This window comes from Nicotiana tabacum, chromosome 18 (assembly GCF_000715075.1).
Source record: "Nicotiana tabacum cultivar K326 chromosome 18, ASM71507v2, whole genome shotgun sequence".
NCBI lineage: Eukaryota > Viridiplantae > Streptophyta > Magnoliopsida > Solanales > Solanaceae > Nicotiana > Nicotiana tabacum.
This window is the reverse complement of record NC_134097.1, coordinates 137,516,504-137,588,592: the sequence shown is the minus strand read 5'-3', so window position 1 is coordinate 137,588,592 and position 72,089 is coordinate 137,516,504. Positions and strand designations below refer to the sequence as shown.

The window sequence follows — 72,089 nt, the reverse complement described above, 5'->3', positions numbered from 1 at the left end:
CTGACCTGACCAGTATCAGCCAAACGACCTTTGTATACTTTTCCAAAGCCTCCTTCACCCAAGAAGTAGGCTGCTTTGAAATTTTCTGTTGCAGCTACCAGCTCATCAAATTTAAACGCCCGCGCCTTATTCACTCCATTAATTTTAATTCCATCATTTTCCCCTTCTCCGGAAATGCTGCTACAATCTCCATCTGTCCTAGTTGTAGATTGGGGTGCATCTTTAGCCTCTTCCTTCCTCACAACTTTATGTTCATTTGCCTTTACTATATCTAAGCCACAAAAAAACACAAATAGGCACCAAAAACCATGAGCCCCATTTGAAGTAGAAAACGACATGAACAAGCACATGTATAAGTAAAAGCCAAAATATACATGATTCATAACCTACATGATTCTCACAAAATAGTATACACATGATACCTCCAATGATTAAATAATCTAAAAGGAAAGAAGAGTTTTAAGCACAAAAGACAAAATTAATAAAGAGATATTTAAATTATATTATATATTATACTTTTGTGCCTTGAGCCAAGGGCCTATCGGAAACATCTCTCTACCTTCCACCTTCCAGGTAGCAATAAGGTACGAGTAAGTTTTGCGTACACGCTAAACTCCCGATCCCACTTGTGGGACTTGTGGGACTTGTGGGATTATACTGGGTTTTTTGTTGTTGTTATATTATAACTCTGTGGTACCTCAAAAATCAGCAGCATCAAAACCATCCAAAAAAATATAAATAAATTAACAAGTAGGAAAAAAGAAAAAAGTCAAAAGGTCCAAAAGCTGAGGTCTACAATTGCTGGTACACTAGAGACTTCCTAGAAAAACACCCTGATTCAGAAAAAATTAGACTGTCAAATAAAAACAGCACCGACACATGACCCATCAACAATTCAACTTTTTTTCCTAGAAAATCAAGAAAAAATCAATAATTTCAACATATCCTTTAACATGCATAGCAAGAAATAGAGATCAAGAAAATAAAAATCAAATCTTTAGATACATGCAATGATAAAAAAAACAATCTTTATGCCAAAAAAATTCAATCTTTGATCAGTTTTCAATAACCCACATTGAATTTTCCAAAGAACGCAAATCAAAAGACAATTATTGTTACTAATCAAGAAAATGATTAAATCAAAACTTAGGTAATAAAGCAGAAAACCTGTACTGGGCTGTGATTGATCATCCTTTTTGTATTGATTATTGGCTGGTGGAATTCTCTTTCTTTCTCTTTTCTTGATTGATGATGATGAATCACCAGAACAAGGGAAACAGCCCATGGCCTTCCACTTTCCAAAAATACCCAACAAACTATAAACACTGCCCCTATATATAGAATCTCTCTATAAATATATACCCCTCTCTCTCTCTATGTGTGTGTGTATAGTGAGAATTTTCTATATGTATGTAAGCTATTTTCTCTCTTCTTCAGAGCCCCAAAAACAAAAGAGTTACAAAAACTTTAGGCAGAGTTTTGGCTTTTTGGTGAGAGAGAAAAAGAAAGAAAGAGAAATAGAGAGAAGGAGCTATATACTTACTTTAATGTATGTTTTTCTCTTTTTTTTTTCTTCTTAAAGTATGTTTTTTAAGAGGGTTTATGGTGCTAATCAAGTGCAAAATTTACTAATTGGGTCAAGCCAATCAACAGCTTCCACCTGTCATACTAGGGACCTTTTGGTCAGTTCGTATTTTTGTGTCCCATTGTATTCTTGTGTTTTCCCTTTCTTTTACGCTTTTTTCTTCGTTTGCTCTTTCTTTTACTTGAAGTAACATTAACTCAAATAATCCAAATTTATATTTGATAAATTACAAAAAAGAAAATAAAAGATAATTGGCTCGTGAATAAAGCTATGCATAATAAATTAATAATTATTTTACTATTTGATGCATTTATTTATTTATTTTGCAAAAGTTTGGTCATTACATTAAAAATGTAATATATAATGAATAATATAAACGTTTTAATTTTAACCTTTTTTTGTGACATCACTAGTTTGCATATCTCTAGACTATTTTATCGGGTATATGTTGTCTCCCACGAACATAGGTATTGAATAGGCTTACGCGTATTGAAATAAATCGCTAGATGTATTTGTCCCATCTATGATTTCAATCCTGGTCTTCGAGACTTTTACCTGTTTCATTAATTGTCAAGTCACACTTTTGATTGCAATTTAATTTTATTTATAAATTAAATAAAGTAAAAAATAATACAAAGAAAACTTAAGGTTCTTTTGATCTTTTAGGTATTTTATCATCGTAAAGCTAATTTTGTTATAAGTTATATCATGTTGGATCCGATTGTGATAATATTAAAATTACAGTATAAACCGTCATTATAAGAAGGGCTCCATTATCATATTTGAACTACTTAAAAGTAGAGTAGTGATTCTAATCATCCTACCAATTCACCTGATAACATCCCATTATAACAAATTTGGAAAACATAGTTTGAAACAAGTAATTGAGGTTATCACCTAAAATAATGGCGGGATGGATTAGATGGCTTTATCCTTAACCAAAAGTATTACGTTTAAGTCTTAAAAATGAAAAAATCATGTTAGGAAATGTTCCTTTAATGAGTTTTAAACGATATGAATTCAAATTAGTTGGGGTCGCAAAGGGGATACAGGTTATTGGGTTGGCAACCCAACAAAATATGTTAGGGAATACTTCCTCTTTTAATGATTTTTAAAATACATGAATTTTAATTAGTCTATCGAAAACAATCTCCCTATCTCCTCAAGGTAAGGGCAAGATTTATGTACACACTATCATACTGAGACTCCACTATATAAGATTATATCTATGGATTCTAATTAGGCGGGGTCCCAAAGCGGATGCAGGTTATCGGGTTAGCAACCAAAAAAATTATGCTAGGGAATGCTTCCTCCTTTAATGAATAGGAATTTGAATTAGCTGGGGTTCCAAAGTAAATACAGGCCGGGTTGGCAACCAAAAGAAATTAATCCACGTGGCAAACACTCCATATCACGCTCGCATCAGATTATTGTCACCGAAGCTTCGTTAACGTTACCTGAAAGTCTTTTAAGTGAGAGACCGTGTATTACAGTTGTGTGTGTTTCACTTGCGGTGGGGCCCAAGAATGTGTGCTGTGACTCACAGTAAGTGAGAATTAGCCACCTACGCGGCTTCTGTTGAAGAGTTAATCGCGAGCCGGCGCCGATTTAGAACGTAGGTTTGACTTTTAAACTAAGCCAATAAGATATTGACAAATTTAAATGGAGATTTACTCTTGATTGTAGAGAATTATTGCTTTTTTTAATTAATTGTGTTTTAAGATTTGACCAAACAACTAATTTAAGAGTCAGAGAATTTTCTGAACTTTGGCTGAATATTCGGGAAAGGAATATGTAATTAAGAATTGATTTTCTCGAAAAGTAAAACAAAAGCAATTCAGTTTCTTGCTTTACAATAATTCAAATAAGTTAGAAGTATAATTCACAGTGTTTTTCCTTGCTTCAGCAAAGAAAAAGTATAATATGACCAACGTAGCTGCATTTGCAAATAATCTTTTAGTGCTTTATTTGCAAGTAGAGATTGTTACACAAGAAATAATTGAAATTTTATTGTAACTCCAACTATTTTTTTCCAACTTCCGTTTAAAAATTTTAAAGTGTCAATAGTAATAAGCAATGTGTTTAAAAATCTAATAAACATGATGATTAAGGTTTATTTTAGTGGTAGAGTACACCCAACTTAATCATCAATTGATAAAATTGGAGGTTCGACTTCTTAAATTACACAAAGAATAAGTGAATATTGTTGATCCTTCTAGGTGAGGTCGTGAAAAAAATTAAAATTAATGTTACAAATAACAAAATGTAGGTAATGTGGAGGAAAGATTACTATTTGTAGTTTCAAAGGAAGTCGAATATTTTTTTAAGAGGGATGCAACATATTTTACATTTCAATAATTTTAATTTTTAGATAGTTGTTTAACATAAAAAGAAGGAAATTTTACATATTACAGCAAATAATGCATCCTACTTATTATAAATCAAAACACTTTAAAAAAGCCACTTTTTATATTTAATAGCAAAATATAAATATATACAACTAATCCCTCAACTTTTCCATCAATCCTCTCTTTTCTCCCTCAATTCTCTCTCCCTTTTTCCTCTCTTCGGCAAGGCTGCCATCTTCTCCGGTAACTCACCACCATGGTCAGATTTGTTCAGACAGGGGTGACTCAACATTGTTGGTGGCCTAAAGCAAAACTTTGATGATAAGCCTTATTTTTTTTAAAAAAAAATTATATATTTTTATTTGAAATATATTTTTCTAACTTAATTAAATGAAAAATTATTAATAATTTTCTTTAATCGAGTTATTTAATAATTCTTTTTCAACTGATAATATTGCTAATCTGATTCAGTTAGTTTCTCGTGAGATATTGTTGATCATATACAAGATTTTATCAATTTTAATTTGGTAAAACTTCTTTCCCGGATGCAATTGTTATAGTATATTTTATTTTATAAGGAATATAAGCTTTAAAAAAATCAAGTCATGTTATCTTATTAAGTATATCGATTAGAGACTTCATAGTTTTATCTTATACTTATAATATTTTTTTTAATGCTATATAATTTAAAAAATAAGCCTAAACTATATGTCAGAGTGGCTATTGTGTTTTAATCAAGGTTAAGTCAATATTTTTATACGCCTCGGATTATTCAAACTCAAGGGTCAATATCAGTAACAAATTAAATTTTTTTTCCTTTTTGTAAGAAAAGTAAGATAATCAATTTTTTTATATATAAAATAATTCATAAAATTATTTCCAATAAAAAATAGGGCCCCTCAAATTTGGGGCCTAAAGCAAGTGCTTGGAGTGCTTTACCCTTCAGCCGACGTTGTGTTTAGATTTTCAGCAATTCTACTTCAGATTTCCTTCTTCTCCGGTGAATTTGCTTCAGAGTTTCAAAAACTCAATCCGTAGCCGTGACCAGATCTCCCAAAAGAATCAAAGGAGCAAAGTTGCTGCTTTATATCCAATTGATTGATATAATATTCATTCTCATTAAACTCTTTTCTTTGTTTACCCCGTCTTTAGCTGCTCTTCCGATCTCCCAAACCTATAGCAGGACATATTGGCTTTATATATTATTATTATTATTATTATTATTATTATTATTATTATTATTATTATTATTATTATTATTATTATTATTATTATTATCGATGCCATCGTATGAAATGCAGGAATGGTTTTTCCATACTCTTCTACTTCACTGGAATCATATTTCGATAAGATAGGATTCAACTGTTTTTCACTAATACCTTAGTCTTAAGTGTATTCGGAGTGTGATTTTTGTTGTTGTTTGAATATAATCGAATTGAACACGGTGAATTGAATACAATTAGCCCGTTTGAATTAGCTTATTTGAAGTAGCTGATAAATATTGGGTGCTGAAAAGTACTTTTAAGTGTTGAAACTGATTTAATAAATAAACAGTTATGTGTTTGGATTTAAAAGTGCTAAAATTGATAATAAGCTACTGCAGTATTTCAGAAAAAAGTGCCGATAAACTCTTTTTCTGTTAAAATGACTTAAAGAACCTTAGAACTGTTTACACTTATGTAACACCCCGTACATTCAGACTAGGTGTGGATATGTTAAATGGGTATTAATTTGATATTTTAGACATACGAAGTCCTATCGGGATGATTATGGGTGAAAATAGTTATTTCAAAATCAAGATAGAAAGTGAGGTGCATAAGATTTGACAAAATCGACTAAGTTTGCAGAAGGTTCGTATTCCAGCAGGTTTTAGTGAAAATGAGTAAGGAATTTGGGAAAACTCAAAGCATAAACGTTGTAGGCCTTTGAAATAGCTTTCCAACGATATATTATGGAGCCCGAACGGATCTCTGTGCAAAACGTTATGTGCGTTTTACAGAACAATATGCGATATGCGCGCCGGTAGCGCGCCCTTAGCGCGGTCGCGCTAATTTTGAGGCAGTGTTACTGCCGTTTAGCGCGGGCATGCCTCCAGATGCGCGGGCGCGCTAGTGGGGGGTCGTTTTAAAGCTATATTTCATCCCCCACAGCCCCAAAACATAAAAACTTGCTCTAGAAAGGAGAACTCTAAAAAACCTAACTCCCTAAGGGGATGATCCTGATAGCGTACCCGGGCGGGAGGAGATGCGCCTCAGGCCAGCGGCTGCATTGAGACACATCGGATGCGGTACACATTGACATGGTGTAAATAATATTTTTGTATACATTAACAATAATATTTAATCGAATATGCCCATTACTTTTTTTAGTTCTCCATTCGTTTGATAGTTTCATAAAATAAAATTTAGAACAACACAAACACTTAAACTTAACTTCCACTTGAATTAAAATAAAATTTAGTACAACACAAGCACTTAAACTTAACTTCCACTTCAATTAAAATAAAACTTAGTACAATTTCCAATGGTGATTCTAAGTTAATTATAATATCCCAACATCTTATTAACATGGGCAAGCCCTCCATATCATTAGATATTCATTTGGGGCATCATTGTTGAGAGAAGAAACCCTAGAACTCGAATTCAAGAAGATTGAACGTCAAAAAGGTAATGTCTTCACCCTCTAATTGATTATAGCATTGGATTAATGATTATTGACTCAAGTTCATGAGATATGAGTTGATGGGTTTGATAGAAAAACATGAACAATTATAGGTTTGGCTTGTTGATTGTTGATTATTGGTTAAGGGTGTTATTTACCTTATGGGTGATAAAGAATAATGTTGATTATAACTATTTGAGACTTTAAAATTTATCTAGGAGCAAGAGAATGGGTTATTGGGTGTAGAGACACCATTAATAAAGACTATGAAGCTTTATGCCACCAAGTGTTTGAGAAAATGCCTAAGTGACCAAAACATAAGTATTATTGCTAATACGGAATCCCTTTGACTTGTATTGATATAGATTGAAGTTGAAGGGGGTTGGCGAATGTTGTATTATGCTCAAGATCAGGAAGTTAAGGTATGTGAGGCTCTATGTTTGGGAATATTAATGATTCTCCCTACACTACGTTTCTTTTACGACGTATCAATTGCTTCAAAAATATAGTTAAGCCAAGTTCCTTGAATAGTTGTAGAGCTTCTATTCTCTAGCTTCATAACTCGTTCATGAATTTCATTCTGAACGTTGTGAGCTCAGTGCATATTCAATATAGACTTGGGCTTGATGCCCCCGAGTGTTAGTATAGATTACTCAGTATGCCATAAACAGTTGAAGTTTCAGTGTTCATAATCAGTTCAAGAATACATGTCTCAGTCTAATCCTATTCAGTATTCCAGTATTATGTAACTTAGTGTGATCCAGTATTCCAGTATTATGTAACCCAATGTGATTCAGTATTTTACTAATATATATTGCAGTATGATTCTCAGTTCCTGATTTTAAATACCTGAATGTTGAACACTTGTATTTGGGCCTGAGGCCGCAGTTTATGCTTTATGCATCTTTGGGTCTGAAGCCGCAGTTTATGCTTTATGCATTTTGGACCTGAGGTCGCAGTTATGTATATGTATACTTGGGCCCGAGGCCGCAGTTTGTGCACATATATATATTGGGCCTGAGGCCGCAGTTTAATATTCAGATAAACAGGTTGTTCATCATTTAGAAGAGGGAGTATTCATATCCTTACTTCCTTTCAGTTCAATTATTAGTTACCGTTCAGTTATCAGTTATCATATCAATTATCAGTTATCAGTTCAGTTATCAGTTATCAGTTCAGTTATCCTTTATTAATTATCATTTCATTTATTAGTTATCAGTTATCAATTATCATTTCAGTTTCAGTTTCAATAGTTATCATTTCAGTTATCAATTATCAATTCTCAGATATTAGCTTAGTTTCAGTTTCAGCATTTATAATTCTTTCTTTCAGTTGCCTTACATACCAGTACAATTCAAATGTACTGACGTCCCTTTTTGCCCAGGGCCTACATCTCACAATGCAGGTAATGATTTACAGGTCGACAACAAAGAGCGCTAGGATTCTCGTACCAGCTATTTGGTGATCCCCAGTTCTTTCGGGGCATTATCATTACTTTACAGCTTTTCAGTATTTACAGATAGTCTGTGTTTTAGTACTTCAATAGAGGCTTCATAGACTAGAGTAACATTTAGACAGAGTCTCAGACTTTTCATGTTAAGCCATGTTGGCTGCAAATATGTTTTAGAATTGTATTACTATTTCTGCACTTTGATTTATATCATCCAGACTTTCAGTATATCAGCATGTGTTAGTTTATCTTCCGCATTCAGTATGTTATGATACCACATGTTGATTCGGCTAGCCAGTTGGTTCGCTCGGTCACATGTAGTCAGGCACCGAGTGCCGTGTTACGTCCAGGCTTAGGTTCGGGGCGTGACAAAGCTTGGTATCCGAGCACTAGGTTCAAGAGTCCTAGGGAGTCTATGAAGCCGTGTCCAGTAGATTTTCTTTTATATGTGTGTGCCGGCCACTCATATAAACGGTTAACTACCAAGACATCTAGGATTGTCTCATCTCTTTCTACTCTAGATCGTGCCATGAAGCTTAGAGCAATAGTTAACCTTCTCTTCCTATCGAATTCCAAACGTATTGGATGCCCAAGCGACGCGCAGGAGAAACTTAAGGTCCTAAAGAGGATAATTGCCCATTGGGGTATAATTATGGAGTACAGGTTGGTAAATATGAGACTTGAGAGGATGTTAAAAGCGGGATGCAATGGAGAGTAGTGCAGATTAGAGCATAACCTTATTAGAAAGTACAAAAGCAGATATCATGTCTTATGGTTATCAGTTTACCTCAGTTTCCAGTTATACAGTCTTTTAGTTAGCAAGTTTATGGTTATTCAGTACGCCAGTATTCAGTTATATGTTTACCAAATATCCATTTTTAGTGTATCAAAATTTTTGGTGACTTGTGAGTATACAGTGATGCATATAGGTTCTCAAGGAAAATGTAAGTAACAATGATTATAGCGAAATCTTCACATGTTTTAGGGATTAAGACCCAAGACTCACCGGATGGTGCATGAAGTGATTTATCAGATGTGTGTGGTAGTGTATCTATATGTCAGACCCTACAATGTAGCAGGTTAAGAATTTGACCGCAAATGGCCTAGAAATGGTCATTATAGTTTTGGAAAAATAAAGGAGACTAAGGGGAAAATACCTAGGAGTCAGAAACGTTTGTTATTACCAAAGATGTGATTTCGTACAACTCATGCAAATGACAAGAAAATATGATGCATGAAATGAGAACCAAGAGCAGCCAATATTGAATTTCAGGGAATGATTTTAAGTTGTTTAGAATTATTCAAATCAGAACTAGAAGTACCACGCTAGTAAGCTACTATAAGAAGCAGATATTGACATAAGATAAAAGATATGGCAGTTCCCCCTTAGGTTATGTGACTAAGTGATTACCGCGGATGTTTATAGTATGATATGATATAATTTTATTTAAGACAGATGAATTTCCCTAAGTGTGATCCATGTACATAGTTCAAAAAAAATGATAGTGTGTGGCAAAAGAATATGGTCAGATGATGAGGAAAGTTTGGAGTAAGCTTATGCTTCATTTTAGTTATTCAAAGCATGAGAAGAAAATATGATGCTAGCAGGTGGTTAGTAAAAGGATATTAAGTAAGTTTTGAGTAGATACAGTGAATTAGCAATTTCAGCTGAGCTAGTAGTGGTGAGATTTGATCCACTTAGCCAGGTTACCTCTAGTGAGTGGATGACAGTTTGAAAATACCAAACGCATGTGTCAGAGCCCAAAAAGTTTAAGTTAAACCCGAAGTATAGTAGTAGTGGAAAAAAATAACTAGCAGTGAGAAAGCAAACTATAGAAGAATAGCCTTTAGGAATTATCGTAATGTTATTTCTCCAGGATTGACGATGTGGGCAGAGTTAAATCATTACGATTATGTAGGATAGTTATGAAGACATAAGCTTTCCGTTTATGTAAATAATTTATTTTTTCCTAGTAAGAAAGATTTCTTAGAGGTAAGTTGGGAGATGAGTCGTCATTAACATAAAGTGAAAATAGTTGCAGAAAATAAAGAAAGTTGTTAGAATCCCGAAAAAAGGAGAAGGATCCGCAAGTATAAGACCTTTGGTCTAAGGGGTGATGTGAAATTTTTTGTAAGTCCAGTTGGTGATTTGAAACCTAAATAGCCAGCATGGGATATGAAAAGGAAAATTAGTTCGGTAATGAGGGAAAATTATATAATTACCATAGGGATTATGTATAGCATGTGTAAGAAACACAAAGTGAGTAAAATGATCACCGAGCTTAGTTATTGATGATAAAGTGATCAAAGAAAAGCTATAAAATTATGCCTATTTATGTGTTATGAGGGTAGTGCCATTGCACGAGACTCTAATTGTGGAGTACAAGTCAAAGACTTAGATCGCAACAATGCTATAAGTGTTTTCAGGAAGTGCTTAGAATGATAATCAAGTATGGGAAGTGTAGCTCATGATTGAGACAGACAAGAGAACTATGGTGAAATAAGTTCACCGCTTAGCCAAGCAAAGAGTTTGGCTTTCGGATTCTGAAGATGGTGGAATTATCGTTTAGAATAGAATTTGTTCTTCCTTAGTAGCCGAAGTGAAGAAGAAACGGTTTGATGATCCCTACGTGTTGCTGTTGAAAGAGTAGATTCACAAGTATAAAACGATGGCTTTTGAATAAGGGGGAGATGATGGTACTTTGAGGTGCCAAGACAGATTGTGTGTTCCATACATAGATTGACTTAAAGAGGAAAAATCATGTTAGAAGCCCATAATCCCATGTATTCTTTCCATCTAGGTTACCCAAATATTCATCATTACCAAGGAGATTTATTGGTTGAACGACATGAAAAAGAACGTCACATACTTTGTGGCCAATTGTCCGAATTGCTAGCAAGTGAAAGTCGAGCAGTAGAAAGTCTAGTGTTTTCATCCCATGATACATATACTTTTTAGTGGAGATGGTAAATATGGAAATTTATAACAGGATTATCTTGCTCATTTTAAAAGCATGATTTGATTGGATAAGCGTAAATTGACTTACCAAGTTAGCACGCTTCTTGCCAGTAAAAACTACAGATTCAGTAGAAGATTATACTGAGTTGTACATTCAGGAAATCGTCTGATGTATGGGACTCCGTTGTCCGTCATTTCGGATTGTGGTGCTCAGTTTAAAATGAACTTTTAGAAGTCCTTTCAGAAAGGATTAGGCACAAGTTTTTCATCCTCAGAAAGATGGCCAGGCAAAGTGCATCATTCAAACAATTGAGGATATATCCTTGATGTTAAAGTAATTGGGATAATCACATACCTCTCATTGACCTTGCTAATAATAACACCTACCATTCTAGTATCAAGATAGCACTGTGAGAGACTCTGTATGGGCGAAGGTGTAGATCGCCAATTGGTTGGTTCAAAGTTGGTGAAGAGGAATTGTTGGGACCAAATTTAGTCTATCAGGCAATGTATAAAGTTAAGTTGATTCAAGAGCGTTTGAAGAAAACTCAGAGCCGCCAAAAGTCCTATTCGAGCGTGCGGCATAGAGACTTGGAGTTTCAAGTTGATGATTGGGTGTTTCTGAAAGTTTCATTTATGAAAGCGTTATGAGATTTGGGAAGAAGGGGAAACATAGTCTCTGCTATATTGGGCAATATAGATTCTTGCGAAGGATCGGTCAATTAGCTTATGAGTTGAAGTTGCCACCATAATTAGTGGTGGTACAACCAGTATTTCACGTGTCATGTTATAACATTCAAGTTTCCAGTACTCAGATACTCATGTCAGTTTAGTACTCTGATACTCATGTCAGTTCAATACTCAAATATTCATGTCAGTTCAGTACTCAGATACTCATGTCATCTCAATACTCAGCTACTCATGTTAGTCCAATACTTAGACATTCATGCCAGCTTAGTACTTAGATTATTCAAGTATTCGTGCCAGTTCAATATTCATATATCCATGTTAGTTCAGTATTCACGTATCCATGGCAGACCAATATTCAGTCAATGCAGTAGTCATTCAGTTCAGTATTGCAACAGTTCACTAATCAGGTATTCATTCAGTTTAGTATACAAGTGTTAATGAAAGTTCATGTTTCTACCAGACCCGTTTAAGGTCCGGAGGTAGCAGAAGTTACAGTTAAGACAATCATTCGAGGACGAATGATCCCAAGGGGGAGATAATGTAACACCCCATACATTCAGACTAGGTGTGGATATGTTAAATGAGTATTAATTTGATATTTCAGACACATGACGTCCTATATGGATGATTATGGATGAAAATAGTTATTTCAAAATCAAGATGGAAAGTGAGGTGCATAAGATTTGACAAAATCGACTAAGTTTGTAGAAGGTTCGTATTCTATTAGGTTTTAGTGAAAATTAGTAAGGCATTTTGAAAAACTCAAAGCATTAAAGTTATAGGCCTTTCAAATAGCTTTCCAACGATATATTATAGAGCCCAAACGGATCTCTGTGCAAAACATTGTGCGCGTTTTACAGAACAGTATGCGATATGCACGCCGGTAGCGCGCCCTTAGCGCGGCCGCACTAATTTTGAGGCAGTTTTACTGCCATTTAGCGCGGTCAGTAGCGCGGGCAGGCATCCAGATGCGCGGGCGCGCTAGTGGGGGTCATTTTAAAGCTATATTTCTTCCCACACAGCCCCAAAACATAAAAACTTGATGTAGAAAGGAGAACTCTCAAAAACCTAACTCCCTAAGGGTTCTTCCACCACCCAAGGTAAGTTCTAATGGTGATTCTAAGTTAATTTCAATATCCCAACATCTTATTAACATGGTAAACCCTCCATATCATTAGATATTCATTTGAGGCATCATTGTTGAGAGAAGAAACCCTAGAACTCGAATTCAAGAAGATAGAATGTCAAAAAGGTAATGTTTTCACCCTCTAATTGATTCTAGCATTGGATTAATGATTATTGACTCAAGTTCATGAGATATGAGTTAATGGGTTTGATAGAAAAACACGAACAATTATAGGTTTGGCTTGTTGATTGTTGATTATTGGTTAATGGTGTTGTTTATCTTAAGGGTGATAAAGAATGATGTTGATTATAACCATTTGAGACTTTAGAATTTATCTAGGAGCAAGAGAATGGGTTATTGGGTGTAGAGACACCATTAATAAGGACTATGAAGCTTTATGTCACCAAGTGTTTGAGAAAATGCTTAAGTGACCAAATTATGAGTATTATTGCTAATACGGAATCCCTTTGACTTGTATTGATATAGATTGAAGTTGAAGGGGTTGGCGAATGTTGTATTATGCTCAAGAGCAGGAAGTTAAGGTATGTGAGGCCAACTCTCTATGTTTGGTAATATTAATGATTCTCCCTACACTACGTTTCTTTTACGATGTATCAATTGCCTCAAAAATATAGTTAAGCCTAGTTCCTTGAATAGTTGTAGAGCTTCTATTCTCTAGCTTCATAACTCGTTCATGACTTTCATTCTGAACATTGTGAGCTCAATGTGTATTCAATATAGACTTGGGCTTGATGCCCCTGAGTCTTAGTATAGATTACTCAGTATGCCATAAACAGTTGAAGTTTCAGTGTTCATAATTAGTTCAAGAATACATGTCTCAGTCTAGTCCTATTCAGTATTCTAGTATTATGTAACTCAGGGTGATCCAGTATTCCAGTATTATGTAACTCAATGTGATTCAGTATTTCACTATCATATATTGCAGTATGATTCTTAGTTCCTGATTTTAAATCCCTGAATGTTGAACACTTGTATTTGGGCCTGAGGCCGCAGTTTATGCTTTATGCATTTTGGACCTGAGGTCGCAGTTATGTATACGATACTTGGGCCCGAGGCCGCAGTTTGTGCACATATATATATTGGGCCTGAGGCCGCAGTTTAATATTCAGATAAACAGGTTGTTTATCATTCAGAAGAGGGAGTATTCATATCCTTACTTCCTTTCAGTTCAATTATTAGTTACCGTTCAGTTATCAGTTATCATATCAGTTACCAGTTATCAGTTCAATTATCAGTTCAGTTACTAGTTATCAGTCCAGTTATCATTTATTAGTTATCATTTCATTTATTAGTTATCAGTTATCATTTCAATTGTAGTTTCAATAGTTATCATTTCAATTATCAATTATCAATTCTCAAATATCAGCTTAGTTACAGTTTCAGCATTTATAATTCTTTCTTTCAGTTGCCTTACATATCAGTACAATTCAAATGTACTGACGTCCCTTTTTGCCCAGGGCCTGCATCTCACAATGCAGGTAATGATTTACAGGTCGACGACGCAGAGCGCTAGGATTCTCTTACTAGCTATTTGGTGATACCCGGTTCTTTCAGGGCATTATCATTACTTTACAGCCTTTCAGTATTTACAGATAGTCTGTGTTTTCAGTACTTCAATAGAGACTTTATAGACTAGAGTAACAGTTAGACAGAGTCCCAGACTTTTCATGTTAAGCCATGTTGGCTGCAAATATGTTTTAGAATTTTATTACTATTTCCGCACTTTGATTTATATCATCCAGACTTTCAGTATATCAGCATGTGTTAGTTTATCTTCCGCATTCAGTATGTTATGATACCACATGTTGATTCAGCTAGCCAGTTGGTTCGCTCGATCACATGTAGTTAGGCACCGAGTGCCGTGTTACGTCCAGGCCCAGGTTCGGGGCGTGACAACTTATAAGGGAATAATTTCTTCAAAATTTTAGATTCCAGATCGATTCAAATATAAAATATTCTATTTGTCATTTTATTTTAAATACAACTGTGCTTAGATAAGAAAACTTTTATGATAAATAAAATTTATTTATGATAAGCATATAATCATAAGTTATAATAATTAATAAATTGACAAAAGTTTCTAAGTAAAAAATAAACCAAATTAAATATTTGAAGAGAAACAAATAATGTCTTCATCACCACAATATTTAGAAAAATTTAATATGTCCTCATCTATTACATACAGTTCAAAGATTAATACACAATCACATAGATACAAATATGCAAAAGAATAGAGAATTTGCTTATCTTAAATAGTCAATGAGAATTACAGACTTGAAGAGGCCCGGGGAAGGGGGGTTAGATTGAAAAGGGTTTAAACAATACTTGAGGCAGTGAGTATCGATGTAAGAGTTTTGTTCTAAAAAAGAATATGTAAGGATAAAATAGTAAAAATCTTGGTCAAACTTAAAGTGCTTATAAGCTAAAAATTCATAAGCTGGGGGTGACCAGCTTATGACTTTTAGCTTATTTTTTGCTTATAAGCACTTTTAACATTACCAAACGCGTAGATAAGCCAAAAAGTGCTTATAAGCTAGTTTGACCGTCTTATAAGCTTAGTCAAACACCCTCAATATAAAATAGTTAAGAATGTATATAGGCGAACTGAATATAATGTATACAACCGAATTGAATAGAACAATATACATCCTATTTCTTGATTTCTTGTTGTTTAAATACAACTGAATTCAATATAGTGAAATTGAATACAAGGTAAAATATATAAGAAAGAATACATCCAAATAAAATACTGTGTATACAATCGAATTGATATGCACTGATTTATTGCATTTTCCGTTATTAAATAGTTATAATCCTTACTTTTTAGGAGGATTACCTTACTGTATTTATAAATACAGTCGCACAAATACATGGAATACATCACAGTAGCAACAAAATTGTAACTGCGGCCAGTGAATATGAATATTGTAGCTATCGTACATTAACAACCACTTAACACATACAAGCTCAACACCGATAGTGTTGCAATGGAAAATCCTTGGAGGGGAGGACTGGGAGGAGTCTTCAGAAATGCAAGTGAAAATTGGGTCCTGGGCTACATGGGATCTATCCAGCACACCACTAACACTCAGGTTGAACTGTTAACACTTCTGAGAGGCCTGCAAATTGCAGAAGAAAGACAGCTAACACCACTGGAAATAAACATTGACTCTACTGAGGAAATCAGAATGCTAATCAATGAAAATCTTATCTTTGACTCAATTGTTTCTGAATGCAGATCAATCGTCCAAAGGTTAAGCGCCATGGTGGTGAAGCACGACTATAGGGAGACCAACAAAGTTGTTGATCTAATGGCAAAGGAGGGCACTAAGAATGACTTTTTTGACAGTATTTTTGTAACAAAAGTTTCTCCGGTATTTGCCACACATATTTTTTGGGCCGACATCGCAGGAACTACGTTCCCAAGACAAATTTTGAAATGTAATATTGACAATTATGGTCACACTGAGGGGGAATTAGCGTACCCACAAATAATGCTACTGTTTTACGCCCTAACGGATAGTTCTTTAATTTAATGCAATGCACCCGGTTAACCAAAAAAAATATTTCCATTTCTACAGTTCTCCAAATTTGTTCAAGAATAAGACGTGCACTTTACAACAAATATTAAAAATGTATGGTCTTCACCAACTTGGCAAAATAAGCAGTCCCTTCTCCACACGTGGAAAACATATATTGTCTTAAAGAAATAAAAACAAGATTAAAGTCCATGTTATCCTACGTATCCTTCTTCTTTTGTCGGTCCACCAAATCACTATTGTGGTACTCCATATGAAATCACATTCCACAATAAATATTCTTATGATACATACCTCCATCTTTGTGCACGAATTGATGACTAATATAGAAGATCTAGCCAGAGCCAGGTCCAAAAATTTAAGTTTATAGATTTTTAGCGTGATATCAAATTAATATACAATAATACCCGAATCAATGAATTGGTTCCAAGCTATACATTTTTATACATTTAAGGTCTGTTTAGTAAGTCATTCAGTAATTAAAATTGGTGTAATTACACAACCTAGTAATTATGGCAACATGTTTGTTTGTCATAACATAATTACAGTGTAATTACAAGCGTATTCTTTGCACTACAAAGAAAAACAGCGTTTAGCGACGGAATTTAGCGACAAGAGATATTCCGTAGCTACATAACGACGGATTAGCGACGAATTTTGTAGCTTGTCGCCAAATAAGCTACAAAAAGAATTGCATTAAAAATAGCGACGAAATAGCGACAAAAACCAATATTTGTCGCTAACATTGGCGCTAAATATTAGCGCCTTTATTTTACCTACAAAATTAGCGATGAAAGTGCGGCGACAAAAAGTATTAAAATCTAGCGACGGATTTGACGTCAAAAAATCCGTCACTGCATTCATTTTAGTTATCAAGATATTCCAAAGTTGACTGCGACAAAATTTTTCGTCGCTAGTTTCCTTAAAATAAAGCTTCATTAGATGATAGTAGCAACAGAAATTTGGTTCGTCGCTATTTCGTTGCTAATATCTAGTTCCATTAAAGTAAATTTTCATTAGTTATTATTAGCGACAGAATTTGACCCGTGGTTATTGCCGTCGCAAAAATTCCGTCTAAAAAATAAAAATAACTTGGTCAAAAGACAGACTATTCGAACAATTAGGGCAACGACCCACTTTCTCTCCTCTCTATCAGACTCCTTCACTCCTTCAACAATGTGAATTTTTTTTCTTCAAATACAAAAGTTGGGCGTGAATCTAGGGTTATTGTATGAAAATTAGAAGAAAACATTCGAAATTGCAAGCTTTGTGCTGCATAACTCTGAAATTCGAAGTTGTATGTTGCTGCTCCGCAAGATTCTCAGGCGAAAGGGTAAGCTTCTTTGTGATTTCTCTTCTTTCTCATTCTACAGATGACATACAAAAACTGTTGGGTTCTTCTTAAGCATCTAGGTCTGCATCCGCTTCCACCTTTTTATTTCTTCCTAATTTTAAAAAAATGGTAAGTTTATACACTTATTTTCCATTGATAGATATACTGTGAATAGGCATCATACTTGTTGAATTCGATATGAGTACATGCAGCGATGGAAGTAAATCCAATGTACTATTCTCATCATTATTCCACCGAATTTTAACAACTTTATTAGAAGAAAATGGTTCCAATAATTTTTCATTTTTCAGTTTGGCATTTAATAGTTGCTTTGAAATGTCCCTGGACTTCCCCGGCCCCTCTTAGAAATTTCCTTGTAAACTACTTGCACATGAACCAATTTTCCTACTCCACCTTTTTATTACACATTGGATTATCAAAAGTTGGATTCCTCGTGTTTGATATTTCAACTAAAGTAGATATGCATCTGAAAAAGACTTGAAGTTCGAGAGAAGGTTGTATAGTATTAAACCTGTGTCGACAGAGAAATTAGACTCTTAGATTCTACTTATTGTGTCAAAATATAGTCTTATACATCACTATCTGACCAGGAAACATGATTTTTAGTAGTGCTGATCTTCATTTGCATAAAGCGCTATGGATTTTACTTAGGCTAACAGTTATATTCTATTTTTATTTTTGATAACATGCTTTGTTTTCTTTCGTATGTTTTACTGGCTTCTACTTGTTTTGTCCCTTCAAATTTTCTGCCATCTAGTGCTGATAAGGTATCCTCTCATGCCTTTGATTTGCTTCCTTACTCCAATTGTCAAGCAATCCAATGTGTTGATGCATTGTTCCATAAATTCCTCTTCACTGCTCGGCCCACACAGACTGTAATAGTAGAGTTGCAAAATTAAAGGAAAAATCCATCTTGTAAAAAATGAAGAGTTTGAAAATTAGTGTTTTTCTGGTTGTAATTTTTCTTACTTGGAGAATATATATATTCAGTACCAGGTAAGTATAGAAGAGGGCTTTTTCTGACCCAAGACTAACACAGAAACCTCCAGCTTCTTCACTTGGCTCATTACAGTTGCCATCTTTGGTCCTTGTATTACTAGTGCTTCCACTTCAACCTTTTAATTTTTTTTTGAATATAGGGGCTGGAAGGCAGATCACTCTCACAAGAATATAGAAAGTCAACCCCCTTTATAGTAACTCTAGCATGAAGCCCACCTATAAGAAAATGAACTGAAAAGATTAGTTGAATCTGGAAATTTAAAGGGAATGAGCACCATTAAATGTAATAAAATCAGATTCATACAATAAAATTTTGGATTGTGGAAAAAAAATACTGTTCTTTTAGTTTTGAATTGTGAAGATTTTTGCCCTACTTTTGCATTTGCTATACACTAATTTATTTTTCCTTTGTTTGAAAATTTTCTTTGCAGGTCGACAAGAATTTTGTGGGTGCTGTTGGTAGCTCAAATGGTTATTATAGTATAAATCACCTAAAAAGACGGTATAAAGGATCTTTTGCATGTCTTTTGAACCAAAAAGATTTATAAATTTTTTAATGTAGTAGTTGCTTTTACCATTATAATTCATCTTTCCTCCTTTTGCCTATTCTCAATCAGTGTCATGAATCAGTGTCATGGAGGAGAGTATGGGGACAGTGTCATGAATCAGTGTAAGAGTGTAACTGTGAAAGTGCTGGCAAAACAAAAAAAATTCTCGACTATCAGCAGTTCATAATATACTAATAATGTGCTAGCATTATGTGAAGAAATACTAAAAGATGTCTACATTAACCTAAGCCTGCAGTTGGTTACAACAACAAGAACATACCCAGTAGTAGGAATATAATTTGGAATAGGATGTTTGGAAATGGAATACATTTGAGATGCAACACTCAAGAAAGTCAACTTTTAACATGCTAGGATGTTTATTTGTTTGGTTCTTTATTTTCGGTTTAAGTAAGGTCACTCTCTTTGTAATTTCTTCATTACTTGAGAGTGCCTTAGAAGCTCAGTGAGTATCCATTCTACTGATGTGGCTGAAGTGTCCATTGCTGCAATAAGCATGTCCTGTATATTGAAAAGGAAGCAGAATCAATATTAAAGATAGTTGTATTTTGAGCTTATATTGGTATATGAATAAGATACAAATACATATAAATCAGTGATGTAGGTAATATATTTCTACTGAATTTGTTTTCAGTTGCCATGTAGTTCCACATATAGTTTCATTGGTTACTTGTCCTACCTGGAATAATTTCATTGGTTACTTGTCCTCCATGTAGTTCCACATATAGTTGTAATCCCTGACTAGAATTTGGATTGTTCCTAGAGTATTATTGCTGCCATTAGTTCCTAATTGCCCAACTATACCCTTTTGTTTCTCTATCTTCTTAATTGAATAATTTTTGTATAGGCTATTAAAACGGGTCGAGATCCAATACCAAGTGAGTTGCATTTTCACGTCCATACTCATGGTAATGATGGAAAATCTTTTGTTGCTGAGAAATCCCGAACCGTACATGTAAGATAACTTTTTAGTTGACTTTACTTTCATATATTTTTTTCATTTTGTAAATTGAATGTTCTTATTAACTCTTCTACATGAAAAATATCAGAAGATATTACAACAACAAGCACAAACTCAATCTGATATTGATCAGTGTAAAGGATATTATCAAGCCGCGGGAGGAGAAAAGAAAAGAAAAGTATATGGTCTTGGATCGCAAGCAAAATGCTACTATGGGCCAAATCTTCATGGCTCTCTTGGATCTGATGCTACATCGTCAACAACACCTTCAAATTCTCAATCAACACCGACAGGGAATCTGGATGAGTTAGTGATGCGATTGATTCCTGCACTGACAGATCATATAGTTCCTATAATCGTTGAGCGGGTACGCGAATTAGTTTCCTTACCCTCACATCAGCCAAATACTGATATGGCACCTACAGTTCCAACATCTTCTACTGCTGCTAACATTGATGAGGTTCATGCATTGGGTTCTGATGATGACCGTAACTCTCCAGCCTAGCATAGTTAGCTTACTTTGTTTGGACATTATTGTTGGTCCTTGTGGATTTTTTGTACTTAATGATAATGTTATATGCATTATGCTATATATTTTGGACCTTGTTGAATTTATATTAATATCACTGACTTTTTATTAAGTGTATTTAATAGTTTATGTAATATGTTTGAACAGAGTACATTTAAAATAATAAATAATTTTTTTTATAAAACCAGCAATATAGTAAAAATAAATCAGCGACGGATACATTCCGTAGCTAAAATTATCGCGTAAAATTAAATCTTGCGATGAATTGGTGACAAAAGGTTTTTGTTGCAAAAAGAAGGGACAATAAGCTATAACACGGCAAGAGACGGAAAATTTCGTTGCTATAAGAACAAACGACGAATTTTATTATGTATTGCAGCGACGAAAGGCATCAAAATAGCGACAGAAACAAGCTATATAGCGACGGATATTTCCCTCACTAAACTTTGCTACAAAAATATGTCGTCGCTACTCCGTCGCTAATTCTGCGACGATTTGGTATTTTTCGTCGCTATAAGCCTAACAACGAGAACTTTATGGACCAATGTGACGACCCAAAGGGTCATCACCGGTTTCTAATTGAATTCTGTATCTTTGAAGACTTGAAAAACTCATTTAGGGTTGCCTCAATTTGCACGTGCAGTTCGGGCGCGTAGCCGGAAAGCTTAAATATGAAATTTTGTGAAAAATACTAAGTTTTGATATTAAAATGAAAAAGAAAAAAAATTGACTTCGGTCAACATTTTGGGTAAATGGATCCGGACCCGTAATTTGACGGTCTCGGATGGTCCGTAGGAAAATATGGGACTTGGGCGTATGCCCGGAATCGGATTCCGAGGTCCTAAGCCCGAGGAATGAATTTTTGAGTAAAATTATTTTCTTGAAGTAATTAAGGAAATTGGAAATAAAATTTGGTTAGAAGACTATGCTCTCGGGTCCGTATTTTGGTTCCGGCGCCCGGTACAGGTCTTATAGATGTTTGAAATCACTCTTGTAAAGTTTGGTTAAAAACAGACGTCGTTTGACGCGATCTGGACCCAAATTGGGGAATTGATGTTTAAAAGGGAAATCTAAGAAATTCCATTGATCTTGAGGCTTGATTCGATATTTATGATGTTATATTGATGATTTAACCACACGAATATGTTCGTAGAGTGTTTTTGAAGTAGTGTGCATACTTGGGTTAGAGCTTCGAGGGCTCAGGTGAGTTTCGAGTAGGTTCCGGGATGCCGTAGGCTTAAAAGATCAGATGTTGCAGGTTCGGGAAAATATGGTAGGCCTCTGAACCCTTTAGCGTGGCCTGCGAGGAATCGTGTACGGCCGCGGAGGGGCCAGCGCGACCGCGGTCATCTTTGCGCGGTCCGTGGTGGGTGCTGTGCGGCCGCAGTCAGCTTTGCACGGTCCGCGCGGGGCAAAGGTCTGCAGGTCTTCAGGAAGGGCCAGCGCGGCCGCGGTCAGCTTTGCGTGGTCTGTGGTGGGTGCTGTGCGGCCGCGGTCGGCTTAGCGCGGTCCGCACAGAGGACTTCAGAAGGGTATAAATACACGTGAATTTCAGTTATTTTTATACTTTTCAAAACCCCAAAACATAAGAGGCGATTTTCTAAATAACTTTTCTTCTCCAAAATGATTGGTAGGTGATTTCTAACTCATTTTCTTCACTCCTTTACATCTTTTAATATGATTTCAACTTAAAATCAAAGATTTCCTTGGGGGAAAATGGGTGTTTTGGGTAGAACTAGATTTTTCTAAAAATTGGGGATTTGGACCTCAATTTGGGGTCCGATTTCAAAACAAATTATACATTTGGATTCGTGGGGGAATGGGTAAACGGGTTTTGGTCCGAACCTCGGGTTACGACCACGTGGGCCTAGGGTGATTTTGACTTTTTGAGTAAAACTTTGGGAAAACTCATTTTCATGCATTGGTGTTGATTCATTTAGCACTTATTGATGTAATTAAGTAACTTGTGACTAGATTCGAGCGGATTGGTGGTGGAATCAAGGGGTAAAGCTATAATTGAGGCTTGAGTAGTGTTCAAAGCCTCAAGGTAAGTATTTGGTCTAACCTTAGCTTGAGGGATTAGGAGTTGAGTCTTATTTGCTATGTGCTAATTGTCGAGTACGACATATAAGCATGGTGACGAGTATCTATACGTTGGTGTCTAGTATGACCGTAAGTCCTTATATTGCGGATATTCTGATTTTGTTGTATCTTCCATGCCTTAACGATGATTTTCTATATATTGTAACAAGCATGTGAAAGAAATTTTGATCCCTGCACTTCGAGGAGTGTTTGCTCGAGTTATAATACGAATTGTTAAAGTATACGAGATGATTGAACCCCTATGGAGCGTTGGCTCAGGTGGTAAAGTGAGATGAGAAGTGAAAGTGAAAGAAAGAGAAAAAAATTATTAAATTGCTCCTTCGCCGGGATGTTTGTTGTTTTGTTGATTATCTCCCTTGTCGGGAAGCTGAGAATATTGATATTGTTCCCTTGCCAGGATTTAACTGCTTAATTGTGTTCCCTTGCTGGGATTTAACAACTTAATTGTATTCCCTTGCCGGGATTTCTACCATTATTTGTCTACTCCCTTGCCCCTTTGTTTGTGATTGTTATGTGGGTGAGAAAGAGTATAAAGCACGAAGGGTGATGCCGTGCATTGTTTGCTATTGTGAGGAAAGAGTGTAAATCACGAAGGGTGATGCCGTGCCGCACGATGTACCATTCCGTGCCGATTTTATTGATTATAAGGTGAGGAAATAGAGTAAAAGCACGAAGGGTGATGCCGTGCATTTGTTGATTCCTGATTCCTTGTTGATATCCGAGTTATGTTGTTTCTTTCATTACTTGTGGTTATTTGATTTACTTCGAGGTTATAGATTCCCTTACCCTATTTGCCTTGTGATTGTTGTTTGGGTGAGGAAGAGCGTAAAGCACGAAGGGTGATGCCGTGTATTGTTTTGGTAAGAATGAGTGTAAAAGCACGAAGGGTGATGCCGTGCAAATTGTTGACTTTTGATTCTTGTTGATATCCTGGCTTTGCCACTTCTTTATGTTATTGAGGATTTCTATTTGAAACTGTTACCTCCCCACAACATGTTTCCCCCTCCCACATTGACTGGTTATTTCTATATCTCTTTTCCGCTGTATATATATATATATGTATATGAACCGCCTAGGTCTATTTGGAGTCTGGTTCTAGCCTCGTCACTACTTCGCCGAGGTTAGGCTGGACACTTGCCAGCACATAGGGTCGGTTGTGCTGATACTACACTATGTGCTCTTTTGCACTGATCTAGGTCTTGGACAGCAGTAGTAGTGCGGGGGTCATCCTTCAGTCCAGTGAGACACCGAGGTAGCCTTGCAGGCGTCCGCAAGCCCGGCATCTCCTCTATCTTTTATTCCAGTCTGTTATCTCTTATATTTCGAGACAAAACAGCTTATATGTTCTTGGGTAAAGGCATATGTTGATTCTCGCATTATTTTTTTCGTATTCTTTAATTTAAGTCTTCCGCATAATTATTTAAATTCCGTTGCTTTCATGTTGTCACTGATAATTGTCAAAAGAAAAAATTGTTAATGAAGTAAGTAGTTAAGGATTGGCTTGCCTAACTCACATTAGTAGGCGCCATCACGACTCCCGAGGGTGGGAAATCCGGGTCGTGACAAGTTGGTATCAGAGCCCTAGGTTGCATAGGTCTCACAACTCATGAACAAGCTTAGTAGAGTCTGAGGGATCGGTACAGAAACGTCTGTATTTATCCCCCCAGAGTCTGAGGGATTGGTATCGTGCGGATTTGTTCCTCAAATGCTAATTGAACTTCTACTCTGTTCTTCGCAGATGGTGAGAACACACGCTTCCTCATCTACCGCTCAGCAGCCCGAGCCCCCTGTAACAGCTCCCACTAGGGGCAGAGGGCGAGGCCGAGGTAGTGCTGGAGGCCGAGGTAGGGGCAGAGCTCAGCCCTGAACAGCAGCACCAGTGGCAGAGCCTCAGGTTGATTTTGAGGAGGAGGTTCCGGCCCCAGCAGTTCCAGTGGGCCCAGCTCAGGTTCCACAGGGGTTCATTGCCACCCCAGCTCTTCAGGACGCTCTGGTCCGATTGGTGGGCCTCATGGAGAGTGTCACCCGAGCAGGTTTGCTTCCAGTAGCACCATCCACTTCTCAGGCTGGAGGAGGGGCTCAAACTCTTGCTACGCGCACTCCAGAGCAGGTAGTCCCTAGGTTCAGATTCTAGCGGTTCAACCAGCTGTGGCGGTCCAGCCGGGTGTAGTAGCTCAGACCGGCGATGGAGTGGCTATGTCCGCCGATGCTTTGTGGAGGTTGGATAGGTTCACCAAGCTCTTCACTTCTACATTCAGCGGTGCATCTACTGAGGATACCTAGGATTTTCTGGATAGTTGTCACGAGGTTCTTCGGAACATGGGGATCGTTGAGACCAATGGAGTTGATTTTGTTACCTTTCGTCTATCTGGATCCGCCAAGACTTGGTGGAGGGATTATTGCTTAGCTAGACTAACCGGTTCGCCATCTTTGACTTGGCAGCAGTTCACAGCGCTATTTTTAGAGAAGTTTCTCCCCGTGACTCAGAGAGAGGCCTTTCGGAGGCAGTTTGAGCGTCTCTAGCAGGGTTCCATGACGGTCACCCAGTATGAGACCAGGTTCATCGATCTAACTCGCCATGTTCTTGTCATACTTCCCACCGAGAGAGAGAGAGGGTGAGGAGGTTTATTGATGGTCTTATCAGCCGATTCGTCTTTAGATGGCCAAGGAGGCCGGGAGTGAGATCACATTTCAGGAGGCGGCCAATATGGCCCGCAGGGTTGAGATGGTTCTATCACAGGGAGGTGGTCATGGGTCGGATAAGAGGCCCCGTCATTCAGGCAGATTCAGTGGTACCTCGTCTGGAGGTAGAGATTTATATGGTAGAGGCCATCATCCTAGGCCCTTTCAGTCAGCTCTCCAGGTCTCTCATGGTACTTCAGGTGGTCGTGGTTCTCAGACGCATTATTCTGATCAGCAGCCTTACAGTGCACCACCAGCTCCCATCAGTGCACCACTGCTTTAGAGTTTCCGAGTTGGTCATTCAGGTTGATAGGGCCAACAGTTTCAGTAGCCGAGGGCTTGTTGCACTTGTGGTGATCTGGGTCACATTGCCAGATTTTGCCCTCGAGCACCGAGTAGCTCTCAGCATCAAGGTTCTCATGCGATGGTACAGGCACCAGGTGTTCCACAGCCCGCCCAGCCAGTTAGGGGTGGGGGTAGAGGTGCTAGAGGTGGAAGTAGAGGTCCTAGAGGTGGAGCTCAGCCGCCGGAGGTAGAGGCCAGCGAGCAGCAGGCTGTCCCAGAGAGGTAGTTCAGGGTGGTGGGGCCCAGCCCCGATGCTACGCCCTTCCAGCTAGGCTCGAGGCTGAGGCTTTAGATGAAGTTATTACAGGTACTATTCTGGTTTGTGATAGAGATGCTTTAGTGTTATTTGATCCAGGGTCTACGTATTCGTATGTATCCTCTTATTTTGCACCGTACCTGGTCATGCCTAGTGATTTATTGAGTGTCCCTATTTATGTATCTACACTGGTGGGTGATTCTACCGTGGTCGATTGAGTTTATTATGGTGATTGGGGGTCTTGAGACCCGTGTTGATTTATTGCTTTTAGACATGGTTGATTTTGACGTTATTTTGGGGATGGACTGGTTATCACCTTACCATGCCATTTTGGACTGTCATGCCAAGACTGTGACCTTAGATTTACCGGGTATGCCTCGTTTAGAGTAGAGAGGGACTCCTGGTCATTCTACCTAAAGTTTTATTTCGTATGTGAAGGCTCGGCATATGGTCGAGAAGGGGTGCTTGGCCTATTTGGCTTATGTTCGCGATTCTAGTGCGGAGGTCCCTTCTATTGATTCTGTGCCCATTGTTTGGGTTTTTCTTGAGGTTTTTCCTTCAGACCTGTCGGGTATGCCACCCGATAGGGATATCGACTTTTGCATTGATTTGGCTCTGGGCACCCAGCCCATTTCTATCCTACTATATCGTATGGCCCCACCTGAGTTGAAATAATTGAAGGAGCAGTTACAGGACTTGCTTGAGAAGGGTTTAATTAGACCCAGCGTTTCTCCTTGGGGTGCGCCGGTATTGTTTGTTAAGAAAATGATGGTTCGATGAGGATGCACATCGATTACCGGCAATTGACAAGGTCACGATCAAGAATAAGTATCCACTTCCGAGGATTGATAATTGTTTCTATCAGTATCTGGGTGCCAAGGTATTTTCAAAGATTGACTTCAGATCTGGCTACCATCACTTGAGGATTAGGGCATCCGATGTCCCTAAGACAACATTCCGCACTCGGTATGGGCATTATGAGTTCTTGGTCAAATGCCCCAGCAGCTTTTATGGATTTGATGAACCAAGTGTTCAGGCCTTATTTGGATTTGTTCGTGATCGTCTTCATTGATGATATTTTGATATATTCCTGCAGCCGGGAGGAGAACGAGTAGCAACTCAGAGTGGTTCTTCAGACTCTGAAGGATAGTCAATTATATGCTAAGTTTTCAAAGTGTGAGTTCTGGTTGAGTTTGGTCGCATTTCTAGGTCATATTGTATCCGCATAGGGTATTCAGGTTGATCTGAAGAAGATTGAGGCGGTCAAGAACTGGCCTAGACCAACATCAGCTACAGAGATTCGGAGTTTCTTGGGATTGGCAGGCTACTATCGTCGGTTTGTGGAGGGGTTTTCATCCATTGCAGCCCCGATGACCAGGTTGACTCAGAAGGGTGACCAGTTCAGATGGTCAGACGAGTGTGAGGCGAGCTTTCAGAGGCTTAAGACAGCTCTGACTATGGCACCAGTGTTAGTCCTGCCCACAGGTTCCGGGACTTACACCGTTTATTGTGATGCATCTCGTATTGGGCTTGGTGCAATTTTGATGCAGGAAGGTAAGGTCATTGCCTATGCTTCGAGGCAGTTGAAGATTCATGAGAAGAACTACCCAGTGCATGATTTAGAGTTGGCAGCCATTGTTCACGCATTGAAGATTTGGAGGCATTATCTGTATGGCGTGGCATGTGAGGTGTTCACCGATCACAAGAGTCTTCAATATTTGTTCAAACAAAAGGAATTGAATTTGAGGCAGAAGAGGTGGTTGGAGTTGTTGAAGGATTATGATATCACTATCTTATATCACCCGGGAAAGGCCAACGTGGTGGCCGATGCTTTGAGTAGAAAGTCAGCCAGTATGAGCAGTCTTGCTTATATTCCAGTCGATGAGAGGCCGCTTGCTTTGGATGTTCAGGCTTTGGCCAATCGATTTGTGAGGTTGGATATTTCTGAGCCTAGTCGAGTATTAGCTTGCACGGTCGCTTGCTCTTCGTTATTGGAGCGTATCCGTGATCGGTAGTTTGATGATCCCCATTTGTGTATCCTTAGAGACACGGTGCAACATGGAGGTGCCAAGAAGGTTACCTTAGGTGATGATGGAGTTCTGAGATTGCATGGTCGAGTTTGTATGCCTAATGTGGATGAGCTTCGAGATTTGATTTTAGAGGAGGCCCATAGTTTCCGGTACTCTATCCATCTGGGCGCCGCGAAGATGTATCAGGATTTGCGGCAACATTATTGATGGCGTAGAATGAAGAAAGATATTGTGGAATATGTGGCACGATATTTGAATTGTCAGCAGGTTAAGTACGAGCATCAGAGGCTTGGTGGTTTATTTCAGAGGATTGAGCTTCCCGAGTGGAAATGGGAGCGGATCACTATGGATTTTTTTGTTGGGCTTCCATTGACTCGGAGGAAGTTCGACATAGTTTGGGTCATTGTTGATAGGCTGACCAAGTCAGCGCATTTCATTCCTATGGCAGTCTCCTATTCGTTCGAGAGGTTAGCTTAGATCTATATCCGGAAGATTGTTCGCCTTCATGGTGTGCCGATATCTATCATTTCGGACCGAGGTACGTAGTTCACCTCGCGCTTCTGGAGAGCAGTTCAACCAGAGTTAGGCACCCAGGTTGAGTTGAGTACAACATTTCATCCTCAGACGGATGGACAGTCCGAGAGGAACATTCAGATATTGGAGGATATGCTCCGAGCTTGTGTTATTGACTTCGGAGGTTAGTGGGATCAGTTTTTGCCTCTAGCAGAGTTTACCTACAACAACAGCTACCAGTCGAGTATCCAGATGGCTCCTTACGAGGCTTTATATGGTAGGCAGTGTCGATCTCCGGTAGGATGGTTTGAGCCGGGAGAGGCTTGGTTGTTGGGTACAAATCTGGTTTAGGAGGCTTTGGACAAGGTCAGGATCATTCAGGATAGGCTTCGTACAACTCAGTACAGGCAAAAGAGCTATGCAGATCGCAAGATTCAAGACGTGGCTTTCATGGTTGGTGAGCGGGCATTGCTCCGAGTGTCGCCTATGAAAGGCGTGATGAGATTTGGGAAGAAGGGAAAGCTTAGCCCTAGGTTTATCGGTCCTTTTGAGATTCTTGACAGAGTGAGAGAGGTGGCTTATAGACTTGCATTGCCCCTAGCTTATCATTCGTGCATCCATATTTTCATTTATCTATGCTTTGGAAATATCACGGCGATCCATCCCACGTCTTAGATTTTAGTACTGTCCAGTTGGACAAGGACTTGTCCTATGAGCAGGAGCCGATATCTATTCTAGACCGGCAGATTCGTCAGTTGAGATCCAAGAATTTCCCTTCTGCTCGTGTTCAGTGGAAAGGTCAGCCCCCCTGAGGCTTCGACCTGGGAGTCCGAGTCCGATATGCGGAGCCTTTATCCTCATCTATTTTCCGACTCAGGTACTTCCTTCTTTTGTCTGTTCGAGGACGAATGGTTGTTTTAGAGGTAGAGAATGTGGCGACCCAAAGGGTCATCACTAGTTTCTAATTGAATTCTGTGTCTCTGAGGCCTTGAAAACCTCATTTAGGGTTGCCTCGATTTGCTTGCACCGTCCGGGCGCGTAGCCGGAAAGCTTAAATATGAAATTCTGTGAAAAATGCTAAGTTTTGATATTAAAATGAAAAAGAAAAAAAATTGACTTCGGTCAACATTTTGGGTAAACGGATCCGGACCCGTGATTTGACGGTCTCGAAGGTTCCGTAGGAAAATATGGGACTTGGGCGTATGCCCGGAATCAGATTCTGAGGTCCCAGCCCGAGGAATGAAATTTTGAGTGAAATTGTTTTCTTGAAGTAATTAAGGAAATTGGAAATGAAATTTGGTTAGAAGACTATGGTATCGGGACCGTATTTTAGTTCCGGTGCCCGGTACAGGTCTTATAGATGTTTGAAATCACTCCTGTAAAGTTTGGTTAAAAACGGACGTCGTTTGACGCGATCCGGACCCAAATTGGGGAATTGATGTTTAAAAGGGAAATCTGAGAAATTCCATTGATCTTGAGACTTGATTCGATGTTCATGATGTTATATTGATGATTTGACCACATGAATATGTTCGTAGAGTGTTTTTGAAATAGTGTGCATACTTGGGTTAGAGCTTCGAGGGCTCGGGTGAGTTTTGAGTAGGTTCCGGGATGCCGTAGGTTTAATAGATCAGATGTTGCAGGTTCAGGAAAATATGGCTGGCCTCTGAACCCTTTAGCGCAACTCGTGAGGAATTGCGTGTAGCCGCAGAGGGGCCAGCGCGGCCGCGGTCGCCTTTGCGCGGTCCGCGGTAGGTGCTATGCGGCCGCAGTCAGCTCTGCGCGGGGCAAAGGTCCGCAGGTCTTCAGGAAGGGCCAGCGCGGCCGCGGTCAGCTTTGCGCGGTCCGCGGTGGGTTCTGTGTGGCCGCGGTCGGCTTAGCGCGGTCCGTACAAGGGGCTTCAGAAGGGTATAAATACACGTGAATTTCAGTTATTTTTATACTTTTCAAAACCCCAAAACATAAGAGGCGATTTTGTAAATAACTTTTCTTCTCCAAAACGATTGGTAAGTGATTTCTAACTCATTTTCTTCACTCCTTAACATCTTTTAACATGATTTAAACTTAAAATCAAAGATTTTCATGTGGGAAAATGAGCGTTCTGGGTGGAACCTAGGTTTTTCTAAAAATTGGGGATTTGGACCTCAATTTGGGGTCCGATTTCAAAACAAATTATACATTTGAATTCGTGGGGGAATGGGTAAACAGGTTTTGATCCGAACCTTGGGTTTCGACCACGTGGGCCCGGGCTGATTTTGACTTTTTGAGTAAAACTTTGGGAAAACTTATTTTCATGCATTGGGGTTGATTCATTTAGCACTTATTGATGTAATTAAGTAACTTATGACTAAATTAGAGTGGATTGGTGGTGGAATCAAGGGGTAAAACTATAATTGAGGCTTGAGTGGTGTTCAAAGCCTCGAGGTAAGTGTTTGGTCTAACCTTAGCTTGAGGGATTAGGAGTTGAGTCTTATTTGCTACGTGCTAATGGTTGAGTACGACGTATAGGCATGGTGACGAGTATCTATACGTTGGTGTCTAGTATGACCGTGAGTCCTTATATTGCGGATATTCTGATTTTGTAGTATCTTCCATGCCTTAATGATGATTTTCTATATATTGTAACAAGCATGTGAAAGAAATTTTGATCCCTGTACTTCGAGGAGTGTTGGCTCGAGTTATAATACGAATTGTGAAAGTATACGAGATGATTGAACCCTTATGGAGCATTGGCTCAGGTGGTAAAGTGAGATGAGAAGTGAAAGTGAAAGAAAGAGAAAAAAATTATTAAATTGCTCCTTTGCCGGGATGTTTGTTGCTTTGTTGATTATCTCTTTTGCCGGGAAGCTGAGAATATTGATATTGTTCCCTTGCCGGGATTTAATTGCTTAATTGTGTTCCCTTGCCGGGATTTAACTGCTTAATTGTATTCCCTTACCGGGATTTCTACCATTATTTGTCTACTCCCTTGCCCCTTTGTTTGTGATTATTATTTGGGTGAGTAAGAGTATAAAGCATGCAGGGTGATGCCGTGCATTGTTTGCTATTGTGAGAAAAGAGTGTAAATCACGAAGGGTGATGCTGTGCCGCACGATGTACCATTCCGTGCCGATTTTATTGATTATATGGTGAGGAAAGATAGTAAAAGCACGAAGGGTGATGCCGTGCATATTTTTATTATATGATTGTTTTGGTGAGGACGAGAGTAAAAGCACGAAGCGTGATGCCATGCCTTTGTTGATTCCTGATTCCTTGTTGATATCCGAGTTATGTTGTTTCTTTCATTACTTGTTTTTATTTGATTACTTCGAGGTTATAGATTCCCTTACCCTATTTGCCTTGTGATTGTTGTTTGGGTGAGGAAGAGCGTAAAGCACGAAGGGTGATGTCGTGTATTGTTTTGGTGAGAATGAGAGTAAAAGCACGAAGGGTTATGCCGTGCAAATTGTTGACTTTTGATTCTTGTTGATATCTTGGCTTTGCTGCTTCTTTATGTTATTGAGGATTTCTATTTGAAATTGTTACCTCCCCACAACATGTTTCCCCCTCCCATATTGACTGGTTATTTCTGTATCTCTTTTCCGCTGTATATATATATATACGTATATTGTATATGATTTAACTGCACAGGTCTATTTGGTAATCTGGTCCTAGCCTCGTCACTACTTCGCCGAGGTTAGGCTGGACACTTTCCAGCACATGGGGTCGGTTGTGCTGATACTACACTCTGTGCTCTTTTGCATAGATCCAGGTCTTGGACAACAGCAGTAGCACAGGGGTCAGCCTTCAGTCTAGTGAGACACTGAGGTAGCCTTGCAGGCATCCGCAGGCCCGACGTCTCCTCCATCTTTTATTCCAGTCTGTTATCTCCTGTATTTTGAGACAAAACAGCTTATATTTTTTTCTTTCAAACGGTTGTATTTAGTACTCTTAGAAGTTCGTGAGTAATGTGACACTAGTTCTTGGGTAAAGGCATATGTTGATTCTCGCATTATTTTTTTCGTATTCTTTAATTTAAGTCTTCCGCATAATTATTTAAATTCCGTTGCTTTCATGTTGTCACTGATAATTGTCAAAAGAAGAAATTGTTAATGAAGTAAGCGGTTAAGGATTGGCTTGCCTAGCTCACATTAGTAGGCGCTATCACGACTCCCGAGGGTGGGAAATCCGGGTCGTGACAAGTTGGTATCAGAGCCCTAGGTTGCATAGGTCTCACAACTCACGAACAAGCTTAGTAGAGTCTGAGGGATCGGTACAGAGACGTTTGTATTTATCCCCCGGAGGCCACAGAGTTCGGAAAATCTCAATTTGTTCTTTCTTGTCATGCGGATTTGTTCCTCAAATGCTAATTGAACTGCTACTCTGTTCTTCGCAGATGGCGAGAACACGCGCTTCCTCATCTACCGCTTAGCATCCCGAGCCCCATGCAGCAGCTCCTATTAGGGGCATAGGGCGAGGTCGAGGCCGTGCTGGAGGCCGAGGTCGGGGTAGAGCTCAACCCCGAGCAGCAGCACTAGTGGCGGAGCCTCAGGTTGATTTTGAGGAGGAGGTTCTGGCCCCAGCAGTTCCAATGGGCCCAACTCAGGTTCCAGAGGGGTTCATTGCCACCCCATCTCTTCAGGACGCTCTGGTCCGATTGGTGGGCCTCATGGAGAGTGTCACCCAAATAGGTTTGCTTCCAGTAGCACCAGCCACTTCTCAGGCTGGAGGAGGGCTTAGACTCCTACTACGCGCACTCCATAGTAGGTAGCTCCCCAAGTTCAGATTCCAACGGTTCAACCAGCAGTGGCAGTCTAGCCGGGTTTAGTAGCTCAGACCGGCGATGGAGTGGCTATGTCCGCCGATGCTTTGTAGAGGCTGGATAGGTTCACCAAGCTCTTCACTTCTACATTCAGCGGTGCATCTATTGAGGATCCCCAGGATTTTCTGGATAGTTGTCACGAGGTTCTTCGGAACATGGGGATCGTTGAGACAAATGGAGTTGATTTTGCTACCTTTCGTCTGTCTGGATCCGCCAAGACTTGGTTGAGGGATTATTGCTTAGCTAGACCTGCCAGTTCGCCATCTTTGACATGGGAGCAATTTTCAGTGTTGTTTCTGGAGAAGTTTCTCCCCGTGACGCAGAGAGAATCTTATCGGATGCAGTTTGAGCGCCTTCAGCAGGGTTCCATGAAGGTCACTCAGTATGAGACCAGGTTTATCATCTAGCTCGCCATGCTCTTGTCATACTTCCCACCGAGAGAGAGAGGGTGAGGAGGTTTATTGATGGTCTTATTCAGCCGATTCGTCTTCAGATGGCCAAGGAGGCCGGGAGTGAGATCACATTTCAGGAGGCGGCCAATGTGGCCCGCCGAGTTAAGATGGTTCTATCACAGGGAGGTGGTCATGGGTCGGATAAGAGGCCCCATCATTTAGGCAAATTCAGTGGTACCTGGTCTGGAGGTAGAGATTCATATGGTAGAGGCCATCCTCCTAGGCCCTTTCAGTCAGCTCTCCTGGTCTCTCATGGTACTTCAGGTGGTCGTGGTTCTCAGACGCATTATTCTGATCAACAGCCTTATAGTGCACCACCAGCTCCCATTAGTGCACCACCGCTTTAGAGTTTCCGAGGTGGTCATTCAGGTCGACAGGGCCAACAGTTTCAGTAGCCGAAGGCTTGTTACACTTGTGGTGATCTGGGTCACATTGCTAGGTTTTGCCCTCGAGCACCGGGTAGCTCTCAGCATCAAGGTTCTCGTGCGATGGTACAAGCACTAGGTGTTCCACATCCTTCCTAGCGAGTTAGGGGTGGGGGTAGAGGTGCTAGAGGTGGATGTAGAGGTCCTAGAGGTAGAGCTCAGGCCGCCAGAGGTGGAGGCCAGCCAGCAGCAGGCCGTCCCAGGGAGGTAGTTCAGGGTGGTGGGGCCCAACCCCGATGCTATGCCCTTCCAGCTACGCCTGAGGCTGAGGCTTCAGATGCAATTATTACAGGTACTATTCTAGTTTGTGATAGAGATGCTTCAGCGTTATTTGATCCAGGGTCTACGTATTCGTATGTATCCTCTTATTTTGCACCGTACCTGGTCATGCCTAGCAATTAATTGAGTGTCCTTATTTATGTATCTACACCAATGGGTGATTCTATCGTGGTCGATCTAGTCCATCGCTCTTGTATTATGGGGATTCTGGGTCTTGAGACCCGTGTTGATTTATTGCTTTTCGACATGGTCGATTTCGACGTTATTTTGGGGATGGACTGGTTATTACCTTACCATGCCATTTTGGACTGTCATGCCAAGACTGTGACCTTAGCTTTACCAAGTATGCCTCGTTTAGAGTGGAGAGGGACTCTTGGTCATTCTACCTTAAGTGTTATTTCATATGTGAAGGCTCGGCATATGGTCGAGAAGGGGTGCTTGGCCTATTTGGCTTATGTTCGCGATTATAGTGCGGAGGTCCCTTCTATTGATTCTGTGCCCATTGTTCGGGAGTTTCCTGAGGTTTTTCCTTCAGACCTACCGGGTATGCCACCTCACAGGGATATCGACTTTTGCTTTTATTTGGCTCCGGGAACCTAGCCTATTTCTATCCCGCCATACCGTATGGCCCCGCCTGAGTTGAAAGAAATGAAGGAGTAGTTACAGGACTTGCTTGAGAAGGGTTTCATTAGACCCAGCATTTCGCCTTGGGGTGCGCCGGTGTTGTTTGTTAAGAAAAAGGATGGTTCGATGAGGATGTGCATTGATTACCGGCAGTTGAACAAGGTCACGATCAAGAATAAGTATCCACTTCCGAGGATTGATGATTTGTTCGATCAACTTCAGGGTGCCAAGGTATTTTCAAAGATTGACTTGAGATCTGGCTACCATTGGTTGAGGATTAGGGCATCTGAAGTCCCTAAGACAACATTCCGCACTCGGTACGGGCATTATGAGTTCTTGGTCATGTCATTCGGGTTGACAAATGCCCAAGCAACTTTTATGGATTTGATTAACCGAGTGTTCAGGCCTTATTTGGATTCGTTCGTGATCATCTTCATTGATGATATTTTGATATATTCCCGCAGCCGGGAGGAGTACAAGCAGCAGCTCAGAGTGTTTCTTCAAACTTTGAAGGATAGTCAATTATATGCTAAGTTTTCGAAGTGTGAGTTTTGGTTGAGTTCGATTGCATTTCTGGGTCATATTGTATCCGTAGAGGGTATTCAGGTTAATCCAAAGAAGATTGAGGCGGTCAAGAACTGGCCTAGACCAGCATCAACTACAGAGATTCGGAGTTTCTTGGGATTGGCAGGCTATTATCGTCGGTTAGTGGGGGGTTTTCATCTATTGCAGCCCCGATGACCAGGTTGACTCAGAAGGGTGCCTAGTTCAGATGGTCAGACGAGCGTGAGGCGAGCTTTCAGAGGCTTAAGACATCTCTGACTATGGCACCAGTGTTAGTCCTACCCACAGGTTCCGAGCCTTACAACATTTATTATGATTCATCTTGCATTGGGCTTGGTGCAGTATTGATGCAGGAAGGCAAGGTCATTGCCTCAACTTTGAGGCAGTTGAAGATTCATGAGAAGAACTACCCAATGCATGATTTAGAGTTGGCATCCATTGTTTACGCATTGAAGATTTGGAGGCATTATCTGTATGGCGTGGCATATGAGGTGTTCACCGATCACAAGAGTCTTCAGTATTTGTTCAAACAAAAGGAATTGAATTTGAGGCAGAGGAGGTGGTTGGAGTTGTTGAAGGATTATGATATCACTATCTTATATCACCCGGGAAAGACCAACATGGTGGTCGATGCTTTGAGTAAAAAGTCAACCAGTATGGGCAATCTTGCTTATATTCCAGTCGGTGAGAGGTCGCTTGCTTTGGATGTTCAGGCTTTGGCCAATCAATTTGTGAGGTTGGATATTTCTGAGCCTAGTCGAGTATTAGCTTGCACGGTCGCTCGTTCTTCATTATTGGAGCGTATCCGTGATCGACAGTTTGATGATCCCCATTTGTGTGTCCTTAGAGACACGGTGCAGCGTGGAGGTGCCAAGCAGGTTACCTTAGGTGATGATGGAGTTCTGAGATTGCATGGTCGAGTTTGTGTGCCTAATATGGATGAGCTTCGAGAGTTGATTTTAGAGGAGGCCCATAGTTCCCGGTAATCTATTCATCCGGGCGCCACGAAGATGTATCAGGATTTGCGGCAACATTATTGGTGGCGTAGAATGAAGAAAGATATTGTGGAATATGTGGCACGATATTTGAATAATCAGCAGGTTAAGTACGGGCATCAGAGGCCTGGTGGTTTATTTTAGAGGATTGAGCTTCCCGAGTGGAAATGGGAGCGGATCACTATGGATTTCGTTGTTGGGCTTCCGCTAACTCGGAGGAAGTTCGACGCAGTTTGGGTCATTGTTGATAGGCTGACCAAGTTAGTGCATTTCATTCCTGTGGCAGTCTCCTATTCGTCCGAATCTATATCCGGGAGATTGTTCGCCTTCATGGTATGCCGTTATCTATCATTTCGGACCGAGGTACGCAGTTCAGCGAGTGTTAGGCACTCAGGTTGAGTTGAGTACAACATTTCATCCTCAGATGGATGGACAGTCCGAGTGGACTATTCAGATATTGGAGGATATGCTCCGGGCTTGTGTTATTGACTTCGGAGGTTCGTGGGATCATTTTTTGCCTCTAGCAGAGTTTGCCTACAACAATAACTACCAGTCGAGTATCCAGATGGCTCCTTACGAGACTTTATATGGTAGGCTGTGTTGATCTCCGGTTGGATGGTTTAAGCCGGGAGAGGCTCGGTTGTTGGGTACAGATCTGGTTCGGGAGGCGTTGGACAAGGTCAGGATCATTCAGGATACGCTTCGTACAACTCAGTCCAGGCAAAAGAGCTATGCAGATCGCAAGGTTCGAGACGTGGCTTTCATGGTTGGTGAGCGGGTATTGCTCCGAGTGTCGCCTATGAAAGGCTTGATGAGATTTGGGAAGAAGGGCAAGCTTAGCCCTAGGTTTATCGGTCCATTTGAGATTTTTGACAGAGTGGGAGAGGTGGCTTATAGACTTGCATTGCCGCCTAGCTTATCATCCGTGCATCCAATTTTCATTTGTCTATGCTGCGGAAATATCACGGCGATCCATCCCACGTCTTAGATTTCAGTACTGTCCAGTTGGACAAGGACTTGTCCTATGAGGAGGAGCCGATATCTATTCTAGACCGGTAGATTCGTCAGTTAAGATCCAAGAATTTCCCTTCTGTTCGTGTTCAGTGGAAAGGTCATCCCCCTAAGGCTTCGACCTGGGAGTCCGAGTCCAACATGTGGAGCCGTTATCCTCATCTATTTTCCGACTCAGGTACTTCCTTCTTTTGTCCGTTCGAAGACGAACGGTTATTTTAGAGGTGGAGAATGTGACGACCCAAAGGGTCATCACCGGGTTCTAATTGAATTCTGTGTCTCCGAGGCCTTGAAAACCTCATTTAGGGTTGCCTCGATTTGCATGCACAGTCCGGGCGCGTAGCCAGAAAGCTTAAATATGAAATTCTGTGAAAATGCTAATTTTTGATATTAAAATGAAAAAGAAAAAAAATTTGACTCCGGTCAACATTTTGGGTAAACACACCCGGACCCGTGATTTAACGGTCTCGGAGGGTCCGTAGGAAAATATGGTACTTGGGCATATGCCTGAAATCAGATTCGGAGGTCCCAAGCCCGAGAAATGAATTTTTTAAAAAACAATTGTTTTCTTGCATATATATGAGTTTTTGGAAATAAAATATGTTTGATTTAGATGGTATCGGGTCCGTATTTTGGTTCCGGTGCCCGGTACCGGTCATATAGATGTTTGAAATCACTCCTGTAAAGTTTGGTTAAAAACGGACGTCATTTGATGCGATCCGGACCCAAATTGGGGAATTGATGTTTAAAAGGGAAATCTGAAAAATTCCATCGATCTTGAGGCTTGATTCGATGTTCATGATGTTATATTGATGATTTGACCACACGAATATGTTCGTAGAGTGTTTTTGAAGTAGTGTGCATACTTGGGTTGGAGCTTCGAGGGTTCGGGTGAGTTTCGAGTAGGTTCCGAGATGCCGTAGGCTTAAAAGATTAGATGTTGCAGGTTCAGGAAAATATTGCAGGACTCTGAACCCTTTAGCGCAGCCCGCGAGGAATCAGGTGCGGCCGCGGTCGCCTTTGCGCTGTCCGCGGTGGGTGCTGTGCTGCCGCGGTCAGCTTTGCGCAGTTCGCGCGGGGCAAAGATACGCAGGTCTTCAGGAAGGGCCAGCGCGGCCGTGGTCGGCTTAGCGCGGTCCGCACAGGGGGCTTCAGAAGGGTATAAATACACGTGAATTTTAGTTATTTTTACACTTTTCAAAACCTCAAAACATAAGAGGCGATTTTCTAAATAACCTTTCTTCTCCAAAATGATTGGTAAGTAATTTCTAACTCATTTTCTTCACTCCTTAACATCTATTAACATGATTTCAACTTAAAATCAAAGATATTCATGGGGGGAAAATGGGTGTTTTGGGTAGAACTAGGTTTTTCTAAAAATTGGGGATTTGGACCTCAATTTGAGGTTCGATTTCAAAACAAATTATACATTTGGATTCGTGGGGGAATGGGTAAACGGGTTTTGGTCCTAACCTCGGGTTTCGACCATGTGTGCCCGGGATGATTTTGACTTTTTGAGTAAAACTTTGGGAAAACTCATTTTCATGCATTGAGGTTGATTCATTTAGCACTTATTGATATAATTAAGTAACTTGTGAGTAGATTCGAGCGGATTAGTGGTGGAATCAAGGGGTAAAGCTATAATTGAGGCTTGAGGGGTGTTCAAAGCCTCGAGGTAAGTGTTTGGTCTAACCTTAGCTTGAGAGATTAGGAGTTGAGTCTTATTTGCTACGTGCTAATTGTCAAGTACGACGTATAGGAATGGTGACGAGTATCTATACGTTGATGTCTAGTATGACCGTGAGTCCTTATATTGCGGATATTCTGATTTTGTTGTATCTTCCATGCCTTAACGATGCTTTTCTATATATTGTAACAATCATGTGAAAGAAATTTTGATCCCTGCACTTCGAGGAGTGTTGGCTCGAGTTATAATACGAATTGTGAAAGTATACGAGATGATTGAACCCCTATGGAGCGTTTGCTCAGGTGGTAAAGTGAGATGAGAAGTGAAAATGAAAGAAAGGGAAAAAAATTATTAAATTTCTCCCTTGTCGGGATGTTTGTTGTTTTGTTGATTATCTCCCTTGCCGGGAAGCTGAGAATATTGATATTGTTCCCTTGTCGGGATTTAACTGCTTAATTGTGTTCCCTTGCGGGATTTAACTGCTTAATTGTATTCCCTTGTCGGGATTTCTACCATTATTTGTCTACTCCCTTGCCCCTTTGTTTGTGATTTTTATTTGGGTGAGGAAGAGTATAAAGCACGAAGGGTGATGTCGTGCATTGTTTGCTATTGTGAGAAAAGAGTGTGAAGCACGAAGGGTGATGCCGTGCCGCACGATGTACCATTCCGTGCCGATTTTATTGATTATATTGTGAGTAAAGAGAGTAAAAGCACGAAGGGTGATGTCATGCATATTTTTATTATATGATTGTTTTGGTGAGGATGAGAGTAAAAACACGAAGGGTGATGCCGTGCATTTGTTGATTCCTGATTCCTTATTGATATCCGAGTTATGTTGTTTCTTTCATTACTTGTTGTTAATTGATTTACTTCGAGGTTATAGATTCCCTTACCCTATGTGCCTTGTGATTGTTGTGTGGGTGAGGAAGAGCGTAAAGCACGAAGGGTGATGCCGTGTTTTGTTTTGGTGAGAATGAGAGTAAAAACACGAAGGGTGATGCCGTGCAAATTGTTGACTTTTGATTCTTGTTGATATCCTGGCTTTGCTGCTTCTTTCTGTTATTGAGGATTTCTATTTGAAACTGTTACCTCCCCACAACATGTTTCCCCCTCCCACATTGACTGGTTATTTCTATATCTCTTTTCCGCTATATATATATATATATATATATATGTATATGAACCGCCTAGGTCTATTTGGAGTCTGGTCCTAGCCTCATCACTACTTTGCCGAGGTTAGGCTGGACACTTGCCAGCACATGGGGTCGGTTGTGCTGATACTACACTTTGTACTCTTTTGCACAGATCTAGGTCTTGGACAACAGCAGTAGTGCAGGGGTCAGCCTTCAGTCCATGAAGTATAAAATTGAGGAGACGCCGGGCCTGCGAACGCCTGCAAGGCTACCTCGACGTCTCGGTAGACTAAAGGCTGGCTCCCGAGCTACTGCTACTGATCAAGTGCCGCTCCGGTATCTGCACAGAGTGCAGAGTGTAGTATCAGCACAATCGACCCCATGTGCTGGTATGTGTCCGACCTAACCCCGGCGAGGTAGTGACGAGGCTAGGACCAGACTCCAGATAAACTTGTGCAGTTATATAATATACAACGGAAATATAAATAGCTAATAACAGTTTTAAAGGGATGGGGAAACATGCTTTGGGGAAACATATCAATTATATTAGAAACTCAATAAAGTATGGAAGAACACTCGATGTCTGCAATCAATACGATAACAATACTGTTGCGGCGCGCAACCTGATCCCTTATTATCTAACATTGTTGCGCGCGTGCAACCCGATCCACATATATAGCTGTTGCAGCATGCAACACGATCCAATATAATATTTGTTGCGGCGTGCAACCCGATCCACATATATAACTGTTGCGGCGTGCAACCCGATCCACATATATAACTGTTGCAGCATGCAACCCGATCCACATATATAACTGTTGCGATGTGCAACCCAATCCATATATATAACTATTGCGGCGTGCAACCCGATCAAGATATACAGTCAACAATAATCATAATTAACCATCCCGGCAAGGGATCAACAATAGACTACACTATCCCGGCAAGGGAGAAACAACCATAACCAAACTTGTTCCAACATCTAACTATCTCAACTATAACTCAACTAGTTTCAACATCTAACTACCTCAGCTATAACTAAACTTGTTACAACACCTAACTATCTCAACTATAACCAAACTTGTTAAAACACCTAACACGAAGAATCGCAACCTAAACGTCCGTAATATCAATTAAGAACACAATGCAAGGGAACCTCAACTCAACAATAGCCCGGCAAGGGGTAACATAATGATCTCTTCTCTTTCTCACTTTTACTTCACAATTCACTTCACAACTCGAATCAATGCTCTAGAGTTTCGATTATCACTTATACTTTCACAATTTGTTATACAATTGGAGCCAACGCTCCTCAATGTTCGTAGGTCACAATTCTTTCCACAACTTTGCACTACAAATATGAATCTTCACCAAGGCATGAATAATACAACGAGATCATGAAAATCACAAGATAAGACTCACGGTCATGCTTGACACCAATGCATAGATACTCGTCACCATGCCTATACATCGTACCCGACAAGAAACAAATAGCAAATAGGACACAACTCCTAATCCCTCAAGCTAAGGTTAGACCAAACACTTACCTCAATGCCTTGAACACAACTCAAGCTTCAATTATAGCTTTACCCCTTGATTCCACCGCCAATTCGCTCGTATCTAGTCACAAATTACTTAATTACATCAATAAACGCTAAATGAATGAACCCCAATGCATGAAAATAAGTTTTTCCAAAGTTTTACCCAAAAGTCAAAAATCGCCCCCAGGCCCACATGGTCAAAACCCGAGGTTCGAACCAAAACACAATTACCCATTCCCCCACGAACCCAAATATATGATTTGTTTTGAAATCGGACCTCAAATCGAGTTCCAAATTCCCAATTTTTGAAAAACCTAGGTTCTACCCAAAACACCCAATTCCCCCATAAAATCATTGATTTGAAGTTTAAATCATGTAAAACGATTTTAATGATTGAAGAAACCTAGTTAAAAATGACTTACAATTGATTTGGAGAAAAAATGTTGTTTGAAAAATTACCTCTTATGTTTTTGGGGTTTTAAAAAATGAAAAATGACTGAAAATCCCGTCTATTAATACTATTCTCAGGTGCCCTATGTGGGACGCAAAAAATGGACCGCGGCCGCACAGTCCTTCCTGAGGGTACTACAATCCAGAGCCCTGTGCGGACCGCACAAAACCGACCGTGGCCTCATAGCCCAGTGAAAAGCTGTGCGGACTGCACAAAATTGACTACGACCACACAGTCTCCACCACGCACCGCACGAACCTCACGCGGACTGCACTGGCCCTTCAGCGTCGCACATGATTTCTCACGGACCGCACTAGTGGGTTCAGAGACCTGCAAATTTCTTTGAACCTGCAACAACTGTGTTTTTAGACCTAAGGCATCCCGGAACCTACCCGAAACTCACCCGAGCCCTCGGGGCTCCAAACCAAATGTTATACTAACTCAATAACATCATATGGACTTACTCGTGTAATCAAATCATCAAAATAACCTCATGAACATCAAATTAAATCTCGAGATCAATGAAATTTTCTCAAAACTTCTTTAAACATAAATTTTGCAATTTAAGTCCGAATCACATCACATGACATCCGTTTTTCACAAAATTCTACAGAAATGTCTTAAATCATATATAAGACCTGTACCGGCGTTGGAACCAAAATACGGACCCGATACCATCATGTTCTAATCAAATTCCATTTCAAATTTCTTTAACAATTCCAGAAAATAGTTTCCTTTAAAAATTCATGTCTCGGGCTTGGGACCTCGGAATTTGATTCCAGGCATACGCCCAAGTCCCATATTTTACTACGGACCCTCCGGGATCATCAAATCACGGGTCCGGGTCCATTTATCCTTTACGTTCACCGATGTCAAATTAGCTCATTATATAATCAAAACTTACCATTTTTCATAGATTATCATATTTAAGTTTTCCGGCTACGCGCTCGGAATGCGCACGCAAATTGAGGTGACTCTAAATGAGGTTTTCAAGGCCTCAGAACACGGAGTTCCGTTTTAAAACAAGTGATGACCAAAGGTCATCACATTTGGAGTTGAGTACTCGTGGCAAGAACGTGGTTTCGGGTTGATTTTGAGCCGATTCGAGGTAAGTGGCTTGCCTAATCTTGTGTGGGGGAAACTCCCCTTAGGATTTGGTATTGTTGATAATTGAAACGCCTTGTACGTGAGGTGATTAGTGCGTAATTGTGCTAATAAAATCCTTTTTTCATTAAGTAACTTTAATTGTGTTTTCCCTTCCTGTTTATTCTACTTGCAATTTAAGTCTGCTGTTAGCTTAGAGAATCATGTCTAATTGACTTAATTGTCTTATTTCCTCAAACTGCCTTATTTAGACTATGTGAAGCATGATAGGTTAGAAAATACATGTTTTACCTTGGTGTGAAATTTAATTTAATTGAGTATTCTTCGTGTTTTTGCTGCGTATTTACTTTGGGACTACGAGACGGTATCCTGGGAGATCCCCTGCACACACACACACACACACACACACACACACATATGATTTGGACTGTAGTGCGAGATACCAAGAAATTCCCGACACATATTAAGGATACTAAGAGTTCCTCAATATACCAAGAGATCCCCAGCGCATATATTGAGGATACTAAGAGATCCTCGGGATACCAAGAGATCCCCAGCACATAATATTGAGGATACTAAGAGATCCTCGGGATACCAAGAGATCCCCAACACATATATTGAGGATACTAAGAGATCCTTGGGATACTGAGAGATCCCCAACACATATATTGAGGATACTAAGAGATCCTCGGGATACTGGGAGATCCTCGGTTGTTATCTTTGTATTGAGCTATATTCCTTTTGTGATTATTTTGTCTCTGCTATAGTCGTTGCTATTCTTATTATCTTGTAATACATCATATTGTTAGCATTTAATTATATTGTCGTATTCTATACTGTTTTACCTCATTTTTCAGCTATAATCAGTAGGGCCTTGACCTTCCTCATCACTACCCGATCGAGGTTAGACTTGGAACTTACTGAGTACCGCTGTGGTGTACTCATGCCCTTTCTGCGCGTGTTTTTCATGTGCAGATCCAGGTACTTCCACTCAGTCTTATCATCCTTGAGACGAGGCATTTTTGTAGAGATTTTGAGGTATATCTGTTGCGTCCGCAGACCGAGGAGTCCCTTTCTATTTTCTGTGCTAGTATAGCCTTTCTGTACTTTTCTTTTGATAGACATTCGTGGGGTTAGAGCTTTTTATGTAACTCTTAGCTTGTGATTCATGGGGTTCTGAATTTAGAGAGTGTTAGGTTGAGATTCTTGTACTGTTATAGGCTAGGCAACAACTTAAATACTGTTTCATTTTGTTATCTTGGTTTTTAATTATTTTCTTTTTGCAATTGTTCTTTTTCCACATTTGTTAGGATTACCTAGTCGTAGAGACTAGGTGCTATCACGATAGTTCACGGAGGGCGAACTGGGGTCGTGACAAGTTGATATCAGAGCTCTAGGTTCATAGGAGTCATGAATCACAAGCCGGTTTACTAGAGTCTCGTGGATCGGTAGGAAGACGTCTGTACTTATCTACGAGAGGCTATGTAACTGTTAGGAAAATTTCACTTCATTTGATTTTCTTGTCGTGTGAGATTTTTGATATCACAATTCTAAACTTCTATCTTCTATTCTCTCACCGATGGTGAGGACACGCGCTACCGGAGGTGACCAGACACCCGCGCCCCCTGCGAGAGCCGTTAGAGGTCGGGGCCAGGGTAGAGGCTGAGGACGCGCACGTGGTGCAGCTAGAGCACCTGCGTGAGGTGCCACCAGCAGTTCCAACCGGAGTCCAGGCGCTTGATACGCCTGCTTGTACTACTACTCCAACACTTCAGGGGACCTTAACACAGTTCCTGAGCATGTTTGGTATATTGGTTCATGCGGGATTGATTCAGGTTGTACCAACCACTTCACAGATCGGGGAAGGGACCCAGACTTCTGCCGCCCCCACTCCAGAGCAGCGAGTTCGTATTGGTCAGGTTCCAGGTGTCATGGTGACACAACCTGTGGTCCCAGTTCAGTGGGTGGTGAGGATCTCTCACCGAGTAGAGGACAAACGAGGTCAGGAGAGAGAGTATAGGGACGAGATGAGTCCCTTTCTATTTTCTGTACTAGTATAGCCCTTATGTATTTTCCTTTTGATAGACATGCTTGGAGTTAGAGCTTTTTATGTAACTCTTAGCTTGTGATTCATAGGGTTCTAGATTTTGGGAGTGTTAGGTTGAGATTCTTGTACTATTATATGTCAGGCGGCAACTTAAACAATGTTTCATTTTGTTATCTCGGTTTTTAATTATTTTCTTTCCACAATTGTTCTTTTTCCGCATTTATTAGGCTTACCTAGTCGTAGAGACTAAGTGTCGTCACGATAGTTCACGGAGGGCGAACTGGGGTCGTGACAAGAAATAAAAGATAAATAATGTACAAAGAAAAATATATTTTAAAATTAAAAAGTAAAAATAAAATAAAAAAATTAAATAATGGAAACAAAAAGTTATAAAGAAAATAAGTTAAAATAAAAACAAAAAGGAAATAAATTAAAAAATAACCTTGTAATTACACAGTGTAATTACTACCAATTCTCACATCCCCTTGAAAATTGGAGAGTGTAATTATACCTCTTTAATTACACCCAATTCCATGCTGACCAAATAATTTTGGCCAGACAAACATGCAAACTGTATAATTACACCCAATTATGCCCAAATTCAATTTTAAATATAAATATATAATTTTGGCAAAAGTTATTAGGTTCACCTGAACCCATAACCTTTGCACTAGTTCTGCCCATGAATCTGGCAATCCTTCCAATTTTCCAAAAATACATACATATACTGCCTTTGTCCAAAATTATTTATCGCGTTTCATTTCACGAGAATTAATTTAACTTATCTTTATAGTTAAATTATATTATTTCACTCCAGTATTTTAAAATTAATATTTAAAAATTAAATAAAAAATATTATAAATTATAATGCTTCTCATATTAATATAATAAAAAATTAACATATTTTATAAACTTTTCAAAGACCATTTAATAGCCATGTTCCTGAATATACATATAATATGATTTATTGGTCAAAATTCATATAATTTAAATCTCGAAAAATAAAAAGTATATATATATATATATATATATATATATATATATATATATATATATATATATATATATAAAATAAAAGTATATATATTAAAGCAAGAAAGTTTGCCTTCTCATCTAGCTAAGTGGCAAGTTATTAAAAAGCCAAGTGGCAACCTATTAACAAGATATTTGACAACTTATTTCAATTAAAATAAATGTTATAATATACAGAATTTTCGGCCAAAAAACACTCAATCATCCCAATTTTATAGCCTCTTTTCTAGAAAATTCCACTTACCATTAATTGTATATGTTTTCAACTAAATAAATTTAAAAACACTGAAAATTAAAGATACACTACATCTTAAACAAAAGAATCATGTTTCATGTTTACTAAAGTTTTTTATCTCTATCTCTTCCTAAAAGAAAATTCAATTCTCATCTTAACTCAATTGTCATCATCACTTGGTCATAGACGATGAGAAGAAGATTAGCAATAAGAAACAGTGTATGTTTACAAAATCAAAAACGCGCAAAGACCTCCTCAGATAGGAATGGTTATTATCTAAAATGGAGAGATTTCTGCTTGGAAAAGATTCATAATTTCCTAGCAGTAATTACATTTTATCATCTCCAACCAAAATCCAATTCGATGTATGTTTGTGCAGATGACTTTCCTTCTTAATTTTAGATATAAACCCTAAATTAGTTGTTTGGAATTCAAATTTCTATTTGCCCTTATATTTTATGTGCTGAATCACATATTTCCCGGCTCTTTTTATGAAAATTTCTTTTTCATAAAGTTAATGCACCTAAACACACGTATTTTGTTTCTTATCTATAACAAGTAAAATGATATGCAAATATATATTATATACTTTACACACACACACACACACACACACACACACACACACACATATATATATATATATATATATAGCAACTGATTTGTTTTTACTAAATTACTGCTTAGGGTTTGTCTTCAGTACATTATATATATATATATATATATATATATATATTATAGTTGCACCGAGCATATACTTTTTGTACAAACAATTCTTTGATCAAACTTTCTCTAAGGCAAAATATGACGGCAAAAGTTGACTATACCAGTGATATATCGAGTAACAAGATAAGTTGGAATTTGACGGTACGAGTAGTGAGATTGTGGCACGTTCCAGACCACGATAAACCAGACAATCTGTTCTCCCTTGAATTAATTATTCAAGACGAAAAGGTGCATTCCTTCTTAGATGCATTTATTTTTTCCCATATTTCGACTACAATCTCCATCTTCTGATTTGTACTATGAAATTCATCAGGTTGTGCGTGTATTTAATCAACTGCAATTTCAGTTTTTTATGATCTAGATTGAAATATATTACTTATTCTAAAATGAAAAAGTGCATTCTTTTTTATTTGTTTATCTGTCAACAAAGTAAAGAAGTGTTCGCCAAGCCTTAAACTAAATATTTTTTTCTAATGTAGAAAAGAATTTTTATATACTTGAAATCATTTGTATTTTTTTTGAAATAACTTTTTTCATGGGCAAGAACATTTTTGGATATATTAACTATAAAATATCTAAGATTAGTGTCATATGAATAGTAATTAACATAAAATCTGCATTATGTGTTATTTGGGAAAGACAGGAATTCAAATATTATATTTTACTCATTGGTGCTTGATTGTTTAATATAATCTGTGACAAGACGGTACAATTGAGAATTTCCCTGATTCAATATTATTTATGAATTGTTTGTTTGTTTATGGGGCGATCGAATTCATGTGACTGTTGGTCGATCTCTTATACGTATGTTCAAACCAAAGATAGAGAAATTGGGTTTGTACTTTATGAAGAACTTTGTGGTTGAACCAAATAATATGAAACTTAAATACACGCAGCATAAATTGAAGTTGACATTTACTCATAAGACGATTGTAGAGGGATAAAATGATCAGCTTTTTTGGTATGAGTATCTTCGACTTAAGACCTTATGAGTATTTAGTAAATCAACTTGATGTTGATGAAAGTGAACTCTTCGGTAATTATTCCTTTCACAGTTCTTTTAGTTGAATGTCTTATCAACTTTGTAGTGACTTTTAAAAAAAAATAATTTTATAGATGTCATAAGAGAGGTTGTAAGTTATGGTGAAGTAAAATCACATAACCAAGGTGATAAGACTAGTACTTTTATGAATGTGGAGCTTGAAGATCATGAGTAAGATTGCGTTTATGACTTTACTTTGTTATATATTTTAACAAGATTACTTATCATGTGATTAAGTTGTTATATAATTTATATAGGAGGAATACTATTTCGGCATTTTTTAGGAGAATTCGCAGACCAAATCTTGCTACATTTGGAGGATCACCCTATCAACCAGTTATAGTGGTTATGCAGATGATAAAAGCACATTAATTTCAAGGTATTTCAATTGTCTTGCTGGCATGAGAGATTTATTTTATGTTAATTTTTTGGTTCTGAAACTAATGTTATATATAGGCAGGTATTCTGTGCGTAATACTTGGCATGCTTCAAAGCTCTGGATTAATACGAATCTTCCTCAAGCTGTTGATTTTAAGTCCAAGTTAGTTATTTGAAAAATTAAGTTTATGCAGATACTAAAAAAATTATTATTTATAGTCAAAACAAATACAACCTTGCGTAAATGCAGATTGGCAAGTGTGAATGAAGCTAACTTTTTCAGGATCAGTCAAATACCTTCTCAGCGTAGTTATTCTGTTTCTGATGTGTTGGCTGCTGGAATTGTAGAAGTTAAAACTATTAGAGAATTGGTCGACTGCATGGAGGTGATTAGTCTATTAAACTACTTTAGTATTTAACTTATGTTATGTTGTATATGTATAATAATGGTGGATCTAAAAATACTATTTTTTTCTCAAATATGCACATATATGTTTTTTTAGAATCCTTGTTACATAAGTTTATGAACAATGCACAATCTGAACTTCAGAGTGTAATCCTAAATGCTTCTGTTGATGTGACATTCCCTTATGCACGTCTGTTTCATTATTTTTATATGTAAAATGATACCAAATCTCATAATCTCATATCAACAAATTAATAAGCTATATAAAGGAAACTAATTGAATTTGGATGCTTATTGCTCCTTATCTATTTGGTTTAGAAGATCATCATTTAATGGAATATAATGATAACATACCTCAATCTCAGATTCAAAAATTAATAAGCGACATTAATGGAACTAATTGAATATCTATGCTTATCGCTGCATATCTATTTGGTTTTGGACATCATCTTTTAATGGAATATAATGAAATTTTCACAGCTTATGCTCCTTGGCATTTAGATTGATATTCCAACAATTAAATTTGAATTGTTGCGACTGTAGTGAATCTGCAACTTGAAAAATAAAGGTTATATTTGGGGTGCAAGAGATGCTCGAAGAAGGTTGATAAAATTGGAAGTAAATTTCACTACAAGAAATGTGATCGCCTTGATAGTTCTGCCATTCATAGGTTTGATAAGCTTCTCTATTTACTTAAAAAATTAAATAAAACTTAAGTTTAAATTTCTTATTCTAAACGTATCTTTCAGGTACAAGCTTCAAGTGCAAGTAATGAATCGCACTGGCTTTTTATCTTTGTTGCTTTGGGATCGTGAAGCAATAAAACTCACAGGGAAATCTGCTAATGAGTTAAATCAAAGTTCAGTTGAGGTATGTTTTTAATTGATAATATATTTTTCAATTAAGTTATATATGGTATATATGCAAAATTATAGTAAAAATCAACTCGCACCTCCAATACACCCTTATAGTTATAGGAACTGACCATTTGTTATATCACACAAAATGAAGAGCTCTGTTATTTTTTTGATACCATTCCCTTTGCTATTTTTTGGCATCAACAATATTTGTAGACAAATGATATTGTTATTATTAAATTAACGTGAATAATGAAACAAAATAAGAAGTATATCATAAAATGACGTAATGCAGTCTACCAGAATGAAAAGTAGGCTAATGATTTAAGGGATGGTTTAGTAAATGTACTTTTTATTTTATTTCTTTTTGTGTTTTATAACTTCTAACACTAATCTGGTCTTAGACTTCGGGTGCTGTTGATGAGTGTTCTTATCTAGTGAAGTTATATGACATTCTTGACAAAAAAGTCATATTTAAAGTGACTGTTAAGAGCTCCAACATTAAAGTGCATGCGAAAGTTTATAATGTTGTTAAGATCAACGAGAATGATAACCTTATACAGAGTATTTAATATAGAGTATAACTTATTTTCGTTTATAGTATGTCTAGAGCTGAAACATTATTTTCCTTTCCATTTTTCAAATATAGAAGGATCTTTCTGGTTTTTTACTGCTCTATTTGTGGTGGTGACGAGAAGCTCCCCAACTACATGTATATTAGTGTTTCCAGAGTTAATTCTTTGTGATGGAATGTTTGACTTTTGCAGTTAGTAAAAAAATTTACTATATGTCTGACTGCATTCCAGTTGCATGTCTCCTTTTACCCAAATCGTGGACATTCTGTACAATTTTCCATGTTCTTTGTTGTTGAAGATGGAAAATCCTATGTTTATAGATCCGGACATTAAACTTATGGTAATGTTGGTTTTATCCTGCAATGACAGCCAGCACGAAGTTGAAAACAGTTTTTGACTTGCTGAATCTAGCTTTTTCCTGAGATAAAGCCTTAACTTTAACAGAAATTTGTTATTATATAGTGGTGTCAATGCACCATAACGTGTGAAACGTGAGATCCCTTGAGATGAAATACCTGAAGATATTTCTGGTTTGTCAAAGCAAATCAACGACAGAGAAAAAAATAGGTGAAGGTTTTCCTGACCCTCTCTCCTTTTAGCCCATCGAGATGTAGAAGAAAGTTTATTGTTAATTTAAGGTAGATCTCATTATCTACACTATTTTTTTTCTTATTATCTACTTTTTGGATATACTCTTAGTCCTGATGCTTACTCAAAGAGGTAGGAAGTGTGATATCATGCATGAATATAGTTGGAGGAGTCTTCCTTTAGAAGATTTAAGGTTGATTAACTCGAACTTAGTAGTGATGGGATGTAAGGTTCTATGTATAACTGGCATTTCCATTTTACGAGGGCGACTTTAGTATCTCATACATTCTGTTTCTCATCTACAATATGATTTTAATAATTTATTTGTCTTTTCTAATTATTTGTTAACTATTTTCTTTTTGTAGGTTTTCATGGCTGATAATGAGATGTTTTCTCCTGCAAGAAATCCTGCCAAGCGAAGTAGAGAAGAAAATAGATCATATATAGTAGAAGTTGATTATAATCTTGCATAATTATCAAGTAATAAAGTCAAAAGAGTGATTAAATAGGAGAAAAATCTATGAAATAAGGTTATTTAGACAATCGCATTAGTAAGTAGTTTGATACGAAGGAGAAGTAGTTTAAATTGTATTTTAATTTGGTTTCTGCCATTTAGAATCATGATTTATAATCTAAAGTTAGTTGACTCTTTATGTTATCGACTTGATTGATATTAGAAGAGCTACTGGAAAGTTTTGAAATATCGCATTTGAACGTTTATGTTGTTATATCATTCACAGAATGATGAGAAGAAACCTCTTTATGTTATATGTGAGTTAAGTGAATGAATCAAGAGTTGAATAAGTGTAACTTTGTGTAGTTAAGGTTTCCGTATCTACTTGTGTTTGTGAAACTTTAAACTTCTTATATCTGTTTTATGTATGAGATATTGATGTCACCTCTGTAAAATGAAAAAAAGGGAATCAATACTCTAGCCTTTATGCCACGGCATCCTAGTTTAGGAAACTGGGAAAAAAAGTTCTTAAAGTGTACGATTAGAAATTATGTGATTTTTGAGTTTGAGATGGCTACCTTTTAAATTCATCATCCTTGATCATATTTCTTATTTATGTAGTAAATTTATCATACTTAATAGCATTGAAGTGCGCAGATAATTAATAACAATATTATCACACTAATATTCAAAAGTACCATCCGCGCATCGCGCGGATTTTAATACTAGTTATATTAAGTCAGACGGAATAGTAATAAAATTACACAACCATTAGAGAAAACAAGATGAGAATTGAATCATACATCCTACGTGGCTTCGTCTGCTGCTGCTAAATAAACCTTGAAAATAATTGAATAAACTTCCTTGTTTCGACCTTAGGTGCTTTGCCTAATTTCCTTGTTATTATTGAGAAAATTAAATGCAAACTAACAAATACCTTATTTTCACTTGTCAATTGATTAACTCACACACGTAATATTCAAATGTGATGTGCTTTTTTGGCACCGAAAGTTAATTAATTTTGAAGAAATAGAAAGTGGAAAAACCTTTTTGAGTGACAACACATGAAAGATTACAATGGTAGTTGATTAGGAGTAAACCTAACTGCTATTGATTAATTTCTCAACCGTTTTACGTATTAAATAATGGATTTTGATTAATGCTTAAACTGATTAACTTCTAATTATGTGACAAGTAAGTGCGCATGTGTACTTATGTCCAATATAGAAAATTTTAATCAATTTTTCAGACGTGAAGGATAAGTTGCTTATGATTAAGACACTAATGACGAGGATTTTCACTAGCTAACTCTTCAATTTTGCATAAGCGTTAATATTAATCAGGTGGGAATACGAAAGTTTGAAATTCTTATTTAGTATAGTAATAGAAAATAACCGACAATAATAATTCAATTCAGTATGTTTGCTTGTTTGGTTTGGAAAAAATTATTTTCTCATATTTGATTAACTAAAAATATATTCCGTCAAAAAGGAGAACTGACTTTCTTCCCTCATGAACGATCGTCATTCTTCTTAATACTCAAAAAATTCATAAAAATATATACTTGAATTTATTAATATTGTTATTAATCTTTAATAGTACTCTACTTTTTTAAGAAAATAACACACCATAATTTTTTTTTAAATGAAAAAGTAACTTTCATCTATCTAACACATATTAAAAAAATTTGGGAAAAAGTTTGCTTGGAAACCTTTTACAAGTATTAGTGGGATGTCTTTGTTTTGAAAATGACTCCCAACAATAGTCAGATGTAAATTAGAAAATGACTTTTTATATGTTTTTGTCTAGATTCTACGACTTAATTTTTGCAATTTCTTTTCGTTTTTTTGTTTTGTTTGGTTTGACGTGTGGTTCAGAGTAGAGAAGAAAGACGTGATAAGAATGGAGTTTTTCACTATTAGTATGGAAGATATCAACGTTATCGCTGACTTTGTCACTCAGTTTTCACCAATTTTGCAAATTTTTGGAACTTTGACAATTGACATAGTTGTTGTCACGACCCGGATAACGCCTACTCGCGAAAGCTAGGTAACACTAACTCTTTTATTTAGCTTTTTTAACAATTTAAATTAACATACGATCAACAATGAAATATTAACGATAAATAAATACATGCGGAAGACTTAATCTAATAACTTAGCCAAAACCAGTATGACAATACCAACATACATTTCTATCCGGAATCCGGTGTCACAATATCACAGACCACCTACGAATACTATATACAAATGTCTGGAAAGAAAGGTGCAATCTGTCTCTCAAGTAAATAAAAACAGAATACATATAAAGATAGAAGAGAACGCCGGGCCTGTGGACGCCTGCAGGACTACCTCGGGATCTCTAACTGGACTGAAGGCAGCCACCCAAAGCTACGGTCCAAAAGCTTCCACTCCGGGATCTACACATAGTGCAGAGTGTAGTATCAGCACAACCGACCCCATGTGCTGGTAAGTGCCTGGCCTAACCCCGGCGAAGTAGTGACGAGGTTAGGACCAGACTACCAAATAAACATGTGCAGTTATATAATATGCAGCGGAAAATAAAACAGGAATAAACAAGTAAGGATGGGAGGGGGTACATGCTGCGGGGGAATATCAATACCATCAGTAAATTAAGAGAAGGGCATAAGGACAATTTAGAATTTACAGTAAAACGATAAGGAACTCGTAACCAATCTATAAACACTTTGTATTATCAATTGTTGTGGCGCGCAACCCGATCCTAAAACATAATATCACTGTTGCGGCGTGCAACCCGATCCATATTATTTATCACTGTTACGGCGTGCAACCCGATCCAATTATATTATTGTTGCGGCGTGCAACCCAATCCAATTATCATAGTTGCGACGTGCAACCCGATCCAAGCATAATATTGTTGCGGCGTGCAACCCGATCCAAGCATAATATTGTTGCAACGTGCAACCCGATCCAAGCATAATATTGATGCGGCGTGCAACCCGATCCAAGCATAATATTGTTGCGGTGTACAACCCGATCCTCATATACAGTTCAACACCAATCACAACAAGAATCCCGGGAATGGATCAATAAAGAAACAACACTATCCCGACAAGGAAATCGACAATATAAGTAAATACGTCCCGGCAAGGGAAAATCAGCTATAACCAAACTTGTTCCAACATCTAACTACCTCAACTAGCACCAATACTCAATCATAAGTAATTTCCACGAGAATAATCATAATCCTTGCTCAACACAGAGAATCAACAACTTAGGCATTCTTAGTATTTATTAAGAACACAACAATTTCAATTTAAGACTCACGGTCATGCTTGACACCAACGTATAGATACTTGTCACCATGCCTATACGCCGTGCTCAAAAAGTAACATGTAGAAAATATGACAAAACTCCTAATCCCTCAAGCTAATATTATACCAAACACTTACCTCGAACTTCCACGACCAACTCAAGCCTCAAACACCGCTTTTCCTTTTGAATTTGGCTCCAAATCAATTGTATCTAGACATAATCGACTACTAATATCAATAAACGCTAAACAATCCAATTCCAATGTTCAATTATAGATTTCCTATCATTCTTACCAAAAAGTCAAAAATCGACCCCGGGCCCGCATGGTCAAAATACGAGGTTTGGACCAAAACCCGATCACCCATTTACCCACGAGCCCGAATATGTAATTAGTTCCAAAATCCGACTCCAAAACGAGGTCTAAATCCCAATTATACAAAAAGCTCTAACTCTACCCAAATCCTTAATTTTCTACCCTTAAGAACATGATTTAGACCTAGAAATCTAATGGGTGTTAATGGAAAGTGAAGAAAATGAGTCTAAGATTACATACCTATGAATTTATGGTGAAGTTCTCTTTCAAAAATCGCCCAATTTGGAGTTTGGAAGAAGAAGTTTTGAAATTTTGGTTTAATCCCGAGTGTGCTGTTTACTGTTTAAAAATCGCTGGGCAGACCATCATCGCGTTCGCGATGGATCTGTCGCGTTCGCGAAGAGTAGCCTTCCTCAAGCTTACGCAATCGCGAGTCCTCTTACGCGTTCACGAAGGGTTGGCCCCCCTGACCTTCGCATTCGCGGGCCTGTGCATACGTTCGCGTAGAGGAACAATTGCTTCCCAGACCAGCCCCCCATTTACGCTACGCGTTCGCGGGACGTGGATCGCGTTCGCGTAGAGCAACCCCCCAGTGCTCCGCATTCGCGATCCCTACCTCGCGTTCGCATTGAACAAAATCCACCCTTGCCCATTTTCCCTTTCGCAATCGCGTGAAGGGAGCATAGGGGACCTGTGCATCAGAACAACAGTTTCTGCAATTTTTCACAAGTTCAAAACCTTCCGAAACCCATACGAAACTCATCCGAGCCCTCGGGGCTCCAAACCAAACATGCATACTAACTCAAAAATATAATATGAACTTATCCGTGCGATCAAATTGCCAAAATTAACCTCTTAACCAATGAATTTAGCATAGAAATCTAAGAAAAATCTCAAAACTTTCAAAATATCAACTTTCACAACAACGGGTCCGAATCACCTAAAACGACTTCCGTTTCTTACCAAATTTTACCGACTCGTCTTAAATCACATATAAGACCTGTACTGGGCTCCGGAACCAAAATACGGGCCATATACCATCAAATTTTAAACGCATCTCATTTCCAAAACTCATAAATAATTCCAGAAAATAATTTTCTTTAAAAAGTCATTTCTCGGGCTTGGAGCCTCGAAATTCGATTCCGGGCATACGCCCAAGTCTTAAATTTTTTTATGGACCCTCCGGGATAATCAAATTACGAGTCCAGGCCCGTTTACCCAAAATATTGACCGAAGTCAACTTAAATCCATTTAAAGGCAAAATTCATCATTTTTCATAGATTTTCACATAATGGCTTTCCGGCTACGCGCCCGGACTGTGCACACAAATCGAGGTGATGCTGAAAGAGGCTTTTAAGGCCTCGGAACACAGAATTTATTTCTTAAACAAGTGATGACCTTTTGGGCCGTCACAATTGTATTCATGTTTCTCTATTTTAATAACATCCACGTATGAAAAGCTCAACAGTTTTGATTTCATCGTTTTTTTGCTTTTTATTTTTATAAACCCAAATTGCGGTATACAGTAGCAAAGCTACGAAGCCAGAAATTTCTTCAAAGGTATTCAAATTTGAGCTTAATGAAAAAAAATTCCGATAAAGGGTGTTCAATATATGTTATATATCTCTAAAACCTAATATTTTACCTATATAATAGTGTAATTTGTCGGCGAAGGATGGTCAATTGACCACCCATAAGGGAATGTAGCTTCGCCCATGACGGTATATGGCGTTTGGCTACTCTGTCTTTACGTTGCATAAAACATTACTCACTAATTTCCGGTTAAGAATGAGGGATTCCATGGTCTATCCTAAATATTTTGTTTCATTTGGTTGGGAAACAAGTTATCCCAAGATTAATTATTCCGAAATTATTATCCTACCCTCTTATAGGGATGAAATAATACTACGATTTCGGAATAATTAATTTTGAGATAATTAATTCCAAGATTAAGTATACCGCAATTTTATCCCAACCGAACATGGGATAAACGCATCTGAAATATAATTTCTAGATCAATTATCCCTTATCCCTCGTACAAAACGACCTAACGAGCTCATGGGGGTCATTTGATAGGTGTATAAAAATAGTACTCCCTCCAGTCCACTTTAAATGATTTTTTAATTTTTTTTTGTGGTCCACAATATTTAATTTTTTCAAATATCAATAAGGAATTAAATTCTTCTTTCCAAAGTTGCCCTTGGAGTAAAGAGTTTAGGAGTAGTTTATTATATTTTCAATGAGAAAATTAAGGTTAATATGGTCAATTTCATTGGTAATTAATGCTAAAGGGTGAATTTCTTAATATGTGTAAAAAGAGCAAAAAAAAAAAAAATAATCACTTAAGATGGACTAGAGGGAGTATTGAATAAGGTATATTAGTAATGCTGGGATTAGTTATGTTGGTTTTATTCCAATACTTGGTTTGTGTATTAAAAATAACACGCATTGCATTATGGCGTATACATGCTTATCCATATATTAAAAATCATGATCTTTCTAATGTCATGGTTTGATATGTATTAGTTATACATAAGATAATACCAAATATGATGTATAACTAATATATATATTAATTATATAAGAAAAACACTACCAAATAAGAGATTAATAATATCAAAGCAGATACATATATCATTTTTTCCTAATACTTCATATCAAACGACCCCTTACTAAACTCTTTTAATTTGCAAGAAAAGCACTTCAATCCATGATCTTGATAAAGTTTTATACATTTTCAAGTCCAAAGAATTATATGTTATAAACCTAAAACAAAAATAATTCTTATATTACCAAAAGGTTCTTCAATTTCCTAATGTAGAAAATACAAATTTAACATTAAACACTTACAATGAATTAATTGAAGTAGACTACTGAAATTATATTTGAGGACGAACATGACATGTTTAATGTTTTTGGACGTTGCTAGATATATTTCGACGCGTTTTAGGAACTTGATTATATGTTGGTTGTTGAAGCAGCATTAAATTTAAAGTTAAACTTTCTTGTACTTGTACTAATTAAAAAGCATCAATTTAAGTGTTATATTATGTTTCATCCCTATAATTCTTTGAAATTTTATCACCCATTTTCGGCCATATGTCTTTGAATTAATAGAAATGGCGAGAGATCGGACTCATGTCTGTTTGACCAAAAAGTATAATTTTTTTATTAAACTAATTAAGTAAAAAGTATAAGTCCGAGATGGAGGCAGCCCATCTTGCCAAGCTTAGGGCCAAGTACAATATCCCTGCTCACATCGATCTGGTCCCAGCTGGGAACGATGCAATCCATATTCATCGTCCTAGGTATTGCGCATTTTACGTGTATCCGTTCCAAGTGGGCTATTCTTTTCCTCTTCTCCCGTTGGCGGAGGAATTCTGCCGCTACTACGGCATCTGTCCAGCCTAGCTCTTCCCTTATATTTATAAACTCTCCCTTATGTTATTAAAGTACGTGGAACTGGCCAACCGTGGAATTTCCATCCGCCATCTGCTACATCTTTTCACACTACGCTTTCACTGAGGTACGATGATACACCTCCACCACCGTGGGACCAAGGGATTGGTGGTGAAGATGGACGATAAGGCAAATTGTCGCTTCTACATTAAGACCGAGCACATGGTGGCGAACCCCAGTGGATTCCCTGAGGCGTGGAACTTCGCCCGTAAGTATTTTTGCTAACTGATTGTTTGTTGTCTCTCTCCGGTTACTTAATCGTTCTTTTTTTTTTGTGCAGCCGAGAAGGAGCCTCCTACGTTGGTCGCCAATATTCACGACTGGGTGAGCCAAATTTTAGCCCACACGGTGGGGATCCGTGAGTGGTTGCTGTTAAACAAGAAGTTTGGACGTAAACCTTCTTCGACCGATAAGTCAACTTGTTTCGATCTTCAGTTGCTTCGACCTTCATACTGTATTCCTTTTCACTTCATGTAGTCTTTCTTTGTTGTTAGGTCGGAGGGCTCCAAGGAGAATGAATGCTCCTAACCCCACTTTTTTTATCAATTGGGTACCTCAACTTGGTATTACTCGCTACGACTGCAGGTGAGTCCATACAGACTGCTACTTCTTTTCAAACCCCGGCCCTGCGTAGGCTTGGCCGTTGGGCAGTTGCCCCATCAGGAGAGACTCCGACTTCTCCTATATTGTATTTAGTGGGTGAGTCATTGCCGAGCGAAGAGGAATCAGTTCTGCTAAAAAGGCAAAGAGTAGAGGTTGGCGGCAAGGCTATAGGGAACGAAAAGCAAACAAGGGGCGATCCTAAGCTGGCCATGGCCGCACCTGAGTGCAGTATGGATTTGGACATAGAGATTGTATCCCCTTTAGATGTAGAGATTTCTCCCTTGCTAGAGGTTGCCATGGAAGGAGGAGGGTGATTAGAGGCAGCGGAAGTCATTTCAAGGGGTGATCCGTCGCTGCCAGAGCAGGCCGACATACCTTCCTCTGCCGAAGAGAGGGGGAAAATATGGACGTAGATGGTTACGAGTCCGATTCCGACATCTACCCTGAAGATGTACGAATGTTCGATATGGGGTTTACTCGGATAGAGGTGATAACGGGAGGGGGGGTCTACTCATACTATAGTCATTCCTTTGGATTGCGACTTGTTGACGAACACAGAGAGCATCGTTCCTTCTTTGGTTCCTCTTTAGTTTGATGCCAAGAATAGGACCTTACAGACGTTTAAGGATGCTAATCTGTCGTTAGGCATATCCCGAATGGCTTTGAGGGTAAGTTTGTATTTTTATTTTTGTTGTTTTTGTACCTTACGTTCTTTCTCCTTTTTGTTTTCACTGACTTTTTGGCTATTCCTTTTTAACTTATACTCTCATTTTGGAGATCAAGAGTGCCCGCCTAGAGGAGAAGTGGAAGGTTGTTTTTAAGAAAATGGTTTTGAAGTATCGTAAGTACTGTGAGATGCGCGCCCGATTCAACGCGGACGGTAATTTCCAGTCTCTTAGAGATAAGTTAAGGCAGAAGGACGATGAACTCGTGAGGGTAATCGGCAAATGTAGCGAGCTCGAGGGAGCGCTCAGAGTCAAGGAGGACGAGCTCGAAGTGAGCAAGGGGGTTGTGGCTGAGTGTGTCGATCTTCAAGCTCAAGTGGCATCCCCGCTGGCCGAACTTAAGCAGAGCTTGATCAGATCTAATGACTTAAATGATGAGTTGGTTGAAAAAGTTGCAGAGTCAGAGAGGGTCGAGGAGGCCAGGTCGGTGGCGTTGGCGAAGGTGGCGACATTAGAGGATGCCATCCACGTTTTCCGATCTGAACGGGCGAGTGATGCGGAGACGGCCGCGCTCAGGGTAGCGAGGTTTGACGAACATATTGGTGGGCTTGAGAAAGAGGTTTAGGACCTTAATGAGTAGATCGCCGTTCTTGAGGCCAAAAAGGCGCAACTACTGGCTCAGCCATCCTCATCTCGTACCTCCACTTATCCCGATGATCCGCGGGATTTGTACAAGAAGTGGATTCATGCCAAGGCTCAACTAGACATATTCAGGGGCTTGATGACGGCAAAGAGAGTTTTCAAGGCCGAGTTTGAGGATGCTCGTGCTAAGGCACGCGTAGCTCGGGTCGCTTGTGGTTGCGATCTGCTATGTCAGGGGCTGGTGATGGTGAAAATGACTTGGACGGGCTTGAGCCAGGTGCCTGGTATGATGACGAATACTCTGATGGCAAGGACGATGCTGCCAAGTAATGTGTTTTATAATCTTTTGTTTTTACTTTTATGGTCGTCTGTTCGGTCCTTGTAAGATACCTCTTGATTTGGAATGCTAATTTTGCTGTTTATTTCTGAGTCTTCTATTTTTTCCTTGAATATTTTCCTCACTTGATTGCCTTGATTAAAGGAATTGTGTTAGCTCGAATGTGATCGAATGTCTTTGATTAATTCGAGCGAAGTCAAACGTTGCCATAATTAACTCGAATGAGGTTAACTGTGAATCAAGTTCGAGCTAGGCCGAATGTAAGTTGAATTCGAGTGAGGTCGAACATCACCCTTAACTAATTCGAACTAGGTTGAATGTGAGTGTCTTAATTAATTCAAACGAGGTCGAATTTGAGTTGATTCGAGCGAAGTCGAATGTTACTCTTAGTTAATTCGAACGAGGTCGAATTTGAGTTGATTCAAGCGAGGTCGAATATTACTCTTAGTTAATTCGAACGAGGTTTATTGATACCCAATTTTGCCCTCATATTTTTAAAATAACATATATACTTTCAAAATGTCATTCTGCATCACTATTTAATTTACAGATTTATACAAGCATTTTTCATAATTTTTCACAATTTTTAGAGCTTTTAAATTAATTTTCTTGCATTTAAATTAATTGAATATTTATTTTTTATTTCTTCAAATTATTTTGTGATGGCTTCATCATCTAAAATTATTATTTTCATCCATGTACATGGTTCAAATAGTTTTACTTTGTTTCATATAATTATTTTAGGCTATTTACACAATTTTGCAAGAATGACCTATATTCATGCATAATCGCATTTTATTATATTATATATATGCTAAAATAGTATTTTTATATTTTTATAAGGTTAAGTTATTATTTTCAATCACTTTGTTGCACAAGTAACATTTTATTATATATTAAATAGTTTTATAAGTTATTTATTAACAATTTTCGTGTATTTTAATTTATAGCCTAATTTTCAGTTAATTTTGGCCCAAATCCTCAACCCAACCTTCCAGCCCAAACCAAGTAGCCCCTTTAAAATCCGGGCATGACCCATTTGAAATAACCCGCCCCACCTTCTTTAAAATCCCGGTTGTTGATCTTAAGAGATCAATGACCCACGATTAACCCCTCATTTTAATTACCTACCCCAACCCTAATCCTCACATTCACTCTGCCCAACTTCCCCAAAATGCTCTCAACTCCCCCCTCTTCTCCCTTCAAACCCTAGAAGTTGCCTCTTCTAAGTCTCCCAACTCCAGTTCTAATATGGAATCTCACCATGATTTTCCTTCCATATAAGCTCGATTTCTCCGGTTTCGGTATCACATAATATTTTCCTATCTTTGAAAAGTATACGGACCTAAATCAAGAGCAATCATCACTGATTTCTCAAGATTCAAATGATATTTCGTTTATATACATTCATGGCAAGGCGATATGAAGCCGATTCACCAAGATCTTTGGTCAAATCTTTGATTTATGTCAAATTAGGGTTTGAGATTTTTCCCTTTTCCTCACTGATTTTTCGATTGCATGTGATATTCTTTCCTTTCTCGTGTTTGATTTATGAATTTTCCTTGTTTGGTGTTTAATTTCTACTACTATATAAACCCTTCCCCAATTCCCCTCTAGAGACTTAAGTTATCATTGCTATTACACTCAATACATCTCTCACCTGTTCATTTTCTCTGAAATACTTAGCTCTTTGGCCGGTTGAAAGCCAAGACCATAATATTATCAACCTCCTCCGGTGCAAGCACTGCTCGGGGCCCTTACGAGGCTCTTGTGAACTCTGAAGCATCGTAGACCTGAGGTACTCACTACCAGTATTCTAAGCTCTTTATTATTATTTTGCTCGTCTAATTTTGCTACTGGTTAGTGCTTTTAACCCTTGCAATGTTAAACATTTTTTTCTTCTGCATACATATATGTGTTTGAATTCTGTGAGCATGATTTAGTTGTGAGCCCCTGATATTGCACTTATATGATATCGTTCAATACTCCCCTATCATTCTTTGATAGTTGAATGCATTTTAGTACATGATATAGCTTCTACTTGTTCTTAGTTTGTGTTAGGCTAATATGTGTTCTTCACTATATCATACTCTTCTATGTTGATTTTCCTTGTTTCCCTTTGGAATCAGTCCATACCTCTGTGTTTCCTTAGCATCTGAATATGTTCGAGCTTTGAGTTTCAATGCATGCCTATTGAATGTGTTCTTTTAATGAAACTTACTACTTGTTGTTAGTTATAGAATCCTTTTTATGCCTTGCTTTGGGGTACTATATTAAAACTCTTATGAAACCACACCTCTACTTTGAATAAGTTACTTTTGTGCTGAGTGTTGTGTTCTTTGCAAACTGGTCATAACTATATGGACCTCATACTGCCTTAAGATCTAAAAATGTTTCCTTGCTATTTGTAATCCTGATCTTTAGCATCATCTAAGACTTTGGGGTAAATGTCATATTTTTCTTTCTTATGGTCAACTAACATGTTAACGAGTGGCTAATCTATAACTTTTCATGCCATAAGTTTTTGTACTATAACCTATTCCCCATCATGTTAAGTTTTTATAATAATGGCCAAATTGTACCATTAGTATGTTGATATGCTATTTGGGACTTTATTAGAACTGTTATGCTAGAACTTTTATTGTACTAGACTGACATTTGAAATCCTTTAGGTTAATGCTCTATTCTAATTTTGTGTGGCATTGTGCATCCTCTTATGTTGATTCTATAATCTCAGAAAACCTGATTCCCCTAACCCTCTCAATATGTTTTCTGCCCAATGACCATCTCTTGCTAAGTGTTTGAACCTATAATATCAACCTGCCCTCTAAGTCTTGTTGATTCTCTTAACTTGCATGTTCTTTGTTTAATCAACACTGCTATGTCTGCTTCTAAAGTAACAAATGCATCTCTTCAAGTTCCATTATTTAGTCACTGTTAGTAGAGTTGTTTAATTGATTGTCATACTAGTTTATTAATTGGTATGGTTAAGTCATGCATCTGTTGTGACTGGGAAAGAGGGTCTCCCCTTTGAGCCTAGTCGGGATTGTTGTGTGAGTTTAAATTTAGTATACTCTGAGGTTTGAGGTGTATTTAGACCTGGGTTTGCTGCACGTATGAGGGAAGAGCCTGCTGAAGGCCCAGGCTTTTGGGTCTGCTATATATACTGAACCTGTATTTTTAATATGTGCCTGTATTTTTAATATGCACGATTCGCACTTGTATTCATTAATTTTGAATCTGTAATAATTTTGTAATTGAACAAATGGGGAAATTAGTAAAAAGGGGTAGGGTATTTAATTCTTGCACAAATGGGTAGAAATCATGCCTATAGGACCAATGTGCTCTACTTGTTGTTTTGGCTTTCCTGTGTTGCACACTAGTAGAAACCATGCCTATAAAAATCACACATTCACTCAACATGTTTACTATCAAAGCATGAGTTTAAGTACCTTGTTTGTTTCCCATGCCCACTGTTATGTGCTACTAGACGCCATGCCTATAGGAATCATGCACTCACTCAACTTGTTTTGCCATGCCTACTGCTATGCATCATTATATGGCATGCCTATAGAAAACCAGTGTCGATAGTTGTTCGTTAAATTTGTGTAGTTGCAGCGTATTCACTAGATACCATGCCTATAGGATCAAATTAATGTTCATCTAGAAGCCATGTCTATAGGACTTAATGACTCTAATTTGCCTCAATTCTTAAACCAGAAACTACCTAATGTAAGAATCTGCCCGCGTGCATTTGTTGCTTATATGTGGAGGCTAACTTGAGCCTTTAACTGTATTTACATGAAGTCCTATTTGTTTTGAATGTCGCTTAGTTTTATCAATTTGAGTAACCTAAGTAAAGTCTAGAACCACCCAAATAGAGGTCCAAAGCCTCTTGGACCATAGGCATGGAACAAGTAGTGTACGCATGGAGTACGATTTAGAATTGAATTAGAATGCTTTAGGTAAAAAACTTCAACATAGTAATCGGGTAGCAAGAGATGATAGTCTATGCCTGTCGCGCCCCCCTTTTCCATCATCGCTGGAGAGAGGTCCGGGTTTCGACATTCCATGGGGTGCAATGACTCATTTCCTTTTTGGGAATTGTGTATTTGAAGAGTCGTCACCTAACGGATTATGGTGCGTTAGGGCACCTAGAGTGATTAACTCTTGGGTTGGTTTGCATTACCAGGGATTATGGTAAGGGCTCGAGATAACCTCGAGGGGAAGTTTTTAGGCACCCCACTTGATCCACAACTGTCGGTCCCGACCAAATTTATATTTTTACAAATTTGTCCATACAAATAATTGAATAAAATAGGCACAGTACGTTTGAACAAGTCAAGTAGTGAAATAAAGGTTGAACAAATTATGAAGAAAAAAATTTAAACAAGGAGAAGGTTAGGGGTAAAGAGGGGTCCTAGGTTGTTTATCCTACGAGATCACCCAATGCAATGTCCGGTAAACACTCCTCAATGAGGGGCTACACGTGACATTAGCGCGTAGTCATCATATCCCACGTCTACCCTTCCCATCCCCTTATTGGTCATGCAAAGCGAGTGTTGGTCATCGATTACTATTGCGTGCTGCTACCCGTCCCTTATTAATAGTCCCCGAGGGAATTAGGACCTCTTCCTATAGACAATTCTAGACATACCCCTAAGGCTTAAAGGCAAAATTCTAAGGCGATAATCAAAGAAAAGCAGTTTAGGACTTTCACATAAATGAAGCAATTAAAGGCTCATAGTTTCCTGCGCAAACAAGCATACATGCAGCACGACTCAACCACAAATAAGGTCTTTAGCAATCAAAAGTCCTAAAGCAGGATTTCTAAATGATTATGCAAGAACAAACCACTTTCAGATGCAGAAGTCACAACTTATTAGTTGCCTAGGATCTCTTTTAAAAGCTTATTAGGATTTAGAAACGTTGAGTGACAGAAACAGCTTCAGAGTAGTGCAAGTTTAGAAAATTCCCTAAGGCTTGCCTACATACAGGACTAATACTTATGTTAATGCAGAAACAAGCAAGTTTTGAAATAATCCCTTTTAAACCTACAGACAGGATATCTAATGAGATTACAACAGTTTTGAAAGGACTAATTTTAGAAAAAAGAGTTATTGCCGGTTTTGAGAAGTAAACTAGGCGAGGTACATTTGATCTATTAGGCTAATTCGAATTACCAGACAGAATTGCGAATTAGATCATGGTATCTAGGCGTATTACTGTTTTTAGTCAACTTGCAGTAATTTATTTGAAAGGCTTGCTGAATCGGAATTACACCCTATAGGCATGGTATCTACACTTGAGTTGATTTAAAACATGATGACTTGGAACCTAGAAACATGGTTTCTACATGACAAATGCAGGATTTAAGAACATGATTTGTATCTGATGCAAGTGACATTAAAAGTTAAGTCCTTATAGGCATGGTTTCTATTATGATGCAAATGATATTGAAAGCGAAACCCTACAAGCATGCTTCTACTATGCAAATGCAATCAGATTCAACAGGAACAGAAACCGTATAGGCATGTTCTCTAGTGAGTGAGGCATGCAGATTCGAAATTAAATCCTAAAGTAGGATTTCTACCCAAGTTACCCCATAAAGTATATATCTACCCACCCTTTCACTAAATGCCCCAAATATCTGTTTATAAATTATTACAGGCCAACAAATGAATTACATAAGTGAAATAAAAATTAAGAAGCTATTATATAGAGAGACTGCAATCAGGCCATATTTACCCAAAGCCTCCAATGGTCTTTCAATCCTTGTTTCCATAGACAAATCAGAGTCTAGGTGCATCAAAGTTCCCTAAGGGTCTCAAGGACACAGGGCAATGCTTACACCTAGACTTACTACCCAAGCATTGAATCAGTGCAGTGTGGAAAGCCAGCCTCAGTATGCCAGAGTTCTAAGGGTTCTCAAGGGGATCCCAAGGCAGTACACATACTAGAGGGGGCAGAACTTATTAACTAGGAACAAAGTGAAAGTGCAGGACACATGTTTGAAAGGAGTTTGTTAAAAAACAGGACTGAAAGGTCCATTTTAAAGCAATTAGTAACAGAGATGGTTGAAAGAAGTTGGATTAGTAAAACAGAGTTCAAACACTCAGGGTAAGACCACACACAGCAAGTGAATGAATTCAGTAATCACACATGGGGTTAAGGGGGTTTGGGGATACATATACATTGACTGCAGACACCTGACCCCATCAGGAGTATTAGGACTAGTATAGACATGCTCAGAGATAGTTGGACACTAGCATAATCACAAACCAGTCATGAACACATAGAGGAGGGATATGGGATTTGGGATTCACAAAGTGGTAAGTGCACAGTAGGTAAAAGAATACAATTGTCCAGGCATGCTTGAATCACACAACGGGAATACATGAATTTAAAGGGAGGGGAATCATAACAGCATGCTTAGATACAAACTTCACAACAAAACCACAAGTAAAAGCAGGCCAGAAACAATTGAAACTGAAACAGGAATAGAAACATGTTGTTGTTGAGACATTAAATTAAACTAGGACACACTAGTGAAGATAGAGGTAAGCAAAATGAAAGAACCCAAGGTTTACATATGATTAGCCTTGGCTTGCAACCGGCTAATAGTAGTAGAATAACACGGAGTTTTTTAAGTAAGAGAGGAGTTTTTGAAAGCCAAGTCTCGTGTCTTGTCAATGAAAGACTTAGGGTATTTATAGCTTTGAAAATAGGTAGAAAATAAGGTAACAAGTAAAGGTTTAGCACAATTATGGAAGTAATCACAATTAGAATCCAATTAATACAAGTACTCCCCTTTAATCAAGGAATTACAGCTTAAACTGATACCAACAGGGATGACCAAGGAAAGAAAATCAGTTGAGAACGATTAATTTTTACCATATATGGGTAGTAAAAGTATAGAGCATATAATTGAGTCTAAGTACAGAATACACTAATTAAGGAAATAATTCAGCAAGAATGAAGCACCACAACAAATAAGGAAATGGAATAAATCAACTTAAACAGCCGAGTAAAATTTTAGGGTTTTATAAGAAAATCTTGCAATCAAACAATAAATTAAGGAAATCAGGATCAATCAAGAGGGAGTCATGATTCTGTACTTCAACATATAAATAGAGAAGAATGAACAGGCGTAGCAGACATGCAAGGTCTACCATATCGACCGAAAGAAGCAAGAGATGAGCAAACCAGATGGGCACAATCATACAGAAGTGACACGAGTAGGCTAAGGACTCAGTAGAATAACCCATTCGAAGAATGGTAACCAACAGAAACTTAACAAAGTCAAGTAGTTATGGCTAACACATAGAACTAGAGTGAAGAAAACCATTCTAGCACACAGAAACAGGTAAAGAAGATCTGGCCAACACACAGAAACAAGTAAAGAAAATCTTTAAGAAATTAGGGCTTTTTAACAGAGTTGAATTAAAAAGCAGTAAGACCTTAGAATCGGTCAAGATAAACAAAGAAAAAGGTTTAATCATAAAGAAATCAGTCGAAACAAGTATAAAAAGAACTCCAAAAACCCTAGTTTCTCAAAGGGAGTAAAAAATGGTTTAAAGTAGAAGATCTTTCAGAAGAAAGCTCAAGAATAAGAAAGTCACAGAAGGAGATAGGCTTAAAGCATAAATATAACATAGATCTGAGAGATTAGAAGAGAGTTAGGGTTTCAAAAGAAAACCAAGTAAAAATTAAAGGAACCTGTTGAGACTTCATCAATCGTGACATAAAATGTATGATTTTGCCCAAAATCACATCGGAGACCCATAAGCAACAGGAACAAAAACTCTAGGTCCAAATTGACATGGCCTAGGACCCTTGAGGGCCTTAAAGATGATGAGCAGGTGATGAGAGACCCATTGGAGGCTTGGGCTTGAAAGGGTGGTCGCTGGATATGATCGGAGAAGGAGGCGGTGAAAAGTGATTAGGGTTAGGTCGAGAGAGAAGAGAGCCGAGAGCATCTGAGGGCGGCGCCCTTAGAAAAGTGATTAGGGTTAGGGGGTCTCTCATAATTAAAAAGGAAAGGTTGAACGAGGGCCGTTGATCTAAGAGATCAACGGTCATGATTTAGGATGGTTTCAGTCGGGTAGACGTGTATAAGATTTGGGTCGGGTGGTTTGGGTATGAAATTGGGCTGAAAAGGGGTTCAATTTTGGCTATAATTGAAAGCCAAATTTGGCTGTTATTTAATAGCCAATTTCACCTATTTAATTTATAAAAAATAACAGGCAATTTCTGGAAAATAAATTTAAGGTGCCAAAATGATTTGAAATACATAATTAACAATTTAAAAATATGATATCCAATTTTATGCATATAAAACATAATTAAATCTTAAAAGGACTAATATTGCAATTATGTGCAATTTAGCTTTAAAAATACTAAATGTAATTGTAAAAATATTTAAAAATTACCTTTGCCATATTTTGGCATAAATATAGAAATTAAATAGATGTATTATCAAAACAATAATTTCGGAAATAATTATTGGGGATTTTATGGATAAAAAGGGAGAAAATAAGTCAATTAAATTTATGGAAAAATTAATAAAAACCTCGAACATGCTTATATATGCATATATATGCTATTTAAAAGGTAGTTATGCATATTTAAAATATATATAGGAAAATATTAGGTATCAACAACTGCCCTCTTTACCCGGGAAGAATGAAAGAGTTTACGGGTAAAGACATGATGGCCAAATTTGACCGGACGGGATATTTTGGAAGACAGAGGCCGAGCTCCGGTTTTCGAGTTTCCTACATATCCCTGATTTTATAGGAATCAGACCATGTGTAGTTCTGGATTCACCTGCGGAGTATACCGATGAAATTTTGTAAGAACGGACACGAGGTGTGGAAGCGGTTACTATGAGCATTTAAGGCTCAGGACGGTTGGAGGGAACTGGAGCGGGATTGCTCCTGCTAGGATAACGGTTGCTTACTGATTACCTGCAGATAAAAGATGCTACAAATGTATTTGCGAAAATTTAAACATGATGCAAATTCCCTTTGGACAATGAAGGTTGTCTTCAGACGATTAATGATGACGTCCTTAGACCGTAATGTCCTGGGCCATGAATTGTTTAATGAGGGATTCACAGGCCATGAAATGATGTTCTCGGGCTATGAAAATGGTGCCTTAGAAGGAAGAATGGTAGCCTTATGCAATGGAAGGCAGAATAGTAGCCTTATACAATGCAAATGCAGATGGAGACAACGTTTAGTCTCAGAAGGCAGAATGGTAGCCTTATGCAAGAAATAAGATAACAAACAACAATAGAGTTTTCTTAGCTGATGACAGATTGTGGTGTTGTGATTACTGGAGTATTGTGACATACGAAACATCGCTGGTATGTGCTGATAGCAAATGTTGGCGAGTGCAACGGTTCTGAGAATCGTGTTCTTGAACAATGTTTGTCCTATATGCGTATAGTATGTAAATGATTTCACAATCCTAGTGCCTACATTCAGAGAAATATCGTGAGTTTTGTAAGGGGGAAGGTTAGCTCGTGTCCCTACTGGCTTTGCCTGACTCGTTCGGCTTTGATCTAGTGATACCGTCTGTATTATTGGGGTAGCGTTGCTAAACAAGCAGTTTCAATAATAAACATGCATGATTTTGTAAAAGTATGACATAAAATAACTTTTAGATGAACCGACGACTGTGACGTAGTTCAGGACATTGCAACCTCTCCTGCTATGGAATTTTGAGGGTCCTCCTCAAAATTCTACCCCAGTATGATGGGTTGACGTTTCTGACTGTTGCTCGTGTGGCGATCGACTGAAATTACTTCGGAATTTTGAGGGTCCTCCTCAAAATTCTGCCCCAGTTTCCAATTGTGGGGCAAAATGAAATTTTATTGTGTTATGACCGAACCCATAGGGCTGCCTACATATCCCCTCTTAAACGGGAATCAGGTCAAGTGTAGTTCAATTTATATCATATAATGAAAGCATAAAGATTACACATAGTAACGCTTGACTGCATCTGAATTGATCGGCTTTGGCCAGACTTCTCCGTCCATTTCTACAAGTATGAGGGCTCCTCCTTTCAAAACTTGGTGGACCATGTATGGACCCTGCCAGTTGGGAGAGAACTTCCCTTTGGCTTCATCTTGATGCGGAAATTTTTGCTTTAACACCAGCTGTCCCGGTGTGAACTATCTTGGCTTGACTCTTTTTTTGAAGGCTCTGGACATTCTATTCTGATAGAGTTGACCGTGGTAGACTGCATTCATACTCTTTCTGTCTATAAGGGCTAGTTGCTCATAATGACTTTTTACCCACTCTGCATTAGCTCAGCTTCTTGTATGATCGTTAGGGAAGGAATTTCTACCTCAGCGGGAATGACAGCCTCTGTACCGTAAACCAGCATATAGGGGGTTGCCTCGGTTGATGTGAGGATTGTGGTATGATACCCTAATAGAGAGAATGACAACTTCTCGTGCCACTGTCTGTGATTCTTTATCATTTTCCTCAATATATTCTTAATATTCTTGTTGGCGGCTTCTACGACTCCATTCATCTAAGGTCTGTAGGCTGTGGAATTCTTGTGTTTGATCTTGAAAGTTTTGCACATAGCTTTCATCAAGTCGCTGTTGAGGTTGGAGCCATTATCATTAATGATTGA

General features: G+C 38.3%; 1 protein-coding gene across 3 annotated transcripts in view; it reads right to left on the bottom strand.

Annotated features, from left to right (window-relative positions):
* LOC107822778 (putative serine/threonine-protein kinase PBL7) overlaps positions 1–1,550 on the bottom strand; it is a 4,482-nt gene extending 2,932 nt beyond the window's left edge. For 2 of the 3 annotated variants that reach the window (XR_012702327.1, XR_012702328.1), the window contains exons 1-2: positions 1,168–1,548; positions 6–271 (exon numbers count right to left, since the gene is read on the bottom strand). Coding sequence is in view for 1 of the 3 variants with exons in the window: in XM_016649346.2 (XP_016504832.1) it covers positions 6–271; positions 1,168–1,285 (384 nt within the window). In the remaining 2 variants the exon portion in view is untranslated. Of the gene's footprint in view, positions 1–5; positions 272–1,167 lie in introns of all 3 variants that reach the window. The other variant, XM_016649346.2, reaches the window with a different exon arrangement.
* Positions 1,551–72,089: the final 70,539 nt, after the last annotated feature.